At 42.3% G+C, this 72,089-nt stretch overlaps 2 protein-coding genes across 2 annotated transcripts; both read right to left on the bottom strand.

Moving 5' to 3' along the window:
* Positions 1–13,728: 13,728 nt before the first annotated feature.
* Positions 13,729–17,586, bottom strand: olig1 (oligodendrocyte transcription factor 1). The gene has a single exon (XM_062975057.1). The coding sequence runs from the start codon at positions 17,450–17,452 to the stop codon at positions 16,766–16,768; it is 687 nt and encodes a 228-aa protein (XP_062831127.1). The 5' UTR covers positions 17,453–17,586; the 3' UTR covers positions 13,729–16,765.
* Positions 17,587–48,045: 30,459 nt separating this feature from the next.
* On the bottom strand, positions 48,046–57,397 carry olig2 (oligodendrocyte transcription factor 2). Its single transcript, XM_008121990.2, has 2 exons — positions 57,282–57,397; positions 48,046–50,699 (listed from the first exon to the last, which is right to left on the bottom strand). Exon 2 carries the CDS (start codon positions 50,678–50,680, stop codon positions 49,781–49,783), a length of 900 nt encoding a protein of 299 aa, XP_008120197.2. The 5' UTR covers positions 50,681–50,699; positions 57,282–57,397; the 3' UTR covers positions 48,046–49,780.
* Between the last annotated feature and the right edge of the window lie 14,692 nt (positions 57,398–72,089).

Below are 72,089 nucleotides of genomic sequence, written 5' to 3'. Positions count from 1 at the left end.
GACCTTAGTGCCCAGCACAAGGCAAGGGGAGGGGTTGGATGGAGACGAGGATTGACACAGATGTCTGGGTAACTGTGGAAGGTGCAGATATCCAGAAGGAGAACAACCTGAATCGCTTCCATTGGAAGGGGCTGGTTAACAGAGGTCAGAGGGAGGCCTTCGCCTGCCTGTGAGCCGCAGTGTTTTGGTGCAGTTTGTTTTTTGATTAGCGCAGTTCATGACCGGGCCATCCCACCTGAATAACAATCAGTTTGATTCACAGCAGGCTTGGAGAGGGCACGGGATGCCTGCCGGGTGACGCATATGGAGCCAAGCCTGGGGAAGTTTAGGACCTTCCCAAACCCAGATGGTTCTGTTTGACACATTTGGCAACACACCAGAAGCAACCTATTGGGAGAAAGAAACCCTCAAGATGCTGTGTTGGATGTATTTACAGAAACAAAGCCAGATGGGAAAGGAAGTGTTGCTCTGTGTTAATGGCCATTCATGAAATGAGGATTCTGCTACTGCTGGTGCCATTGTACAAGGCAATTGTTAACAAGGGCCTTATATTCCTCGTCTCTAAAGCTATCTTACAGACATTGTGCTAGTGATATTTCCTTTATCACGAAAGAGGCACCTTGACAAGCCTGTGCAAACCTTCAGCCAATGCCACTGGTTTCGCCCTAGGAATACTGAGAAAGAGAAAGCTGGAAATATTGTTGTCTAATGTTATCCAGGGGTTGTAATGTAGCAGATGTTCCTTATGTTCTTTATGTTGTGTTGTTGAACGTTAGGAGAGAATGCTTCTAGAACATGACCATGCAGACCAGAAAACTCACAACGACCCAGTTCTTTATGTTTCCAGCTCTAAAGGTATGCCTAAAGCAGGTCATGGCTATTTGCCCCAAAGCTGAATGACAATTTCAGAAAAGCCAGGAGACAAATGCTTTCTGTTAGCTTCTGGATCACTGGGGAGATATTAGCAAAGTTAAAAAAAAAAAAACCCTGGCAACCATTCACCTACAGAGGCAAACAAAGAGACATGATCTTAAGAGAGCTCCTAATGCATTAAACATTTTTGAATTAACTTGACATGTTTGGGCCCAGTTTATATGTTGGAGGCTACAAAATAAAGCTTAATGGCCTCATCACAGTCACCTAAATCAGAATCCTAGGATGCTTCCACGCTGTCCTGGGGATGGAGCCCCACGCTAGCCATCACATGACGTTGTGTGACTTTTGGCAGAGGACCTGCCTCCAACCCAAGGTGGAAGCTTCACCACAACATGGGAGGTTTCACAATAACATCCTGTTAAGTACAATTTATGCGTATGGCTGAATGCTAACCCCAGCCTATGTCCCATACAGAATCCTCATCCCGAGGATCCAGTTGAGAGTTTAGGGGAACTTCAGAGCATAAGAGGAACCATGCTGGATTCAAACAGAGGCCCCTTCAGTCCATTGTTTCCACAGTGGTCAACTGGATGGAGTGGGTTATATTTGTGTGCTTTCAAGTTGACTCTGACTTCTGTTGTTCTTGTCATAAAATTATCTTAGCAAGAGTTATTCAGGGGGTGTTTGTCATTGCCATCCTTTAATGCTGAGAGATAATGATTTGCCCAGGGTCACCCAATGGGATCCACTATATTCTTGAAATTCAGCAAATAACCTGACTGGGCCTGATTAGCAAGAGTGGTTCTCAACCTGGGGTCCCCAGATGTTTTTGGCCTACAACACCCAGAAATCCCAGCCAGTTTACCAGCTATTAGGATTTCTGGGAGTTGAAGGCCAAAACATCTGGGGACCCACAGGTTGGGAACCACTGAGCTAGACCAAGGTGGGAATCATGCAGCTAATAGTTTCATGTGGCCTTTAAAAAAATTAGTTGAAAAATGCACTATAGGGCTGAAAAATGGTTCAAGGGGTACAGTTCATCTACATCATAAATCCTCGAGGATGTAACAAATTCCAAGAGGCCACACTTCTCTCTATATATGGAAGATCCTGCTTACCAATCTTCTGAGCATCTTCTAGTCTGGTCATTAAATTATGTGAAAAATAAGGTAAGGTTGTTTATAATAATGGCACCCTACTGTGATAAATTCGAACAGGCCTTTTTTCTTTAGCATCGTGTGTGTGTGTGTGTGTGTGTCTGTGCCTGTGTTCATTGACTGTGAAGCAGAAGCTGGCTGCACACAGAACTGATTGGACATATTCTCAGGATGCCATCAAAAGTCTTCTTCCTCATTTGGTAAAGCAAGTTTGTGCTTTAAAGTATATTTTTTTAAAAAAAGGAATTATGCAACATATAGTGCATTGCTAAATTACTGTTCATGAAAAATGTAAACATTGGTCAACTTACTTGAAATGAAAGGGTGGGGAGTGGCCAAAATTGGCCAGTGAACCATCTAGTCTGCTGGGGTGTCTGTATATTATTTCAGTGGGACAACCTGATTCCGTTTTTTCTTTCTTTCTGAAGGATATGTCATGGGCTCTTTTTAATGTTATATCTGTCTTTAACTTGATCCTGCCTGACTTTCTTCTGCTCTTTTTTGTCTACCACTTGCTGTGAATCATCTTTAGAAACACATCTTTCAGTACAAAGCTGTGTGTATACAATCAGACCAAATCTTAGATCAGTGTCCACATGATTTCAACATGACTGATTTTGGCAAGCGTGCAGACAACATAGTAAAAACTACTATTTTCTGAAGTGGAGTGTTGTGTGGTTCCCGGGCTAAATGTCCATTTTCTAGCAGCATTTTCTCCTGACATTTCACCTGCATCTGTGGATCCTCTGAAGATGCCAGCCACAAATGCTGGTGAAACGTCAGAAGAAAATGCTGCTAGAACACAGCCATACATCCCGGATGCCACACAACACTCCTGTGATTCTGGCAGTCAGAGCCTTTGACAATACATATTTTCTGAAGATTATTATCTTGGGATAGAAATTTCTTTTCTTTAGAAACACGTCTAATCCATCCTTGCACATCCTTGCACATCCATCTTTAAGATCTAGTCAGGGGGTGCTGTGGTTTTTAACTTTGAATATGTCTTGATGGATTTGAACTATGAGTTTTTTAGTGCTGTTTGTGTTTAATTCTGTATCAACAGTTGCATATTTGCTTATTTTAAATTGTATACTAATGCTTTTATGTCAAACCTCTTTGAGTCCTCTGGGGAGATAAAGCAAGGTATAAATAAATATAGTAATAATAATAATTTATGTGAGAATAAGTTTTACTGAAATCAGAAAGACTCTAAGAAAAACATTGTTGGGTCAAACCAAAGGCCAACTTAGTCCAGCATTGGGTTTACATAGTGACTAACCAAATGCCAATGGAAAGCCCAGAAGTGGAGAATGAGGAAAATACGCCCAGATTGTGAGGTAAGCCACCATTTATTCTGGAGATAATATTTTATCCATTAGGACAAGTATCCTTATCCTCCATAAGAGTCTTATGATTCCCTTTTAAAGTCACTGAAGGTGGTGATGCCTTTCACTGAATCTTGAGAAAGTAATTCCATGGTTTACTTTGCCATTTTTGAATGAAGAAGTACTTCTGGTTCGCTGTGAGTTTCCCGGGCTGTATAGCCATGTTCCAGAAGCATTCTCTCCTGACATTTCACCCACATCTATAGCAGACATCCTCATAGGTTGTGAGGTCTGACCATTCTTGTCAAAATGTCAGGAGAGAATGCGTCTGGGACATGGCCATACAGCCCAGGAAACTCACCACAACCCAGTGATTCTGGCCATGAAAGCCCTTGACAATACAAGCAGTACTTCCTCTTTTCAAGTGAGAGGATTTGGGCAATGCCATTATTTTGCCCTGGAACACAACATATTTCATGAATGGGACAAGTATTCGGCTTCTTCTCTGTGTACATCCACCATAAATTCTAAAACACATAGACATGACTGAGACAAATTTCCACCCAGCCTTTAATAATTTAAAATTAGACTCCAAGGCTTTAATAAGCATCCGTGCTTTGATTTGGCATTAGAATGATATCAGCATAAAGCCTCAGAAGGTAGGATATTTCAGACAGTAAGTGTAAAAACTGGAGTTCTGGTATAAAGAGCAAATTTCTCCCCAAGCAAAAGCAAAAGGTAGCATGATACCCATAGGCTGTTTCCTACTAAGGTTGACTCTCAGGGTTCAAATGCTGGTTTTCTGATTGATTGGCTTGAGCGCATGACCCAAGGTTGACACTTTAAAACGTAGGTATATTTGGATGTTGTTTTGCTTAACAACCACTCTCTTTCCATATATGTGTGTTCAGACTTGTGACCATCAACAGCAGCGAGCCCTTGGTGTCTACTGGGATTTGGTTCCAGGATATCCTGTGGATGCCAAAATCTGTGGATGCCCAAGCCCTACGATATAATAATAACATAATAAAATGTTGTCCCTTATACAAAATTGCTAAATCAAGGTTGGCTTTTTGGACTTTAAAAATATTATTTTAAAGTCATGGACGGTGGAATCTGTGGCTAAAGAGGGCCAACTGGAGCTGTTTACATCCAGCTAGTAATCTTATGGGGTGTCATTGTAATGAGGAAATTTCCATCTTTTTATTTGGGCTTCTCTTTTACTGGGATGAAAATGTTAAAAAATTTCATTTTTTAATCTTTTAGTTTTTTGTTCTAAGTACTATAGATCCACATACAAGACTGATACAAAAGAAACTGTCTGAACATTAAATAATGCAAGAATTCATGCTGGAGTCTAGATCTTTTCTCATTAAATATTTCACTTCTTCCATTAAATATTTCAACAACAACAGGTGAGGTGAGTGACTCTAAATGTTACTGGGGTAGGAAATCCATGCTAAGGTTTAGGGCCTGTCTACAAATGAAAAAAACAGCAACACCTTATTCACACTATATTTTCCTAAACCACCTAGATCTCTTGTTTACCTCATTAGCACCACAAAAGTGACCACATATATTCCCTAAGTGAACTCATTTTGATGTGAGCTTGCATGCAAAAATGCTTCTCATTTTTACTACTGACAGCCCCATGGCAGTGACCACTTGGGTTTTGTTTCTTCCTGCCGTGTGTGTGTGAATATACGTATTTCTTCTTAAGGTGTATTTGATCCTCTTATGTGGAGGTGCACTAATTTTGATATACTAGTATACTGATCTGCAAGTATCTGCATGTGCATTCTTTCTTTTTAAAACAAATTGTTGGCAAATTTAAAATTCAAAATGCAACTGTGCCTGAGCTCATGTCCTAGTGGGAAAAATCCCATGACCTGCTGGCCCTTGTGACCTCACCAATCAGTTTAGGCCACCCCTCACTCCTCCTCCATTGCCAATTAAAAGCCACTTATTGATGATGACCTAATTAAAAAAAAAACCTGGATTCCATACAGATCTTCAGCAGGAATGTGGGGTAAAAGCCAATTCTTTTTAAAGTTTAAGGATCAAAGAAGCAGTCGGGACGTAAATCATCATGAACACTGTGTGGTAGAATAGAGGCGATATTAGGTGAGCCCATTTTCTGTCCATTTAGAGAGGTCCTTAGCTGGAACCTTAAAGCAAGTCTCCAAGGTGCTGAATTGCATCCTTAGGATAGAGTCAACACTCCAAATACATTTTCTTTTTCAAATTCAGACTAAGAACAGGATTGGATATCTCACACTCTTGACATTAGAAGCACTCTGTTCCCCTGATTTGGAATCATAAATGTTAACTGTTTAACTTGTTGCAAGTTGCCTAGAAATCTGTGACTAAATTCAGATCCACTTTCTCTCCACCCCTAAGCTAGGACACATTAGAATAATCATAGAGTTGGAAAAGACCTCTTGGGCCACCCAGTCCAATCCACTGCCAAGAAGCAGGAAAGCAGAATTCAAAGCATCCCTGACAGTTGGCTATCCAGCCTCTGTTTAAAAGCCTCCAAAGATGAAGCCTCCACCACACTCCGGGGTAGAGAGTTCCCCTGCTGAACAGCTCTCACAGTGAGGAAGTTCTTCCTAATATTCAGGTAGAATCTCCTTCCCTGTAGTTTGAAGCCATTGTTCTATGTCCTAGTCTCCAGGGCAGCAGAAAACAAGCCTGCTCCCTCCTCCCTATGACTTCTCCTCACATATTTATACATGGCCCTCATCATGTCTCCTCTCAGCCTTCTCTTCTGCAGGCTAAACACGCCCGGTTCTTTAAGTTGCTCATCATAGGGCTTGTTCTCCAGACATTTGATCATTTGAGTCGCCCTCCTCTGGACACATTCCAACTTGTCAACATCTCCCTTCAATTGTGGTGCCCAGAATTGGACACAGTATTCCAGGTGTGGTCTGACCAAGGCAGAATAGAGGCGTAGCATGACTTTTCTGGATCTAGACACTAGACTCCTATTTATGCAGGCCAAAATCCCAGTGGCTTATTTAGCTGCCGCATGATAGTGTTGGCTCATGTTTAACTTGTCCATGAGGACTCCAAGATCTTTTTCACATGTTCTGCTATTGAGCCAAGCATCCCCCATACTGTATCTTTGTATTTCATTTTTTTCTGCCTAAGTGGAGTATCTTGCATTTGTCCCTGATGAACTTCATTTTGTTAGTTTTGGCCCATCTCTCTAATCTGTTAAGATCATTTTGAATTCTGCTTCTATCTTCTGGAGTATTGATTATCCCTCCCAGTTTGGTCTTGTCTGCAAACTTGATGATCATGCCTTCTAACTCTTCACCTTCCTGACACAGTACACAGATAAACTAAACTAATACTGCTTTCACAACTCGAGGCAAATGGTTTTGGGATTTTAACAACTTGCTTCTGTATTGCCAGATTGTTGGCCATTAACTGAAGGTGTTACAGATTTCTAGAGTCAATGGGCTAAATCACAATGCTTATCTTGGCTAGAGCAGAGCCACTCAACCAGCTGATAAATAGTAACTAAAAACTTCAGTATGTTTGTTTTGGTAGGCTAACTCTAGTTAGAAGTAACAATAGAATTCAGGGCTAAATCTGTAGCACAACAGTTGTTCCAGAACAATGTGGGACTATATGGTGGAAGGAGCACGTCCCTACAGTGAAGATCAGATGCTGTTGGATTTTTCAATTCCATCAGAGGAAGAGATGGAATATACACACCAAAGAAAGGAAAGATGGTCTCTCTCTAGCCATGCTCTGAACATGTAGGAGGACACCAGATTCTTCATAGTGAAGTTGACACAAGAGACTCAGCAACTCTGTTGATATCTTACAGCCCAATCCTGAGCATGCTTGCTTGGATGTTCTCTCCCTCTAGTTGTGCAGGATTTCAGCATTAATATTCTCATGTGAATTTGCAGACTTCATTAGCTAGCCACCCATTTTACCAATATGGTTTTGATCTTTTTCATTTCATAGTGCTTTTTACCATTGTGTGATAGAGCTGGAACATTTAAATCTTTAGCTAGCACTTCTTTTTCAGGATTCTCTTTCACTGCAAGTTACATTAGTTGCACTATGGTTTCTAAAAAGATATTTACTGTGCCTAAACATCTCTCAGTGAAACTCCAGATTTAGCATGTTTCTCACCCATTTTTTTCACCACCCTTTTCCATCAGCTTTCAAACTATGCGTGGCTGTGTGGCCTTCAGCATCGAGCAAGGCAGGGAGAGCATTTATTTCTTTTGAACAGACTTTACAAGACAACCCTTTGTCATTAATTTTGAAAGCATATGTGCCACACACACCCTTAATTTCTGGACTTTATTTTGTATTTAATGAGCTATTAACCCAACAACTCAACCAATTAACAACAAGGTTTACTAAGAAGTAGTGGAAATTACTTACAAGTAAATGAAATTTGAATCAACTAAATTTGTTCTTAAGCAACAGAAGTGAATATCCATAATATGAAGTTAAAAGTGGAGTCTTGTGAAATGTTTCAACTTTTGCAAACAGAATATCATAGGGAAAGACAAAGATAGTTGTTTAGACCATTGAAGATCAGTGCTATTAAAACATAGTGGCACTCATTAAAATGTGGGTGTTCTATAAATTAGATGAAAATAAGACACTTTTCAAGGATTTGAGTCAGATGGATAATTTGGCATATTGACTTTGGGATTGGCTTTTAGAAGTTACATGAAAAAAACAGAGCTTTTGGTTATGACAGCAGCATTTTGTAGTTACCTGATTATAGCTATTCTATTTTTGTTGAACCTTTTTTTTTAACTTGATGGAATTACAAATTTACTTGTAGGAATTATTCATGGACCTCCATGAATAAATATAACTCTTAGCACCATCTTATTAACCAAAAGCAATTTAGAGATAAATACAGTGCATGTTAATGAAAGGCAAAGAATGGAAAATTGTTTAAGTGGCCAAAGAAACTTTATCCTATTGTGATGCAAGCCAAGCTATGCCAGCTATATGTAAATGTATGCAGTAGCTTGTGTGCATGTGTCCACTTTGAAGTTGCCATCTGAATTTAATTCTGCCTTTGTGATTAAATCAGGCCATTACGTTTAATCTCACTTAATAGTAAGAAACGCTCTTTGTTGTTTTCTATAGGCAACATATTCTGCCCCTAACATATACGGCTTGGCATTCACACTTTACTATTAATCCCCGATGGCTGATAATTGCTTCATCTCCAAGTTCTCTGTCCAATTCACAAGAGAACTGATTGCAACTATTCTTCCCCTATACATTAATGCACTGTTTTGGTCTTACTTCTTTGGCTCAGTGAACCCTATCAAGCTGTCCACATTTTCTGGGCATGTGGATGTATTGTACGGTGTTAAATTAAATTCTGGGCTGATCCCCCCCACCGCCGCTGCTTCCTCGACCATCAGAATCTATTAGCACTGCAAGTTAGCTGGTTGACAACTAAGACTTCTTTCCTTCCTACTCAGGAACCTGAAATAAAAAGGCAGCAATGTGTGTGTCATGTGAAGTGACAAAATCTTCTGCCAGCTGTCTTTCCATTTATACTTCCATTATCACAGCTGGATCAATGGGGTGGCTGGGATCTTCCTTCATGGATCTTTCATGTTTCATGTTGTGAACTTTTTCTAATATGGAACAGTGACTAGGATATTAAATATGACTGGGCATATGCAAGTTCTCTGACACATATAGTCACCATAATCAATGGTGAAGAAAATTATAAACAGCAATTCAGTGATATTCAGAGAACAATATTTCTTCTTCCTTCACCTCCAATGCAATTTAATTTACCACATGGTGGCTTCCAAGACAGGTTTGGTGAATCTGCTCTGAAATTCATTCCAGATTTTAAAGCAGCTATCCAAGTGGCCCCAGTGATGGAGCAGGCTAAACAACTGAGCTGCTGAACTTGTTGATTGAAAGGTCAGTGGTTCGAATCCAGGGAGCTGAGTGAGCTCCCGCTGTTAGCCCCAGCTTCTGCCAACCTAGCAGTTTGAAAACATGCAAATGTGAGTAGATCAATAGTTACCACTCTGGCGGTAAGGTAATGGTGCTCCATGAAGTCATGCCAGCCACATGACCTCAGAGATGTCTATGGACAATGCCGGCTCTACAGTTTACAAATGGAGATGAGCACCAATCCCCAGAGTCAGACAGAATCAGGGGAAAACCTTTACCTGATCCAAGAACACTCTCTCATGGTAGAGATGCGTTTGGTGAATCCATTTTTATGCGTGAATATTTTCCACCTCACATAATAAACAGAAACCAATATAGAGTTAATCAAACCTGTGTTCATTGATATCTTTGGTATGGCATGTCCAAATTACTCAGGATCCTGGGAAAGGAATTAGAAAACTGAACTGCAAATTAAAACAAAACAGAAATTTTCTGGTCCTATTTCTGTCCCTTTTTTATTTTGCTTCTTCTCTATCCTTTAACCATTTGTATATAGTCTTTGCATTCTACAGGGATGTTCTTCGGGTTTCATTTTGCCATTGCAAAATGGCAAAATGAGTTCTTTTTAAATGGGTTCTTTTAAAATGTGATTAGCTTTATTCCAATTTTTGATATTAACACTTCATGGTCTGTGCCACAGTTTGCTACTAGTCTTGTTTTTGCAGAGAGAATGGAGCCTCTCCATCTTCTACTTGTCTACTTGTCATTATTGTAACACTGCATTTCATTAGCTGATTGGTTTAATTTAAGCACAATGTATGTATTCTGTAACAGGTCATACCTACCAGCTCACCACATACACATATATGTGATGCAAAAAAAAACCCCTCATAATATTTCACAGGAACCACCTTTCTGCACATCCAAACAAAATTTCCTGGAAAGTTGGAATTCAGAGCCACATTCTAGAATATCGATTTTGGTTCTGAGTCCTATTCATTTTTTGTCTTGTTGCGTCACTTCCATTTTTTCTTTAACAACTGGTGTATCAAGTAAACATGGCTATTTGTTGGGGCTATTTTCCAGAACACATATGTTTTGTTTGGAATGGGCAATAGACAGTTTCTGTGACTTCAAGCCCATCTAGTCTTGTGTATCTGCTGAATTTGGTGTCCTCAGCCTCCTGAAAAGTTGGCATCCATAGCCTTTTTTTGGATGTTTTGCTTGTAATCATTTCTAAATGGTAGCTTCTGTGGAATTTTTTGTGTCTTGTGGCATCTCTCCCAGCTAATTTTGTGTGGCTGGTGAAGTATGATACCTCTACTCTACATTCTGGAGCTAAAGATACAGGATTTGGGCAAAAAATGGGAAAACCATGAACAAAAGACTCCCTTTCCCTTACCTGAGAGGGCAGGCAAACACTTCTCGGGTGATCTCTAGGACGGTTCTCCAGCATGACTATATAAACAACTTCTGCCAACTGTTGGCCATACATAGAATTATACTGGGAGATTTCCCTCTAGAAATGTGTATGTCCTCCAGTGAAACTTTATGGTTGACTTCTAGCAGAATTTTACCATAGAGTTGTACCGGATGACCTATATATAATTAGAAATACTGTTTTATTAAATTCTACAAATAATCAAAATCCGCAAAAGTAAACTTCTACAAATGTGAAGGGCTTACTGTAATAGGACAGTCCTTAATGGAAGATAATGTAAAACTATACTATCTTCCATTAATTTTAAATATTAAGCAATACAAGATTATTTTGTCATTTTTCCTGCAAAAGGCTAAAACAATAAGTCCTTGAAAAGTCTGTTTTTATTTCTGTGAGGACAAACACACACACACACACATTCAAAACAAGTAATAATCCTGTGTGATAGGCCTGGCTCCCCCTTAACACCACCCTCCAATATTTTATTTCCACTTTTTCAAATAAATTATTCTAGTCCTACACTCCTATCCACTTCTGCTGTTTATTTTCCTGTTGTAGTAGGAGAGGGAACAGTACAATGCTAACTCAAAGTTATTCTGGCTACAGGATATGAACAGCTCAAAGTGTAGCTGAATTTGCTCTCTTTTTTGCCAGTTTAGTTGCCTTTATGCTGGCATAACCTCCTTCTCCGGAGTATCTTCCTGTCCCTTCACTGGCAGAGTTCACGAAAATACCATCTGTGTCTCAAAACCCTTCAATTTCCTTTCCAAAGTTTCATTACGGATCCCACATTCTTCCAACTGTTTGTTCGTGTAACTGAGTCAGGGGACTAAGAGCTCTTACTACTATTCTGAATTGAGCCTGAGAGTTCCAAGATGCATTGAAAGTCATACTTTACTTAGGCGATCCCTAAGTAATACGAGTCATACGAGTGTGAGAATAGCAATCCAATCCATACTAACCTGCAGTCCTGACATTACTGCTCTAACCTGGCAATAGGTCCCACTAAACAGAGGTGTATGATTCCAGCAGTGTGCCTCTAAAACCATTCCACTGAATCAATTTCAGCATAGATCTATCATTCAGCAGTTTTGATGCAAAGGCCTGCTCTGGCCTAATTTTGAAACTGGATTTAAGCTACTGTCTGCGTCTTGCTTCTGAGTTACATATAGCAGTGAGTCTTTAAAAAGTCTTGGGTTGCATCTAGACTGTAAAATTTATGTTGAGTTGCTGTGAGTTTTCTGGGCTGTATGGCCATGTTCCAAAAGCATTCTCACCTGATGTTTCACCCTCATATAGCATTGCATAGCCTTGCAGCTTCAAAGCCTGGCTGCTTCCTGCCTGGGGGAATCCTTTGTTGGGAGGTTTTAGCTGGCCCTGATTGTTTCCTGTCGGGAATTCCCATGTTTTCTGAGTGTTGTTCTTTATTTACTGTCCTAATTTTAGAGTTTTTTTTAAAAAATACTGGTAACCAGATTTTGTTCATGTTTGTGATTTCCTCCTTTCTGCTGAAATTGTCCACATGCTTGTGGATTTCAATGGCTTCTCTGCGTAGTCTGACATGGTGGTTGTTAGAGTGGTCCAGCATTTCTGTGTTCTCAGATAATATGCTGTGTCCAGGTTGGTTCATTAACATGAACCTTTGAAGCTGCAAGGCTATTCTGTGCTAATCAAGGTGGCCAATTGCAACATTCACACTTGCCTCAAACAGACAAGAGTTGTTTCTCCCACCCTAGACATTCCACTTGCCTCGTTTCCAACAGACATCACAACCTCTGAGGATGCCTGCCATAAATGTGGGTGAAATGTCAGGAGATAATGCTTCTGGAACATGGTCATACAGCCCGGAAAACTCACAGCAACCCAATGATGCCAGCCATGAAAGCCTTCAACAACACACAGAATTAATGTTGTCTGACATCACTTTAACTGCCATGTTTCAATGCTATGGAATGATGGATTAAATCCTATCACTAGATAATTTCTGCCATGTTTCAACCAACATGAATCCTTCCAAGACCCTTTCGAATCACCACGTGATTACAATGAATTGAGATCACAATGTGTTTCATGTCCTGTTGCTTATGTGACCCCCTTGTTTGTCAGAGGACCTACCCATGCCCCACTGTTATAGCACTACGATTCCACAGTAATGGCTATTTTTCAAATGGAATCATACTGCTATAATTATGGAGCATGAAGTGGCCCAGAGTCCTAAGTCATCTTATGTCATTTTTCTTGAGGATTGCAAATTCTCCCAGTATAACTACATGGCATAACTGGATGACAGATTCTGCCTCTAATAAGTAAGGATAGGTCTACTTCACCTATAGCAGTGGTTCTCAACCTACGACTCCCAGAAATCCCATCAAGTTTACCAGCTGTTAGGATTTCTGGGAGTTGAAGGCCAAAACATCTGGGGGCCCACAGTTGAGAACCACTGATCTATAATATAAAGTATTGGAGGAAGTGAAAGGGGGCTCCCATGTCAGCGAGGTGTTAAATTACTCCAGATTTAGTTTGAACTTCAAAAGACTGTGCAAGGTACAAATGCCACACTTTTAAATAGCTGAACACCTTTAAAGTTCAGACTAAAACTTGGAGTGGATTCACTCCCTTCTACATGGGAATTGCTAGCTGTCACTGGATGCATTCCATTAAATGAGAACCTTATGGCCCCAGTTCACAAAAAACTGCTTTCGAGCAAGCTGCATTGGAACAATAGGACCTGTGGTGCATTATGCAATATCCATCTAACTAAGTTGTCATTAAAATGCAGTCTGTATCAAAAAGAACCCCCTCCAATTAAACTTTGGCCAGAGCTGCCTTGAAAATCTAAGTATTGGCTTACTAAGTTGGATATCAGTTCTAATGCTTGGCTGTTATTTCCAGCCATCGCACAATGTAACAAATGAGCAGCTTGAATTAAAGACAATTGTCTCATCTCCAGAGATAAAGGCATTTTCCAGACTGACTTTATGGGAAGGGAGTAAGAATGAAATGAACAACATTATATCAAAAATTACTTTATTCCAGACGGTTAAGATGATAACATTGCACCAGAGTAAGCAGATTTGAAGGTGTATGGCTGTAATATCAGTAGGAAGCCAACTATCATTCCTCTTTAACAAGTTTTTGTGTGATGTTATTTCTAATAGCCTGATGTTGCCAATTTGTATGCATGTTCTACTTAGAAGTACATTTCTATTTAATTTAATGGAGCCGACTTCATCTTGAGTCTATATAGCATGTTACCTTAACATTTGAAACATGGCCATCTAGTTACACACTAATATTTCAGTCAATGGTATGACAGGAGAGGGCTGTCAATATTCTGCTATTTATTTGATCCAATTATAATAGTACAGTTGTATATTGCAGAGTCTAGAGGTTTTATTGGAAAACAAACAGGCAGATTCATTTAGAAAGTGAACAGAAACCATCAAAATGCTAACATTTGGGCATAAGTGCACTTAAAACACCAGAAACCTTACTTCTAGAATTATACAGCTTCATCTGTTTAAAGGACCAGAACAATTTGGGATGTAAAGATACCTTAAAATATTTCCTTTTCTCTATTATAACCCTCTTTCACTAGACTACAAGAATGTTTTTGTTTAAACATCACTCTCATGAGGAATCTGTAACACGTTATAACATCAGCATTTCAGAAGACTTTTTATAGTGTTCTGTATATTCCTAAAAATTCACAATACTTTAAAAATATTGATGCTCAGAATAGATATGAATAGTGCTAAAACCAGCAGTAGTGTAACAGAGGGAGCTGTAACATGAAGTCACACTCATGTGTTTAATTCCTTTCTGCATCTAAGACAATGCAATTTCTGTTTCGTCCATCACCACTTTTAGTAAAATCCTATGCAATCCTATGCACACTGAGCTGGGAGAAAATCCCGCTGAACCCAATGAAACTTGCTTTTGTATAAGATTGAGCTCTATGGACTCTTAAATACATTTACTAGGAAGGAAGCTCTATTCAGTCCAGTGGATGTTGATTCTGGAGGAGGAAATTTAGGATTGTGTTCAATGGCTTTACCATCCTTCTCAGATGGTGCCAGTCTCATTCAAATGAGTGGGACTTACTTTTGAGGGAACATGATGGATAGGATTGGACTCTATGTCTCTCCAACGCTATGGAGATACTGTGTTGTCGAAGGCTTTCATAGCCGGAATCACTGGGTTTCTGTGAGTTTTCTGGGCTATATGGCCATGTTTCAGAATTACAACACTTACACTTGCCTCTAACAGACTTCTTTCTCTCACCCTGGACCTTCTGCAGAGATATAAATCTCCCTTGTTTAGTTTCCAATATACTTCATAACCTCTGAGGATGCCTGCCATAGATGTGGGTGAAACGTCAGGAGAGAATGCTTCTGGAACAACCCGGAAAACTCACAGCAACCCATGGAGATACTGTCTTCAAATAATGCATCAGCAATGGAGATTAACTACTTTGCTACTTGCAGTTAAAATAATGATATAGAAGGTCAGAGAGACAGGGAGGGTCTCTCCAGCGTTATCAAATTGATTGGCATCGGCAATGGCAGAAAGAGATTTGCTGCTGGGTGAAATGAAAGTTACAGGGATGCCGTTCAGCCAAAGTGAAACAGTCCTAAAGATTATCATATACCTCACAATCTTTGAGGATGCTTGCCACAGACATGGGTGAAACGTCAGGAGAATAAGTCTGGAACATGGCCATACAGCCAGGAAAACACACAACAACCCTGTGATTCCGGCCATGAAAGCCTTCGACAACACAATCCTAAAGATTCCTTGGGAAACCTGAAATCAATGAGAAGTGGTCCAGTGCCTTTAATGAGAACCAAGCCCCTCTTTATCCTTGAGCTTCCTACCATCACAGTGTACCTAACCAGTTTGTGACCTGACCCAGGGGTGCCTCTACACCAGTGGTTCCCAACCTGTGGTTCGTGGACCACCAGTGGTCTGCAAGAACTAAAAAATGGTCCACAGTCTCACCATTACTACTACGGATAATAACACAACCCAAACAAAAAAAAATCTCTTAGTGTCTTCATTTTTAGGGCTGTCCCTGGGGCTATTTGGGTGCTGATTCAGAAAATTGCATTGGATAGACCACATCAGCTCTAGATTATTAAATATGATTTTCTGTGGGCGAGCAGATGGTGACTACTGGGTGGCATATGTTCTGTATCAGAAACTAGAGCTGATGTGGTCTATCCAATGCAATTTTCTGAATCAACACCCCAAATAACCATATTGAATCTAAAGTTGACCAAAAACTTTTGGTACTAAGGCTGGAAAGTGGTCCCTGGTCAAAAAAAGATTGGGAACCACCACTCTACACTGTAGTTTGAAAGAAAAGACCAAGCGAAGCCTTCCTTTCCAAAGCTTATCCATACTGCAGCATTGGAGCAGTTTGTCCCCCTTTAGCTGCCATAGGATCTTGGAGTTTGTCGTGGCCCAGAGCTGTCTTGACAGGGAGCTCCCAAAAATGACAGATCCCAAAATGGGCCATGGCAGTTAATGTGATGTCAAACTGCTATACTGTGGATACAAGGTGCACGTACACAGGGCACAGAACTCATGCAGTTTGACACAATGCTATGGAGTCCTAGGAGTTGTAGTTTCACAAGGTGTGTATCAAAGAGGGTGGGTGCTTCACCAAAATACATGCATACAACTCCCAGGGTCTCATAGCACTGAGCAATGGCAGTTGAAGTGGGTGTCACTGTAGAACAGTGTAGAATAGGAATGGGTAAACTTTGGACCTCCAGGTGTTTTGGACTCCAACTCTCGCATTCCTAACAGCCTCAGGTCCCTTCCTTTTCCCCCTCAGCTATTTAAAAGGAAAGGGCCTGAGACTGTTAGGAATGGTGGGAGTTGCAGTCCAAAACACCTGGAGGGAGGGCCCAAGTGTGCCCATGCCTCTTCTATGCACCCTGACTTTTTTCAGTCTCCAAACTTGCTTGTCCTCTTCTCCCTTCCTTCCGCTGCCTCCATCCAAGATCCGTCCTTGTTCAGAGAGTCCTTGATTATGATCATTATTTGGCGAACTGGGCCAAACTGAGTCCGGCAGGCACCAAGTGGGGGAACTTGCACCCGGCGCATGCGCAGAGCCCCGCCGCCGCCGCCGCTGCTGCTGCTGTTCCTCCGGCGGGAGGCTGCTGAGGGTCCTCCAGGGCTAAGGCGAGGTATTTGCCGCCTGCGCCGCCGCTGCTGTTTGAGCTTGGGTGGTGGTGGTGATGGTGGTGGTGGCTGATGTTCCCAGGAGAGGCGAGAAGCACGGGGCCCGGGGCGAAGAGCGGGAGCCCGGCGGCGAGCAGGAGGCGGGGGCTGCCCAGGTGGCCTCCTCCTCCTCCTCCTCCTCCTGCGGAGGCGCTCATCTCGGCGAGGATCCTCCGCAGCTCTTGCAAGGAGCTGCCCAGGAGCAGGATGTAGTTCCTGGCCAGGAGCAGCGTGGCGATCTTGGAGAGCTTCCTGCCGGGAGAGCTCTGGCAATGCGCCGCCGAGTAGGGCAGGATCACCTCCCGCAGGGCGTCCATGGCCAGGTTCAGGTCCTGCATCCGCTTCCGCTCGCGGCTGTTGATCTTGCGGCGGAGTTGCTGCTGCTCGCTCGCGGGGACCGGGTTCGAGTCTGGCAGGGGAGCCAGATGCTCCTGCTGCTGTTGTTGCTGCTGCTGCTGCTGCCTATAAGCCACCAGCTCGTACAAAGGCGGCTGCCTCAGCATGGTGCTGGCATTCAGAGCGGGCGAGGAAGGGCGGCCATCGCTCAAGGGGGGCAAACGGGGCCCCTGCGGGCGTTTCCCCCGAAGATGGGAAGCAGTGGGCTCCTTGGCAAGGGCGCGCTTTAAACCCCAAGCGAAGGAACGTCAGCCGGCAGCCAATGGGAAGGCGCACCGGGGACGAGCCGCGCGCCCATTGGCTGCCCTGAGAGGTGGGCGGGGAAAGCGCTGCCATAAACAGGCATGGTGTTGAGTTGAGTTGTCAACTCTAATAATACAGTAGACTCTCACTTATCCAACATAAACGGGCCGGCAGAATGTTGGATAAGCGAATATGTTGGATAATAAGGAGGCATTAAGGAAAAGCCTATTAAACATCAAATTAGGTTATGATTTTACAAATTAAGCACCAAAACATCATGTTATACAACAAATTTGACAGAAAAAGTAGTTCAATATGCAGTAATGCTAAGTAGGAATTACTGTATTTATGAATTTAGCACCAACATATTATGATGTATTGAAAACATTGACTACAAAAATGCATTGGATAATCCAGAATGTTGGATAAGCGAGTGTTGGATCAGTGAGACTCTACTGTAATACAGTAGAGCAGCGGTCCTCAAACTTTTTAAGTGGAGGGCCGGTTCATGCTCCTCAGACTGTTGAGGGGCCGAATTATCATTTGAAAAAACATACGAACAAATTCATATGCACACTGCACATATCTTATTTGTAGGGCAAAAACAACAACAACGAAAGAACAATACAATATATTTTTTTTAAAAATCACCAACATAAACCTATCCGGATTTCAATGGGAAGTGTGAGCCTGCTTCTGGCCAATGAGATAGTCAAGTTAAGTAGGATTGTTGTTGTTGTGTGCCTTCAAGTCATTTCAGACTTTGACCAAGCCTAAAACTGAGGGCAGGGGCCAGGTAAATGACCTTGGAGGGCCGCATCCGTCCCCGGGCCTTAGTTTGGGGACCCCTGCAGTAGAGTCTCACTTATCCAACATAAATGGGCCGGCAGAATGTCGGATAAGCGAAAATGTTGGATAATAATAAGGGATTAAGGAAAAGCCTATTAAACATCAAATTACCTTATGGTTTTACAAATGAAGCACCAAAACATCCTGTTTTACAACAAATCAACAGAAAAAGCAGTTCAATACACAGTAACGTTATGTAATAATTACTGTATTTACAAATTTAGCACCAAAACATCGCAATGTATTGAAAACATTGACTACAATAACATTGACTACTAAAAAAATTAACTACAAATAAAGATAGAATTGCATAAAACGAACTTAGACTAACAACATTGTAGGAAATTAAATCTGTAAAAAGTTCATTCCTTGCTGCTTAGAGAAAGAGCTGTGGATCTGGGCGGGAGGCAGACGGCATTGGATAATCCAGAACGTTGGATAAATGAAGGTTGGATAAGCGAGACTCTACTGTAATAGAGTAGAGTCTCACTTATCCAACCTTCGCTTATCCAATGTTCTGTAATACAGTAGAGTCTCACTTATCCAACATAAACAGGCCGGTAGAACGTTGGATAAGCGAATATGTTGGATAATAAGGAGAGATTAAAGGCACTATGTGGCCCAAATAATTCATTGGAATTTATGTCACAAGTACCACCTGCCAGTAGTAAAGAACTGGTGGGATCACAAACCTGCAAAGGTAGTGGAAAATGAACACACAAAAATACTGTGGGACTTTCGAATCCAGACTGGCAGAGTCTTGGAACACAACACACCAGACCTAATGGTTGTGGGGAAAAAAAGTTTGGATTATTGATGTCACCATACCAGGTGACAGTCGAAATTGACAAAAAACAACAAGAAAAATTCAACCATTATCAGGACCTCAAAATTGAACTTCAAAGGCTCTGGCATAAACCAGTACCAGTGGTAATTGGCGCACTGGGTGCCATGCCAAATGATCTCAGCCGGCATTTGAAAACAGTAAACATTGACAAAATTATGACCTGTCTACTGCAAAAGGCCACCTTACTGGGATCTGCTCGCATCATCCGAAAATACATCACCCAGTCCTAAACGCTTGGGAAGTGTTCGACTTGTGATTTTGTGATATGAAATCCAGCATATATATCTCGTTTGCTGTGGCATACTCTGCCTTTGTGTCAATAATAATAATAATAATAATAATAATAATAATAATAATAATAATAATAATAATAATGACTTTATTTTTATATCCTGCCACCATCTTCCCAAAGGAACTCGGTGCGTCTTACATGGGGACTAAGCCCAACATACAACAAAATTTAGCAGGACAAATTAAAAACATACTAACAAATAATATAAAGAATCTAATAAAAACAATTAATAACAGCGAAATATAAAAACATCGTAAATGTGTATTAAAACCAACCTCAACAACCAGTAAACCAGGAATATGATGGGCGTGATCAGATTAGAGAGGGAAGGGCAAGGACTTGTGCAAAATGCAAACTATAGGGCCGGGGCTGGGAGTAAAGTGCTGAACAAACCTTAGTAGTAAATTATAGCTGGACATTCGTGATTAGGGGCATATATACAAAAGAGCATATATACAATGCCTCCTCTTTCCCAAAGGAATTTCTTGCCTCTTTGCCAAGATATTGTACTAAGGGGTTGCTGGGGATGGAAAGTCAAATATTTCAAAACGCTACAACCCCCCCCCCCCCCCTTCATGTACCACTGAAACCTTTCAAAGCTGAGAAATAAAGTCTGCAAGATACTTACTACTATTCCCTCATAAAGATCTGAATACGCTTTTGAAGGCTTCAGCTTTGGTTTTTATTTCTGGGTTTTTTTTTAGTTTGATTTTGAAACAAGACTTGCAGGCATAGGCAAACTTGGGCCCTCCAGGTGTTTTGGACTTCAACTCCCACAATTACAGCCTCAGGTAGGGCCATAGCCAGAAAAAATTTCGGGTGGAGGGTGAAACTTTTTTTTTAGTGAATCATGAAGAGTAGTTCCATAATGCAAAATAATTTAGAAATCAGGCTTCATTGATAAACTTCAGTGGACACTCAAGACAGATAAACTTCAGTGGACACTCATGCGGATTTGGTTAACCAGTTAAAATTCATGAGTAAACCAGGTTTTTTTTTAATCTGAAAAATTTCAAGGGGGGGTGAACCCGTAACCACCCCTCCCTTGGCTACAGCCCTGGTCAGGCCCCTTCCTTAGGCGGCTGAGGTGGGAAAGGAAAGGTCTTGAGGCTGTTAGGAATTGTGGGAGTTGAAGTCCAAGACACCTGAAGGATCAAAGTTTGCCCATGTCCAAGCAAGAGTGATAACACTTAGAAATGGCCAGTGTTGGAAATAGCAACCTCCCAAACCTTTCACTATTTGGGTTGTTGCGAGTTTTCAGGGCTGTATGTTGAGGGGTCAACCTCTAAGGATGCCTGCCATAGATGTGGATGAAACATCAGGAGAGAATGCTTCTGGAACATAGCCATACCACCCAGAAAACTTACAACAACCCAGTGATTCCAACCATAAAAGCCTTTGACAACACACTTTCACTTTTTATTTGTTAATGTATATATTTGTTAACCTATATTCTATGTGTATGTTGATTTGCCAGTTTGACTGCACCTCTTTGGTGTGGGAGGGGTTACAGACGTATGATTATACTGAGCATGTTCAGACTCAGGACTCCATTTTTATTCAGTGTCTGCTTAGCACCTCAGTGGAGGTGGATGCATGTTGCTGTTTGGACTTCAGTAGAGAAGTATGACTTATGGACTTCAGTGAGTACAACTATACCTAAAGACTATGGACTATTGATTAAGGATGATACCTCAACACACACACAGAACTACATCCTATCTATAACTAAACTTTAATAAGAAATGTGCCTGTATGGTGAATTACTACAAGATGTTTGTGAGTAAACAAGATATGTTATTTTTTTAAAGAAGACTTTGTTTTTTTATCTCTGAGTGCATATTTTAAACTAAGAGGTTTCAAGGAAGTGTATATCTTTTGCGTAATTACAATTACAACTACAACTGCAGCTGCAATTCATCTTCAAAGAAACAATCATCCTCTGCTAACCAAATATATTTTGTAGTGGCATGTCTTTATCCTTGGCAGTTGAAAGACATGGTTCTTCAGTTTAACAGTGGAGGTACCTGTGTGCCATTACATGAATGCTTATGAATATCACTTGTTCAAAGGGTTGACCTCTAACTAGGTCATGCTTTTCTTGACTAGTGATTTTCAAAAGGTGGTCTCCACATGTTCATGGAGATTCACATTTGCCAAGCTGATATGACATCATTTTTCCTTTTCAATTAGGCTATGATTACCATTTATTTCCAAAGGGATATGTGCCCAGAGACTGGGTGCAGTTATTTCCAATACCAATATAGTTTCCTTTTATTAATTTTATAAATGACAGCAGGGAATGTCTTTCGTCCTTCACCATAATCACATTTAGATTTATGGAGAAATGCTTCAGTTGAATGGCAAATTCATTGTTACACTCTCATGCTGTGAACCTGTAAACCCAAGATTTCATGTAAACCCCAAAGAACCTTCTTTTGGAGGAAATAATATACAATGCGTCTTCTTTCTGAATGTTTTCCTCCCACTTCTTGTTAATAAAACAGAATACTAAGACCATGTGCAGAAATTAGTGGGAACACAAGCAAACCTATGGCCCAGACTTTCTAGCCTTTTGATCTCCAGGTGTTTGCAACTACACTTTCCAGCATCGCTGACAATTGGCTGCATCCTTAGTCCAAAATGCCTGGAGGACACTTGGCTAGAGAAGTCTTAACAAGACTATCCTGTTTCCAGCAGTGGCCAGTGGCCAGTGTTTACTTGTTGCATCTAAATATTCATTCCAAACATATATTCGAGTTTCTTCATTTATAACTACCTTACTTTTCAGATTTAGACCCCATTGGCCCACAGCTCATCATCAAGTATTTTGAACCTCGTGTGTATGTGTATGCATCTGCATATCTATATATATAAAAGAGTGATGGCATCAGGGCAGTGGACAAAACAACAAAACTACAGGCCCCCCAACCTCGAAATTTGACAACACAACCCATCATCCACGCCTCTAGGTTGATACAACAAAAAGAAAAGAAAACAAAGTCCTAATTAGAGGGAGAGCAATAATTGTTTTTATCCAATTGCTGCCAGTTTAGAGGGCTAATCTCTGCCCACTTCGTTGCCTAGTAACCAAGGGACAGCCAGGTTTCAGTTAGGGGACAGGCAAATTTAGGCCTCACTTAGGCTTCTTCCACAGATTATCTAATTTGCACTGGATTATATGGCAGTGTAGACTCAAGGCCCTTCCACACAGCTATATAACCAATTTATAATCTTATATTATCTGCTTTGCACTGGATTATCTTGACTCCACACTGCCATATAATCCACTTCAGTGTGCATTTTATACAACTGTGAAGAAGGGGCCTCATATAATCCAGTTCTGAGCAGATAATATAAGATGATCAATATACAGTAGACTCTCACTTATCCAACATAAACAGGCCGGCAGGATAAGTAAATATATTGGATAATAAGAAGGGATTCAGGAAAAGCTGATTAAACATCAAATTAGGTAATTGTTATACAAATTAAGCACCAAAACATCATATTATACAACAAATTTGACAGAAAAGGTAGTTCCATGCGCAGTAATGCTATGTAGTAATTGCAGTAGAGTCTCACTTATCCAGCACTCGCTTATCCAACGTTCTGGATTATCCAACGCATTTTTGTAGTCAATGTTTTCAATATATCGTGATATTTTGGTGCTAAATTCATAAATACAGTAATTACTACATAGCATTACTGCGTATTTAACTACTTTTTCTGCCAAATTTGTTGTCTAACATGATGTTTTGGTGTTTCATTTGTAAAATCATAACCTAATTTGATATTTAATAGGCTTTTCCTTAACGCCTCCTTATTATCCAACATATTCGGTTATCCAACATTTTGCCAGCCCACTTATGTTGGATAAGTGAGACTCTACTGTACTGTATTTACAAATTTACCAGTAAAATATCACAATGAATTTGAAACACTGACTACAAAAACATTGATTATGAAAAGGCAGACTGTGTTGGATAATCCAGAACATTGTATAAGCGAATGTTGGATAAGTGAGATTCTACTTTGATATGAAATAATTTCTAGGATAGAATAATGCAGAACAATATAATCTCTAAAACCAGGACAGTAATAAAGAAATAAAGAAATAAAGAAAGTAAATAAAGCAAGGAAATTGGAAATTCCACAAAGGAAACAATCAGGGCCAGCTAACACCTCCCAAGAAAGGATTCTTCCAGAAAGGAAGCTGAGAAGGCAGTGAAGCACTATGTATTACCAAAGTCATTATTATTACTATCATTACTATCCTTACTATTATTATTATTATTATTATTATTATTATTATTATTATTATTATTGTGTTGCGGTCAACCGTGAAAATGAATACAATCTGGCTCCAAGTATTCAAAAACACTAAAATCAGAATATATAAAAATTAATGTGGTATAATAAAACAGAACAATACAATCTCTAAAATCAGAACACTAAATAAAGAACAACACTGAAAATAGGGGAATTCCACACAGAAAACAATCAGGGCCAGCTAACACCTCCCAACAAAGGATTCCCATCATCAAAGTCTGGCCAATCCTCTGTTTTCTCAGGGCCACAGACAGTAGAAGCATATAAAATATCGCAAACAACACCACTCTGAAAACAAGGTAATTCCAGACAGGAAACAATCAGGGCCAGCTAACACCTCCCAACAAAAAAATCACTCAGGGAGGAAACAGCTAGGCTTTAAATCTGCAAGGCCATTACATCCTAATCATTTTTCCTAATTGCAGCATTCATACTTGCCTCCAACAGACAAAAAACAACAACAAAATAATCAGAAATATTGTATATTCACAACCTTTAGGAAATAATGTCCCCTGATGGCGCAGCATGTTAAAGCGCTGAGCTGCTGAACTTCTGGACCGAAAGGCCGCAGGTTTGAATTGGGGGAACTGACAGAGCCCCCACTGTTAGCCCCAGCTTCTGCCAACCCAGAAGTTCAAAAACATGTAAATGTGAGTGCATCAATAGATACTGCTCCGGTGGGAAGGTAACGCCGCTCCATGCAGTCATCCCACATGACCTTGGAGGAGTCTACAGACAACGACGGCTCTTCGGCTTAGAAATGGAGATGAGCACCAACCCCCAGAATCAGACATGACTGGACTTAACGTCAGGGGAAAACGTTTACCTTTTACCTTAACTACCACCAATTCCTCAATACTTTACTTCCCATACCACCATTCTTCGCCACAGCAACACGTGGCCGGGCACAGCTAGTCTGTTATAAGTTATGAACTATTTAATTTTTTTATTCCTATTGATATAAATCTCCTGAGGCAACTTGTAGACAGGAAAGGACACATATACATTTGTTTTAATGATTTTCAACTGGGAATTTTTAAATTCTGTTTATATTTAATCCTGTTTTAATGTTAATAATGATAAATAATAACTTTATTTTTATATCCTGCCTCTATCTCCTCGAAGGGACTTGGGGTGGCTTACATGGGGCCAAGCCCAGGTAATTACAACCACCAGAAGATGAAAACACATCAACATAAAATACAATTTTACACATTAAAAATAGTAAAAATTACAATGTGTATATATTTTAAATTTTAAATAGTTAAGCTGATGCTTTTATTTTAAGCTGCTTTGAGTCCCCTTCAAGGGTAATAAAGCAGGGTATAAATATAATAATAATAATAATAATAATAATAATAATAATAATAATAATAATAGGAACCAACAAACATTGGAGAAATAAACATGGAGGGTTAGTCAATGATCCAACATCTGTTCTGATGTTGGAATGATCTTTGACCAGGGCTGGATCTACACTGCAATATAAAATCCAGATTATCTTCTTTGAGCTGGATTGTGTGGCAATGTAGACTCATATAATCCAGTTCAAAGCAGATAATGTGGATTATCTGCTTTGATAATCTGGATTATATAGCAGTGTAGATCCAGTGTAGGTTCATCCCCATGTTTCTCCTTGCCAATGCTCAGAGCAGAGGTGGGCAATCCGTGGCCTTCTGGATGTTGCAGTGCTCTATTTCCTAATAGTGCCAGGATAAATGTTCCTACATATCTACTGGCAGAAGCCAGCATGATGCAGTTCTGGGGTGGGCAATGAAAGTGAGGGCCAATTTTCTGTCCTGCTGTTATGTGGCAGGTTGCAGTACTGAAAAGCAGCCCCAACCACTTCCAGAAGCCTACCTCCCATTTTTTCTTCTGTGGTTTTGAACAATTTTTGGTCAGTGGGATGGGAAGTAGGGTGGGAGAGAAGGTTGGGTTTGGAGGCATTATCAAGAGGACCAGTGGGCTTTCCATAGCATTTTTAAATGGAGGCTTCAAGGTCCAGGGTGCCTGTTCTTCAACCGAAAGGAATAGCCATGGGAATGGGCAATACAAAGGCAATGGGAGGTAGCACCCATATTAGTGGGATGTTGCATCCCACTCTGTGTTTTTATGTGAATTTCAGTGGCGATATCCCAAGTATTGTGCTTAGTTTGGGGAAAGGGTTGGGAATAGCCTTGAATATTGTCTTTAAGGTTCAAACTAAACATTGGAATGGATTCATCATCCCATTGACGTGGATGGTACCAGCTGGCAGTGCTATAGATAGTTGCCTGGAGCAGCCAAACCTGTTGCCTGGTATCTATTGCTTGAGGTGGTCACCTGTCACTATTAGCCCTGTCTGGGAGATCTGGAACCCATTAATGACACACTATTATAGCACAATGATTCCCTCTTAACTGCCATGGAAGCATCAATGAAATCCAGAGGTTTGTAGTTCCAGGAGGTCCAAGAGTTCTCTAAATATCCCTCCATAAATGGCAAACTCCAGGATTTCATAGAATGTTGCCATGGCAGTTAAATGAATGGTGAATCTTCTTTGGCGTATTTTCTAAATGCTTGTGTATCATTCAGTGTTCAAGGAATATTTGATATCTGGTGTGCTGATAACCAATGATGTTTGAATTCAAGGTTTGATATTTGATGGTATTGATAGCCAGTTTAGTAGTTGGCAGAATATAATGTCTGACTGTTTAGGAGATTCATAGATAAAATTATCACGGCCCTATTGGATTGGCCCAACCTGTTTGATATTCTGCTCCATTCAGTTGTGACTGGATTTTGACAGCTGCTAATAAATTTAGAATTCACAAAGAAATAATAATAAAGGCCACCCTGAGTTGCTTTCAAGGGTGAGAAGGTCGGGATACAAATATGTGGAATAAATAAATAAATAAATCATAGCACCATGACTTTGCAATGTGAAATGGCTTGTGGCATAGTTTCAGTAGTCATTGGGCACTTCCAGACAGACTCTACATCCCAGGTTTTCTGTTTATCCCAGATTATCTGTAAGTGCAGACTGATATAAACCAGTTTAAAGCAGAAAATCTGGGGAAAAATCCTGGGCTTGTCTGGAAGGGCTCATAGATTTCTCCTTGCAATGTCTTCTCCCAATAATCGTAATTAGAAATTATTGCATTATTAGTCAGCTTTTTAGTTTTGAAAAAAGAAAGCTCACCTTCTGCTTTAAACCAGTCTGTACTATTGAGCTTATAACATTATCTATACACCTGACATCGTAGTAATCAAGCTGTGAACTAACTAATGGGGAAAATGTTGATCCTACCATTTTAAATAGAAAGCATTGAAAGGCACTTATTAAAAACAATCTGTACACATAATAAAAGTGAAAAATGTGTATGTGTGTATGTGGAGGACGTGTCCACATACACAGACAGTCTCCTGCTGCTACAAACAGCTATAGTTCCCACTGTGCAGAAGACATCAATGGCCTTTCCTCCACTGACAAGCAGATTACAGTGAGCGCCATGAGCATGTAGCACAAACCCTGCCAGTGTCCTCCACAAACACCATTCTGCCGCCCACTCAAGTGAGGCTTTCAGGAGGGGACAATTTCATCCTAGATGTTCCATTTTTTCCAGAATGGACATCCCAGGGTTCCTTAATTTGCATGACCCCACCCACTGCCTCTACCTTTACCCTTTCCTACAGCACACAGTTAAAAGAGGAATTGATCAGCAACTGAACAAGAGTTTTGGGGAGAATTCATCATAATTTACAAGAGTTGTACTTGAGCACTGTTAGCCCAACCAACGATGGATCTGGACGAAACTTGCCACGGATAATGGGACTTGAAGTACCTTCACTGATACTGTGACCCCCATCAACAATGGACTGGGACCAAACTTGGCACAGAGAACCCCCATGACCAACTGAACATACTGCAGGGGTTAGTGGGAATGGACTTTGATTTTGGGAGTTATAGTTCACCTGCATCCAGAAAACACTGAACCCAGCCAACGCCAGATCTGGACCAAACTAGGCACATAGACCCAACTTGGCCAACTGTGCATACGGGCCTGGTTTGGGGGTGATTGACCTCGGATCTGGAATTTGTAGTTCACCCTTATCCAGACAACACTGAACCCAGCCAATGACGGATCTGGACCAAACTTCAGTGATATTACCTAACATCCCAAAACAAACAATACCATCTTCTAATAACCTGGGAACTTCCAGGTCCCCAAGCTAGTATTCAAATAATGATTATTGCTAATGTGCACTTTTAAACATCAAAAAACACAAAAATAGTGAGCCATAATACATTTTCTGGATTAAAAAAGTAAATGCTTGAACCTGTTAATACTCTGGAAGAATCTAATTGCTTTTTCAAATGAGAAGAAAATTATGTTATGCTCTTGTTGATACTGAAAGGGGAAAATGCTAGTGAAAAAGATGCCTGTTTCCTTTTTGTCCCTTGTATAAATGTGTTCCAAATGAACAAACACTTGCTTTAAACTCTGGACTAGGTTTAAAAGTGTACTTGTATATAAAACAGGCAAGCCCTCTGAAAATTGTATGATCCAGTGTGCTGTGAAAATTGCACGCACCACACTATAAAATCCATTTCCAAGAGCTGGCTTTCTTCACAAGGAAAAAAGAACAAGAAAATCTGTGAGCCATTTCTAAAGTTGGGAGCTTAAGCCAAGGACTATAGAAGCTTTCCCTGATCTCATAAAAGGAACCGTTTGCTTGGATGGCCGGGGCTGATTTATAGGACAGAGCCCACTGTCATAGTCAGGATTTGGGGAGGTGTTTGTGTTTCTGTCTGTATGTGTGTCCCTGCCTGCTTTTTTGCAACAAAACGCTGGCAGTTTAATTTGAAGTCTCAGTCAGCCCAGCTTCAAAAGATCCTGGCTGATGGGGGCTTTGCTTCTGGGGTGTTCCAAATGGTTAAAATGAACCCTTTCATAGTGACACATGGCCAAGTGTGTTCAAAGAAATGAAGGGAGAAAACAAAGGTAGCTCTGAAGTCATTTCCCTGCACTGAATCCCAGCCATCCGGTTCTCCTCTTCCCGCATTGAATGGACAGAATGCAACAGGAAGAGTGGGGCTGAAAGAGAACAAACAAGCCAAATGTACTGGCAGGGAGACCTGAGAAGAGAAGGCAGGGTGCTGAATTTCCATTCTTCGCCCTTGGAATGGAATGAATGATAAATTATAGCATCGGAAAGGTAATAAATGTGTCTGGTGGAAAGGCCGTGGCCAAGTTCCGAGGACACCTGCAAAGATGGGGGATGGAGGGGTAGTGGGGATGGAGGTCCAAGCGGCCCTCTCTTTGTATTGAAAGCAAACCGCCATGCAGTGGATACAGAGGGATACTGTTCCCCATTTGTCTCATCCCTTTGCTGCTGGCTCAAAGTTCTTATCAATTTATGCAACAGCCGTGCCTGCTGCCCCTCTGCATAAAACACCATTCAGTCAGATCATCAGAGGGGAGGACAAGGAGAGGAACAAGCAACTAAAGAGAAAGAGCACAGGACCTGAATTTATCCCAAGCTGTGCTGATACATCCATTTCCCAGCATCAGTCTATGGTAGTGACAAGGAACCTCAGGCCCTTGAGCTGGATCTGTTCCTTTTGGAATTGAAGTCAAAGATTCATGGTACTAGAAAGGATTACAAGGGCCATCTAGTCCAACCCCATGCCATGCAGTAATCCACAGCCGCAGTGGGTTAAACCCTTGTACCGGCTGAACTGCTGACCTGAAGGTTGGGTTTGTGACCTGAAGGTTGCAGTTTCGAATCCATGAGATGGGATGAGCTCCCGTCTGTCAGCTCTAGCTTGTGGGATATGAGAGAAGCCTCCCAGCTAACACATCTGGGCATCCCCTGGGCAATATCTCTCTAGACGGCAAATTCTCTTACATCAGAAGCAACTTGCAGTATGTTCTCTAGTTGCTTCTGACAGCTAAACACTCCCGACAGATGGCCATCCAACCTCTGCTTACAAAGCTCCAAAGTAGAAGAGCCCATCACCTTCCAGTGCAAAGTTGAGAAGCTCTTGCCATCAGGAACTCCTTCCTAAAGTTTAAGTGGAATCTCTTTCCTTGTAATTAAAATCCATACCTTACATCTGTGAGGATGCCTGCCACAGATGTGGGTGAAACATCAGAAGAGAAAACTTCTGGAACACGGCCATACAGCCCAAAAGACTCACAGCAGCCCAGTGATTCCAGCCATGAAAGTCTTTGACAATATATTAAAATCCATTGGTCTGGTCTCTGGAACAACAGAAAACAAACTCACTCATCTTCTACCTGGCTGGCATACCTTCTAATATTAAAAGATGGAAATCAAATCAATGAAAGATGGTGATCATATAGTGTCTGAATTTTTTCTTCTTCAAGCCAAACATACCCAATTATTTATGTCATTCCATATACAGATTGATCTCCAGACCCTTCTCTATACACCTTCTAGCTTGTTAATATCTTTCTTGAACACTGGTGCCCAGAACTGGAGACAGTATTCTGGGTGAGTATTCTAACCAAAGCAAAATGGAATGGAACTGTTAACTTCCCTCAGTCTGGATACTATGTTTTTGTTGATGAAACAAACCATTGCATTGGTTTTTATAGCTGCTACATCACACTATTCACTCATGTTCAAGCTGCGACCTAAAAATGCCCCTTCCAGAACTTGGATATTAGTAGAAAGAACTGGCTGAATTTCAAAACTCTTGATGGGACTGTCATAAAAAAACCCTGCTACACCACTATACCATTTATCCAGACCCATCACAATGCTACTTTACCAAGTGACACTGCTGCAAATAGAGAATCCATCTGGGTTGCTGTGAATCTTTTGGGCTGTATGGCCATACAGATCAAAAGACTCACAGCAACCCAGTGATTCTGGTCATGAAAGCCTTCAACAATACAGAGTATCCATCTGCAGGGCAAGCTAAGTAGAAAACACAAGATGATACCTCCACTTGCTCATTCATATTGTCACTCTCGGTGATGCAGCTTAGAGAGCTGGTTGTAGAATAAGTAACTATGGTCCCGTCTACATGACATCACCATGGGATGTCTCCAAAATCTTCACTGTCATATAATCCTATTCAAAGCAGATAATCTGAGTTTTATATGGCAGTGTAGAAAGGGTTGTATACTAAGCCTGCCATGCCAGAAGCATCAAAAGCCCTGAGATTTTGGAGACATCCCTTGGTGATGCCATTAAGTAAATCTTTCCCAGCCTCCACCTTGGACACACACAAAATGCCCCTCACTATATGTGAACAAGGAATGGGATGATGGGATCTCTTACAAAATAAACAATTTTTTGAGACATGGTGTAGTTAAATTACAATTGTGGTATAGTTGTAACTCTTTCACATCTGGTTCTAGAACCTTTTGTTTTGATTATACTTCAGCCAGAAGCATAGAATAGCGCTGGAGGACCTAGATTGGCCCACAAATACTTTCCAGGGGAATAACAGCAGTTGAAATGGTGAAACAATTCCCACCTTCTCCATCCACTGACATAAACACATACTATAGCACTATGAAATCTTGATTCACTGGATTTTGCCAGCAATTCTCAGGAGTGTCCTACTGCGCCAGTTTGTAACAGTAGGGAGAAAGCTTCTAAAGAATAAGCTTCCTTTCTGGCCTACTGTTTGGAAGCAAAGTGGCAGAACTGAAGCCTAAAACGTTCTTGAACTCCTCTTCCCTTCCCTTACAACCAAAGTGGCATATTTGATCTGTTGACTGGAAGAACACTGGGAGAAAAGACCTGGAAAGGTTTAAACAGTCTGAAAGAGAATGGATTAAACATTGAGGAGGAGGCGTAACTTTCTGCATGAACTGTGCTTTCCTTTGCTTGGCAGGCTGTCACAGTTCTTCCTGATTCTTAAAACCAGGGCAGCTGCAGCACAATGCCAAACAAACTGCCACCTTTAAAAGAGCGCATGCACCCTCCCTTCTCCAACTTGGCTTTTCATGCCGTGCACAAGCTTGCAAAGGCAGGGGCTCCTGCTGGTCTCTGCTGCTGGCTTCAGGTTGGGAAGCAAAGAGGAAGAACAAAGATCCACCCAGAGATAATCTCCAGCAGCCAACCAGCCAGGCTTTGCAATGGTCTGGTTTGCTGGCTACAGTATGCTCCAATTAGAAGAGATATCTGTCCGTCTGTCCATCAATGTATATATCAATCTATTTCCTATCCATCTCCTTGAGTCTGTCTATATCTGTCTCTTCTCCTTGAGTCTGTCTGTCTGTCTATAGATATACGTATATCCTCCTTGAGCATGTGTGAGATATATACATGCTCAAGAAAACACCGCGTGCCTGGCAGGAGTCTACTGGCTATGCCTGAGGTGTACGCGTGAGACCTAATTCCCAGAGACTTTGAGAAATGCTCAGAGATCTGACAACCTTAGACATTACTGCATCCATTCCCTGCCTCTGATTAGCAAAGTGGTGGTTATTTTGCTCAATTTTGCTCAGCCCAACCAGCAAAATGAGGAAGAGTGAACAGGCAGAAAGGTTGCTTACATGACCTTTAAGGACCAGTCAGCTTTGGTTAACTGGATTTCTCCCATCAGCAGGCTAAGACTGTTCCCATCACATTGCCCAAAGAGTTAGGTTGCACAAGGAGGCAGGAACTGATATATACTGTCTCTGATCCTCTGTGGTACAACACAGAATAAGAATTATTCATGCAGAACTATGCTCTAGCTGTCCAGCCATCTCCTATACTCATTGTTGGGCTGCTACAGTTCCCGCATGGCTATTTCACAGCTGCTGATGAATGGGAAAGAATCACAGAATCAAGTGGTATGTTTTCATAGTCAGATACAAACGAATGACATCATCCACAGAGTTTGATGACATAGTTATGAAACCATCTTCTCCAAATATAGAGAAAGCATATAGGTTGTAACACAGCTTTCTTAAATATAGGTCCCTCCAGTTGTTTTGTACTACAGCCTTCATCATTCCTGATCTCCGAGAGTTCCAGTCAGAGCTAGAACCAATAAACCTGGCATCCCTTTACAGCAGTGGTTCCCAACCTGTGGGTTTCCAGATGTTTTGGCCTTCAACTCCCAGAAATCCTAACAGCTGGTAAACTGGCTGGGATTGCTGGGAATTGTAGGCCAAAACACCTGGGGTTAAGAGCCACTGCTTTACAGGGTAAACTTTTCCAAAGCAAAATATGAACTAGGCTGTGTTGACAATTACCCAATCCAAAGCACATCACTGCCGGAAGTATTGAAGCAGGGACCAGTTCTGCTCATGTAACTATGCATAACTTCCTCAGCTCAGAGAGCTCCCTCCGATAGGAAAGCTAAATTCTGGTATGGTATCTCGTCCTAGTTTAAGATTTATGTGAGGTTTATCTCTATGATTTAGAAAAATACAGCGGCATGTTTAAAGAAATGAATGGAACAGAATCAACTATATTAACATAAGGTCAGTTAAAGGTATAGAAAATGATAGGCATTTTCACAATTAGGCATTATTCAAAGCAAGCAAACATTCTGGTTCTTGAAAATATGCAAAACCATACACAAAGCCTAAACTTAGGATCAATAAAAAGACACAAGTTTTATCTTGACAATGAGACTGTGAAACCTGTAGAGCAATCCTTACCTGAGACTCAGACCCCATCTACAGTGACTATATAATGCATTAAATGGTCAGTTATTCTGAACACTATAGTACAATTTTCATATCTGCAAGAGGTATGTTTTTGAACTTACGATGAAAGCAGGAAGCTGTGTATAATAGAGAAGCCTACTGCAAAGAACGTTTTCCACTAGAAGTTACCATAGAGCCATGCTGGAGGATCTAGAAAATTCCTAGAGATTATATATTTTGTCAGATGCAGGTAAGTGAAACAATGGGTGTCTGTCTCATGGGTACATGCGATGTGCCATATACTTAGCTGGTTATTTTGTATGAAACCTTATGCTGATTTATTTAATTTTAAACCCATTCCAGCCATATTCCTGAGCTGATGGCTGACATGTCTTTGCCACATTTGCACTTTAATGTCATCATTTATACATTGAATTTAATTCTATTCCAGTTGGTCCATGGAATTTATTCTTAAATGATGAGTCAACACCCAATGATTTTATAGGTTTGTTCTATTTGGGATCCGCTACCACAGTGGTTTTCAACCTGTGGGTCCCCAAATGTTTTGGCCCCCATAAATCCTAACAGCTGGTAAACTGGCTGGGATTTCTAGGAGTTGTAGGCCAAAACACCTGGGGACCCAGAGGTTGAGAACCACACTGCCATATATTCCAGTTCAAAGCAGAAAATGTCATTTTATTCAACTGTGTGTAAGGGGCCTACGATAACCCAGTTCAAAGCAGATATTGTGGGATTTTCTGCCTTGATATTCTGGGTTATATGGCTGTGTCAAAAGGTCAGAGACTGAGAAAGTGTTATTGCTTGAAGTAACACAGTGAGTTTCCATTTCTGAACAGAGATTCAAAACCTGATCTTCATAGTCATAGGCCCCTTCCACACAGCTGAATAAAATGCCACATTTTCTGCTTTGAACTGGAATATATGGTAATGTGGACTCAGATAACCCGGTTCAAAACAAGATATTGTGGGATTTTCTACCTTGATATTCTGGGTTATATGGCTGTGTGGAAGGTCCCATAGGCCAACACTCAAACTACTAGTCATGTTGCTTCTCTTGGAAGTCTTACGGTTCCAGATTTTCCCATAGTTGGCTTTGGTCTCATGTTCATTAAAGAAAAACATTACAATGAGAAATATTACTTTTTGCTTTTGTCTAATAAAAATAGCTCAGAGAATGGTTTGGTTCATCTTAAATACGTGAATATCACTAAGACTAACTCAAATGAAATCTATTGTTATGACAAAGAATGCCTTTTCTGAGATCAATGTGCTTTTCAAAATTACCTCTTGCAGTCGCAGGTGATGTGCCTAACAAGTCCGAGGAGCAGATGAGAAATGTATGGGCTGTTAATAAACTGTAACTAATCGGTGAATACTGCTGGATTGTGCTCAAGCTGCTTGGGGCCACAGGTCCTTGGGAGAGCGCACACTTGCTCTCCCTTTATGCCGGCCGTGCAGAAGCCTGGAGCAGCCTCCCAGCGTTTGTTATACTGAATAGACATATGTCCCTCACACTGTCATGCAGCATATTCAATTAAGTTACACAATGATAGCTTATACCCGGGGCATTTTCAAACAAGACATTGTCACACTCTTGCTGACAGGACAAAAATAAATTAAGGCTGGCTTCCCATAATCGGGAACAATAACGTCTCAACATTTAAATCCGCAAGCAAATGGTCCTTATTTAAAAAATGCTTATTACACTCAAGGCTAAATGGGAAGTGGTTAATTGTTTGCTTACATCTTTAGGGTCTTTTGTCTGAAAATAAGAAGAGGAACACATATGTGTGCGTTTGTGAGCGAGTGTGAATACGCATATGAAAGCTCTATGGGTTTTTAAAAATGTGTTTGATTGACTTGGTGCCTGATCTGCCCTTGTGATGAATGCGAGTTCAAAATAACTTTGAGTAAAATAAAACAATGAAATGAATGAGCACAAGCCTATAATTTTTAACCCTTTTTTAAAATGGTAAAGAAAAATACATCCCCCTAGCTTTCTAAATACCATGAAGAGATCAAATCCTGTTTGATTGAAGTAGCTAAGTAGGATCAGACCTGATTAGTACTTTGATGGGCGGCCACCAGGGAATACCAGGTGCTTTAGGCTATATCCAGAGGAAGGCAAAGACAAGTCACCTCTGAATGTCCCCTGCCTTTAAAAAAACCTGTGAAATTAATGGGTTCTCCATAAATTGAGAGATTATTTGAAGCCCTACATTAAAAGCCCCTTCTGCAACTTGCAAGGTCAATTGCTAAAGAATTGCCTGGAAAAAAAACCCCTACAATACATGGGAGTCTTTCCAGCTAATTACTTCCACTGGAAGAGCGGGGAGAAGGCACTCAGCATTGATTTCCCTCATCTTCTTGCACGCCTATGTTTTACTTTCCACAGAAAACTTGGGAGCAGACCCTCAGGAACAGTGTGAGAGAGGTATTAAAGGCCACAGTGCAAGCCCACAAACTGAACAAGTTGGATTTCAGTGACCACTGCCTACTTATGGGCAGAGCAGTCTGTTAATACATAGTGAGTGGAAGTTGGTCCCTCTACCTCTGTATGTCTACTAGCTAAACTATGAATGAAAAGGTACCAAGTACACGATCACCAAGAGTGTTCCATGGCCAATACTGGTGTGGACTCTGATTGAATCTACAGACTACAGAACTACTTTACTCCATCACCATGTCCATGGCTGAGGCTTGAAGCTATAACAGCCCTCAAGTTAATGTCCATGGGGCTTCTGGGATGATTGATGATGGCTGGGAAGCTGAGGTCTGTTTAGGAATATAGTCTCAGAGTCCGAGGTCTCCCCAGGGGCTCCCTGCTGGGGTCCGGACATGCATGGGAAGGGACAGAAGCTCTATCAGGGCTCTTCTCCTCCCATATTCCATGGATATACAAGTAGATCCCCAAGTTGAAAGCTACCAGGTTGATCTCGCTCCACTGCAGGAGTGGCTTGCTGGACTAATTGGCAAACTCTAATATCTCCTAGTGCGACCCACTAGTATGAAATTAAAGCCCGGGTGACTAGAAAAGAGAGAGAAGAAAGTGTAACACTGTGCAAAATATGTGTGGTGGAAATTGTGGATCTCAGGTTGCTGTTGGAGTACAATTCTTATCCTTTCTGGCTTTTGGCCTTGGTGCTGAGACTTGATTAAGATTAGAATCCAACAACATTTGGGAGACAATTTTGTTGCCACCCGTCTCCAAGGGTGTCCATGTCTTCTCTCCCTGCAGACTGCATTGGCCATATGAGCTGGTCATGGATCTGAGCAGGTATATGTTGCACTATACATGCCAAGTGGTTTTTGTGGGCAATGCATGACAGCTGGAGTATGCTGACAGCAATATGTGTCAACCTTGTGCATGCTGTAGCTCAGCACATTTCTCCTTTCCAATCTTATTCTAACATAATTTCGGAGAGACAGCAAATATTAAGTCTTACTATTAGAACAGTCATAATTTACCATGGTTCTTGCTTTCTTTCTTTGCTTATACATGACCACATGCTTCTCCACCAACATTAAACGGTTCAACCTGTATTTGAATGAATCCCTGAAACATCTGTAGTAAAAATAGTACCTATAAATAAAAAAAAACTCATTACGTTAATATACACACTCACAGCAGCTGAATCAACATAAGGAATCCTTGAAATTATGTATTAAAATGTAAACTGACAACTGTGCTTATCATTTTGGCAGAGACTTTGCAGGTACACTTTGATTCAGGTGTTGCATTCACCACAGAAGTCCTTTCCATCATTATTTTCAAATGTTTGACCCATCAATTCCATCAATGGCCAGTTAGATTGAAGGCAGGTAATGGATTAGACTAAAATTCCATGAAATGAACTGACAACCTCCTATTCTCCTGATTAGTGAGTAGAATGTGACCAAAGCTTTGTAATCCAATCAAAGGATGTGACTATCAATTCAAGATATACGTTTTACTCAGAATAAGAATGGAACCATTGCTTTTGCATCTGTAAAACTCTCATACAATTCCAACACTGTGATCAATCTGCTGTCTGGTAATGTCTTGTGACATTGATGGATTTCCTTCCGTTCTACTAGGATGAAGCCAGGGAATATATTAAACTCAAAGGCACACTTCTTACTTTCAAGGAGCACTCTTGTGCATTGGGCCTGATCCAATTGTATTGGTTTTGGCAGGGGAATACAATGATTGATGATGGCTGGGAAGCTGAGGTCTGTTTAGGAATATAGTCTGAGTGTCCGAGGTCTCCCCAGAGGCTCCCTGCTGAGGTCCGGACATGCATGGGAAGGGACAATGGGGCTGGGTGGCCCATCCGGATCGCCCCTTCAAATGCATATGGCAAGTTCTGACCTGACAGCTCAAAAAGGGAAGGCAAAAAGCTGATGGGAAATTAATTCTCAAGAGTTTGTCAAGACATCTCGAACAAGTGAAGATAAATGGCAGAACAAAACTTCCAAAGATAAATCCAAGAAAGGGAATGAGTGGGGAGAGAGGCATGGAATAGAAACTTTGACATTTATGTCTATCTGTCTGAAGAGCAAGGCATGGGGCGAGCAGAAACAAACACTTAGGGAAAAGCCTACTCTCAGATACCAATATTCACACATGATGTAAAAGGATCATAACTCAGGGGAACATGGGAGGAATTATAACTGTGGATTAATAAACATTCAACTATCTTTTTCATTAGCACTTTGAACATATCAAAGTATTGCTTTTGAAAAATTCAAATTAGACTGCTATCTATCTATCTATCTATCCATCCATCCATCTCATATTGTATCTACTACCTGTCTATCTGAGAAATCACCAAGGGACTGAAATACTCACCAAAGTTCATTAACAAAGCCTACAGTTGGCTGACTTTTTACATGGAAAGTCATTCTAGATTGGATGCCATTAAGATCTGCCTGTCAGGTCTCAGCATGGCCCAGATTAAGGATAAGTGACAATTATGTTAGACTTGAATTTTAAAAGAGAGAGACATTTGAGATTCTGTTTTATGTTAAAAATGTGAATGTGGGAGAAATCTAAAGTGAAAAATTTGCCATCCCAGACAGAGCACTTTGGGTGTTTAGCTCTATGACATCCAGCGTTGACTCCCTGTTTGAATTGAACCTTCCATCTCTTTTTTCTTGTAGGCTTCTAATCATTACCAATTATGTGGAAGGTAGGTATATAATTCATAATGGGACTAGCTCTACCCAGTGAATACTGTTCAACATTTTGTTTAGTTTTGATAATAACTTCCCAACATTAACAAATTGCCTTATAAATGTGACAGGAAGAACATGGAAAGAGTTCTGGGAATGCCAGCTAGTGAAGAAAGGATTTACAAATCCACACAGAGTTTGGAAACGGAACCTTTTTTGTTGACAACTCACAGAATCTCCCAAAGAGGAATTTTTCAGGTTCCTTTTTATTATCCAAGAACATGCAGATTATCTGGGGACACCTGTGAATAAATCTGGGAAAAACAGAGTTGTAAAATTGTACCTTTTCCATGCTAAAGAATGGTTTTGCTAATAGTTTAGACAAGAAGAAATCTTCAGCTCAGTTAATGTAATAACGATTCTAAGTTTGTGAAATATAAGGGTCCATTTAAGTGCCCTTTCTGTGCCATATAATGTTGCTAGAAGCAGGAATTAGCTAGTAAAAAGGGGAGGAGGATACATGGATGGATGGGGGAAAATACTTTGATTCATCCCTCTGCTTTGAACAGCAGTGTAATTTTGTAAAGATCAGCTGGTGAAACTTCCAGGGCTGAAGTCACGATCATCTCAAGTGCTGAGTGTGTAGCACCAAAACCTGAGATCTGAGGGTGACCCCTTGTTCTGTTTATTTATTTATTTATTTATTTACACCATTTCTACCCTGCCCTTCTCACCAGTAGGGACTTAGGGCAATCAACAACATTTGCACAAATTATGCCATTTAAATAAAAACAACAAATTTAAATGCACACACATAGTTTTCAAAGCAATGCTTTTGACCTGAGATTTCTCTTTCTGGAGACTGGATATGATGAACAGAAACTTGATGCTGGGCTTTCAGATCTGGAAATCCTAACTGCAGATATGTGCAAAGCTACCAAGTATTTTTAAAAAGAATAGCAAAGATGAGTTTTTAAACCCATACTATTAACTTTAGAGCAATCTTTCCCAACTGGATTCTTCTGCTACAAACCTGAACTCTGCATCTAACAGGTGTATTGGCAGAGGGTGTTAGGAATTATAGTCCAAATCACTTAGAGGTTTGGGAAGGCTGAGTCCAGAACTGAAGAGGCTGTGGATTCTGGAGATGGCATGGTATTTGTCAACTGGAGAGAAATTCTAGCCCTGGATGTAGGAGATGAAAGTGATCCTGTCAAGAGAAGGTGATTGATAGGCTTATAGACACAGGAGGGGGGCTGATAAGGGAAATTGTGACAGAATGAGTTAAAGACAATGTTTCCCTGTACTATCAGATAGGAAATACAAACACAAACCCCTTGGGAGGTTGGACATGACAAACACTTTCAATGAGAGTTCTGGCTAGGCAGCAGACAGTTGATATTTCACAGTTAAATTGTTATCATATCCAGATTTTCAGAAATCTCCCAATATTTTATTAAGTATCTAAAGAAACCCTCTACTGACTTTTCTAAGGATTATCAGTGGCTTTGAAACAGATTCCTGCACTTTGCCACCCCCATCCCCGTCTTGGTTTCCCCAAATTTTCTTTAGCTCAGGAGGAGCTAAACTGGGCACCACAGTTGAAGGGAGATGTTGACAAGCTGGAAAGCGTCCAGAGGAGGGCGACTAAAATGATTAAGGGTCTGGAGAACAAGCCCTATGAGGAGCGGCTTAAAGAGCTGGGCATGTTTAGCCTGCAGAAGAGAAGGCTGAGAGGAGACATGATAGCCATGTACAAATATGTGATGGGAAGTCATAGGGAAGAGGGAGCAAGCTTGTTTTCTGCTGCCCTGCAGACTAGGACACGGAACAATGGCTTCAAACTACAGGAAAGGAGATTCCACCTGAACATCAGGAAGAACTTCCTCACTGTGAGAGCTGTTCGACAGTGGAACTCTCTCCCCGGGGCCGTGGTGGAGGCTCCTTCCTTGGAGGCTTTTAAGCAGAGGCTGGATGGCCATCTGTCGGGGGTGCTTTGAATGCGATTTCCTGCTTCTTAGCAGGGGGTTGGACTAGATGGCCCATGTGGTCTCTTCCAACTCTACTATTCTATGATTCTATGATTCTAGGAGAAAAGCTTCAGCTTTCCAGATTTTGGGAATGATATCTTCCACAATTTCATAGTATTGGCTATGCAATACATATAAACAGAAAATGCAGTACAAGGTAGTGATCAGTTGGAAGATGACAAAGCCTTCCCAGCACACATAATTTTCGTACCCCAAAATTGGGAATTGGGCATGTTGTTGAATTTTAGATACCAGTATTCTTCACCACTGTCTCTTAAATTAGCACTACCTGAAGTTGTAGTCCAACATATCTGGAAAGTTGAGTAGTTTCCCATTCCTTCTCTTTTGAGAGGAAAAAGGAGAGAAAATATGATACATAAATTATATCCCTTTCTTTTTTGGTGGGTTATATTCAGAGCTAAGGAAATGTCAGGAGAGAATGCTTTTGGAACATGGCCATAGAGCCTGGAAAACTCACAGCAACCAAACTCCTGCAATATCTGATTCTTTTAATGAAATAAATATTGCAGTCCAATTCTATTAATCAAAATGAGGTCTTTGTAACAGGCTGCAGCCTTATCATTGACTTTAAGAGATTTTAAATTGATGGTACAGATTCCCAAATACCCATGTCAATAAATGTGAGCCAACAACCTCCTCAATGAGAAGAGAACTGGCCTTTGGTTGCCATCCCACCTTGCCAAACCTGTTCCCCTCCTATAATCATCCGGAAGTTATGCGGACACATGAATGCAATGACATGGCTAGGCTTCCCCCGGGGCAGCCAGAGTCCCCTTTGATAGAGGGAAAGTGCCAGCTTGATTGACTCATTTGAAACTGGAAACTCTGCTGCTTCCTTCCCCCTTCCTACCGCCTGCTGCCTATGTATTCTTGCAACCATCTGTTGTGGCCTGGGTTGCATTAGCACATTAACACCCTGCTTTACCTAAATATTAGACTATGTTGAATACATGCAGCAGAATTAACAATGAGACTAGCCCTTTCTTCTTTGATCCCCCATTCATTAATCATAAATAAAGATAAAGCCCAGAGTGAGCCACCTCCAACCCATTCCATCAGTAAGAATATTCACATGGAACAAACACTATAATTGATGTGATATCAGAAACACATTTACACCAAACTTGAAGAAGGTCTTGGTTTGGACAACAGTTCTCAGCTCTGTATTGATTTGTGTTTTAGCAGGCAGTTCCAGGTTAAATAAGTCATAGTCATAGAAAGGGAAACTCTGTAGACGCTGCAGGTCCCAGTAGTCCTCCACTATCCTACCTATTTCCCCTCAAAGAATCTTTCATCTTTGACAGGCTGGCAACTTCCAGAGCAATGGAGATATGCTTGTGTAAAAATAAATGTGCAACAGATTTTCTGTTTAGGAGCTTTGACCTAGCCAAGTTATGCCTGAGGCTATTTATTCTGTTTTCTCATGACAATCCTGTTTAAAAATGGGATCTGAAGACCAAAGATGAAGATTATTTTCTGTAGCTCACTGATAACAAGGTGGCTGTTCTAAATATCCTTAACTGGGAATAAGGTCCATGAAATTCAGTGAGGCCTACTTCTTAATAGACATGTTTTGGACTGTGATGCGGATTTTACCACCAGGGAAGTGAGCTAGATGCAGGATAGATGCTGATTTTGCTTACAGTTTGAGAAATTTAAGACTCATAAATGTAGTGTTCCTTATAAAGCATAACAATATAAAGCAGAACACTTTATGTGTTATGGAATGCATCTGAGCTATTGAGAGCATGGGCATTAACTAGTTCTGGGCATAACACAGCCTAACTATAAATAACTACGAGCTAGTCTCAACAGCAGATTGACCTATAAGGAAATAAAGGTGCCATGTTAAAGGATGCCAACCAATGCAATCAGATGTCTGCTCTAAACGGATGAAAAACAGTCAAAAGTCGAGAGATCCTGGTATGTAATGTCATTTCTAAGATTCTAATTGGATGACAATTGGGTTGCTGTGAGTTTTCTGGGCTGTATGGCCATGTTCCAGCAGCATTCTCTTCTGACATTTCACCCACATCTATGGCAGGCATCCTCAGAGGTTGTGAGGTCTGTTGGAAAACTAAGCAAGGAAGGTTTATATATCTGTGGAATGTCCAGAATGGGAAAAATAACTCTTGTCTGTTGGAGACCAGTGTGAATGTTGCAATTGGCCATCTTGATTAGCATTGAATGGCCTTTCAGCTTCAAAGCCTGGCTGCCTCCTGCTTGGGGGAATCCTTTGTTGGGAGGTGTTAGCTGACTCTGATTGTTTTATGCCTGGAGTTGCCCTGTTTCCTGAATGGAGGAGAATTGTTTCTATGAACCTTACAAAATAAATGCCTTTCTTCTGGTTGGACAACATCTGTGATCTGAGTGGAAACGGAAAAAGGATAAAATGGGCTGACAGGAGATATAAGGCAAGAAACCAAGCATCTCCTCCATAGTTATGGCTGTTACGTAGTTCATACCAATAGTGTAATAGCAGTGTTCCTGAATAAAAAAACACACCATGCTGGTATAACATTTCTGATCTAAAATAAGCTAGATAGGCATTCTGTCAGAATAGGATGCTTCTAAACCACTTTCTGTCATGTCTGTCTTTTCAGAGAGGAATGCATCCGTATTTCTGAATATCAGACCTTTAGTGAAGCTAAATCTTGCCTTGTTGTCTTGGGTAAGTAGATCAGCCCATCACTTTTTCTCCATCTCTTTATGCTGTCCTAAAGAGAGGAGTTCAAGAGCCTGTGGTGCACATCTTAGCTCAGGAAGCAAATATTTTATTGTTTCCTTATATCAGTGGTTTTTAACCTGTGGTCCCCAGATGTTTTGGCCTTCAGTTCCTAGAAATCCTAACAGCTGGCAAACTGGCTTGGAATTCTGGGAGTTGTAAGCCAAAACACCTGAGGACCCACAGCCTGAGAACCACTGCATTAGATCCATTTAAGAATTGATCTGTTATTCCCTTCCCGGCTATTTTTGCCTTTTGATAACCATCTTTTAGGTTCTATCCCACCCACATATGCTGTGCCTGGTTCACTTTGTGATGTCTCCTTACTACTCTTTAGAAAACCACAAGAAGATTTGGACTGATTAGAAGTAATTATGTTTTTTAAGCCATATCAGTTTAATCAATGCGTGAAATCCCAATACATTTCCATATGCATTAACAGCTTTCAACATTTTAAAAAATATAACTATACACACATATCTTGGGATAAGCACTTGACTCTAAAATGGTGGCGCTCATATTTATGTTGAAAGTCACATACTTGCTTTAATTTAGATGAGCATTTATATTTAAAGTAAAGTCGAGGGAAAATGAAATCGGGGTAGAATTCTGAATTTTCAGTTAATTAATGTATTGCCTGCTCCACAGCAGCTGAAGCAGGACTGGGAATCATGTAATTCTCTAGATCTCATTGGACAATAAGTCCCAGCATTCGTCCCCATGGGCTAAACCAGCTGGGGCTGCTAGGAGGTGTTACACAAGAACATTTGGAAGATTGCATAAATCCCAACCCTATGCACAAGAAAAATGTGCAAGGACATGGATCCTTTTGTAGCTGATATGCAGGAGAAGAGACAATTAAAGCTAGCCTGGTGCAAAGTGAAGCATATGGATGGCCTCATTACCTCTAATTCTGTAACATTAGACAATCCAATTTAAAGGCAGCATCTACAGCAAATATAATAAACTGGTCCCTCTGGGATGCTCATCGTGCTAAGCCATCAGGTTAACATATGGGAACAACATAGGGTTGATGATAGGGTGGAACTGCCCTGCATCGAGACATCTTTGTCCAAAGCCCAGTCTTTAGCCTAGCTTTTAAGAGAGTTTCAACTGCCCTCCCATCCCGGCCAGTACACCCTGGATTTCTCTGGAATTTGAAGTTTAAAGAGTGTTGTTTTATAATCCTCAACTAGAGAACTCTAGTGCATCACCAAACTGTTAATCCCAGGATTTCCTAGAATTATCTGTGGCATTTAAAATGAAACCATGAGCAGTGTGGAAGGGCTCAGGTTCTCAGTCCTCTCGTCTAATCAAAGAAGTTTCTATGTTGTTTTGATTGCTTTCAGAGATGTGTGGGACGTATCTCCCAGATGTTGTTGGACTCCAGTCCTAGGCAGCCTCAGCTAGTATGGCCAATAGGGAGGGATGCTGGGACATGCATTCAAACAACTTTCAGAGCTAAGGTAGAAACCACAGTGACTTTTGAAATGATTTGAGTAAATAGAGGGGACTCATGATGATAAAATGAACTGGGAGACAGGATTGCTGTGTTACAGGCAGAGGTTCAACAGGTAATGCTATCACTGCCATTGAATCTGTAGCTAGTACAACTGGATTATCTCCCAGTTGATATAGATGCCACTAGTTGTACCAGCTACAAATTGATCCATGGTCTTAGGCCCTTTCTACACTGCCATATAATCCAGATTATCAAAGCAGATGACCTACATTATCTCCTTTGAACTGGATTATATGACACTGCCATATAATCCAGTTCAAAGCAGATAATCTGAATTTTATATGGCAATGTAGAAGGGGCCTTAGTACAATTTGATTTAATTTAAAAGAATTGTCCAAGGTGCTGAATCTGTGAGTGACTACAGTTCAAAACAATCAATAATATCGGCCTCTTCTACACTGTCATATAAAACCCAGATTATCTGCTTTGATGTGTTGTAGAAGGCTTTCATGGCCAGAATCACTGGGTCGCCCTGAGTTTAAGTGGCTGAGAGGGAAAAGGAAGGGACCTGAGGCCAGGGATTGTGGGAGTTGAAGTCCAAAACACTTGGAGGGCTGAACTTTGCCCCTGCCTGGTCTACGCTGGCTATAAAAAGCAGTTCAAACTGCATTATTTGGTGGTGTGGATTCCGCAGAAGGCTTTTCCTAAGACACTGTTTAGCTGCTAGCAGACAGTTCCTGTGTGAATAGTTTATTTATCTCCTGTTTCAGGTGCAAAACATTTCGAAGGCTTTTCCTACTCGTCAAACCCGGGGATTTGAACTCGGAGCCCTTCCACGTGGAAACGTGACCTACAGGGTTCGGTTTCCAAAGTGCCAGGTGCTGAAGCTTACGTTTACCTGGAAACCGCGCCTTTTCTGGGATTTGGGAAACCTTGAGGGCGGCTATGGAAGGAAACCAGAATTTGCGCATGCTCAGAGGGTGGCAGATCAGTTCCTCTAACGACCATTAGACTTCAGAGGCCCCCAAGAAAGACTTCAATCAATCCTACTCGCAGATATCCTGCTAACCCAGGCATGGGCAAACCTGGGCCCTCCAGGTGTTTTGGACTTCAAATCCCACAATCCCTAACAGCCTGTGGGAGTTGAAGTCCAAAACACCTGGAGGGAAGGCCCAAGTTTGCCCATGCCTGTGCTAAACCCCTAACTGTAGAATTAATGCCGTTTGGCCCCACTTTGGCTCGTGCAATGGAGTCATGGGCGTTGTAGTTTTATGAGGCACCAGCCCTCTTTGGCAGACAAGGCTAAAGACCCAGTAAAACTACAACTCCCATTATTCCATAGCATTGTGCCATGACAGTTGATACACCGCCCTTTCGTTTTATTATTCCCACGCTGGAGCCCAAGAACTTTGAGTGTATCTACACTGCCATAGAATCCAGTTCAGAGGGCATTCTATGGTTCTACACCGCAGTTCGAACTGCATTCTATAGCAGTGCAGACCCCGCCTCATTCACATAGAGGTTTTGAAGCCATTCCGCCGCATTCAGGCCAGTTGGGACTTCATCTCCAGGTAATAAGGTGTGTTTGGGATGGCACTTTAGGATTATCTGCCTCAGAAGTAAGTGCCATTGAATTCAATCCTCGGGTAAACGGCTACAAGACTTTTATTATTTTGAAATCCTTCTTCAAATGGGCACCTCCTATGTATTTTACAACAGGAGAAGGTTTGCTTTTCCCATCCGTAGATGGCCATTTCGTCATGCTTTCAAACGGAAAATCGGGACCAGCTAACACCTCCCAACAAAGGATTCCCCCAGGCAGGAAACAGCCAGGTTTGAAGCTGAAAGACTATTCAATGCTAATCAAGCTGGCCAATTGCAACATTTACGCTTGCTTTAAAAAGACAAGAGTTCTTTCTCCCACCCTGGGCATTCCGCAGATATATAAACCTCACTTGCCTAGTTTCCAGCAGACCTCACAATCTCTGAGGATGCCTGCCATAGATGTGGGCGAAACGTCAGGAGATAATGCTTCTGGAACATGGTCATTTGTTGTTTATTCGTTCCGTCGCATCCGACTTTTCGTGACCTCATGGACCAGCCCACGCCAGAGCTCCTTCATAGACAAGCCAGTCATTTCAAGGATACCATCCATCCATCTTGCCCTTGGTCAGCCCTTTTTCCTTTTTCCTTCCATTTTTCCCAGCATCATTCTCTTCTCCAAGCTTGGCCATACAGCCCGGAAAGCTCACAGCAGCCCAGGGTTTAAATTGTTTATCACTTTTCCGGATTTTATTGGACCCTTGTACACTGCCATATAATCCAGATTATTAAAGCAGATCATCCACATTATCTGCTTTGAACTGGATTATATGAGTCTACACTGCCACAATCCAGTTCGAAACAGATAATCTGGATTTTACATGGTTTTAAGACTGCCGGGTTTAGGGTGATATTTGGAGTGAAGAAAGGTTTGGTTGAATCAAGCTCGGATCCTAAACCTGCGGAATGATCCAATTGAACTCAAGGAGGCGAAGCTCTCTATGGAAATCCTCATAGACTCAGGCTGCTGTGGAGTTCTGGGGCCCTACATTTGCCAGCTAAAGCCTCCCAACAAAGCATTCCCTCAGGCAGGAATCAGCCAGGCTTTGAAGCTTGCAAGGCTATTTAATGCTAATCAAGGCGATTAATTTCAACATTCATACTTGCCTCCAGCAGACAAGAGTTCTTTCTCCCACCTTGGACCTTCCACTGATATATAAACCTCCCTTGCCTAGTTTCCAACAGATCCCTCAACCTCTGAGGATGCCTGCCATAGAAGTGGGCGAAACGTGAGGAGAGAACATGGCCATACAGCCCGGAAAACTCACAGCAACCCAGTGATTCCGGCCATGAAAGCTTTCGGCAGCACAAAAACAAAATCTATTGGAGTGAAGGGGACTTTTCACTGTGTGTACCTCGATGGAAGCAGAGGGCGGATTGGGGACCTCAGTATCTCTCCCCAAGTATTTTCTTGCCTCCATTGAGTTTTTCTCTCTTCCCCCTTTCTTCTCTTTCTTTCTTTCCCGCTTTAGACCCGCGCCCTTCTACAAAAGGAACGAGCAGAAAACCACCGCAATACTTCAATTCCTTTTTAATTATTACTTTAAAACGTAAACAGTGACTCCATTTCCTTTCTTTTTTGCAACCAAACAATAAATATTATTTAGCAACTTTTTCCATTTCTTTATTTTTATATATATATTTATAAAAATAAACAAGTGATAAAAAATCTCTCGAAGGTGACAGCGCGAGGAGGAGTAGGAGGAGGAGGAGGAGGAGGAGGAGGAGGAGGAAGGGAAGGAAACAGAGGTTATTCGGAAAGGAAGGGAGAGAGGAAGACTGCAGCAGGAGCGGGCCATCAGGTAAGGGCAGAAAGGGAAAGGGAGGAAGGATTATGGATGGGGGAGGAAGGAAAAAAAGGGTCTGGAGTCCCAGGAAGGGGTTGACGGAGGAGCCAGGAAGCAGAGGGAAAGTCTGGGGCGCATTAGAAGAACACCTCCCAACAAAGGATTCCCCCAGGCAGGAAGCAGCCAGGCTTTGATGCTGCAAGGCTAGTCAATGCTAATCAAGCTGGCCAATTGCAACATTCACACCTGCCTTAAATAGACAAGAGTTCTTTCTCCCGCCCTGGACATATATAAATCCCGCCTTCCCAGTTTCCAACAAACAGACCTCACAACCTCCGAGGATGGCTGCCATAGATGTGGGCGAAACTTCAGGAGAGAATACTTCTGGAACATGGCCATACAGCCCGGAGAACTCACAGCACACCCAGTGCCCTATTTGTCATTGAGAACTAGAATTGGAAGGGCCATCCAGTCCAACCCCGTTCTGCCCAATTAAAGCACTCCCGAGGGATGGCCATTCAGCCTCCGCTTGAAAACCCCCAGAGAAAGTAACCAACTGCAGAATAGCTCTCTCTCTCAGGAGGTTCTTCCTAATGTTATGGTGCCTGGGTCAGGGCCCTTGCTTGGCTTCCACGGCCACCTCCTACACTGACCATTTAATGCAGTTTCAAACTTCCGTGGCCAAGCCACACACTGTGAGAAAGAAAGCCCTTAATACGCATCAGTGCTCTGTGGTTTGTGTCTTCATTGTCCGGGCCAGGATTTCCCATGTTGTCATCTATGTCCAACACAGAGAAACCACTTCGTTCAATACCGGTTTGAATCTGGCAAGGGGGTCGCTGTGGACGAGTCTCAAGACGATGCTGCTACTTGGGAGCCAGGTGGGGAGCGCCTGGAGTGGAGTCCCAAACCTCTGAAACCACTGGAGTTTCCTTTTAATACTTTCCGACTGAATCCTAACTCTAGGCCAAGCATAGGCAAACTTGGGCGCTCCAGGGGTTTTGGACTCCAACTCCCACCATTCCTCACAGCCTCAGGCCCTTTCCTTTTCCCCCTCAGCCGCTTAAGCGCTTAAGCGGCTGAGGGGGAAAAGGAAGGGGCCTGAGGCTGTGAGGAATGGTGGGAGTTGGAGTCCAAAACACCTGGAGCGCCCAAGTTTGCCCATGCCTGTGTTATAGGACCTGTGAAGGACTGGGCTCGGTATGTGTGTGTGTTGGGTCCCCATATCCGGCACCTAGAAGGATCAAAAGGGGGGAACGAAAGGCAAAAAGGTCCCCAAGGAGCCTGGATTTCCTTCTGACCAAATGGCACACAAGGCCCGCCAATAGGGGGGGGGGCAGCATTTACAAAGTCAAGACAGTCCGAAGGGAAGCGAGAGAAGCGCCGGGGGTTCTCTGGAGTGGATGGCTCCAAACTGGGAAGTCCTGGCGAGGATGGCGGCCCTTGTGCCTGCCCCCCTGGCTCATTTGGCGTCGCTGGTGAGTCTGGGCAGCCCGGCGGGGCCGTGGTGGTGGTGGGCGGGGGCGGGCACCTGGCACATGCTGCAGGGGCAAGGCATGCCGCCCCAGTGCTGGAACCCGCTGCCCAAGGGGGCCGAGGCGGCGGCGGCGGAGGGCGCCTTGAGGAGGCCGTGTCCCGGGCGAAGGGCGCCGACGGCGGGAAGGGAGGCGGCGGCGGGAGGCAGGAGCGGGTGGTGCGCGACCGGGTGTCCCGGCAAGGGCGCCGCGTGGCCCACCATGCCTCCCGGACACCCTGCGGCCGCGGAGGCCGGGTGGAAAGCGGCGGCGGCGGCTGCGGCGGCTGCTGCGGCGTGGTGGCCGCCTCCGTAGATCTCGCTGAGGAGGCGCTTCATCTCCTCGAGGGAGTTGGTGAGCATGAGGATGTAGTTCCTCGCCAGGAGCAGCGTGGCGATCTTGGAGAGCTTGCGCACCGAGGGCCCGTGGGCGTAAGGCATCACCTCCCGCAGGCCGTCCATGGCGATGTTGAGGTCGTGCATGCGCTTCCGCTCCCGGCTGTTGATCTTGAGGCGCAGCTGCTGCAGCTCCGGCTCCGTCATCTGCTTCTTGTCCTTCTTGGAGGAGGAAGAGGAGGAGGAGGAAGAGGAAGAGGAGGAAGAGGAGGAGGGCGACTTGAAGGCCAGCTTGTCCACCATCACCACTCCGGCGGCGCTTAGCTCCAAGGAGGACTCGCTGGGGGTCGAGCTGGACACCGCCGCCCCCGAGGAAGAGGAGGAGAAGCCCCCCAGGCCCACCCCGGCGCCCCCGACGCCGCCGCCGCCCTTGCTCCGCGCCGCCGAGAGGAAGAGCTCGTCCGGCTCCGCCGAGGAAGGGCGGCTCGAGACCAGGCTCGCGTCCGAGTCCATGCTGGCCCGCCGGGAAGGCCTGCGAGGGAGGAGGAGGAAAGAAATGGGAGGAAAAAGGAGAGGAGGAGAAATAGATGAAGGGAGAGGAGAAGGAGAAGAAAGAGGAAGAAGAAAGAGGAGGAGGAGGAGGAAGAGAAAGAAATGGGAAGGAGAGGAGAAATAGAAGGAAGAGGAGAAGTAGAAGAAGGAAAAGGAGAAGGAGAAGAAAGAGGAGGAGAAAAAGAAGAGAAAAAAAGGAGGAGGAGAAGGAAGAAAAGAAAGAGAAGAAGAAATAGAAGACGCGCGAAGGAGGAGAAATAGAAGAAGGAAGAGGAGAAGTAGAAGAAGAGGGGGAGAAGAAGAGGAAGAAATAGGAAGAAGAGGAAGAGAAGTAGAAGGATGAAGAGGAGGAGCAGGAGAAATGAAAAAAGAAAAAGGAGAAGAAATAGAAGAAAACGAAAAAATGGAAGAGAAGTAGTACAAGGAGGAGGAAGAGGGAGAAGAAATAGGAAGAGGAGAAGAAATAGGAAGAGGAGAAGAAATAGAAGAAGGAAGAGGAGGAGGAGGAGAAATAGAAGAAGAAAAAGAAGGAAAAGAAATAGAAAGAGGAGGAGGAAAAAAGACGGAGAAGGAGGAGGAGGAGGAGGAGAAATAGAAGAAGGAAGAGGAGGAAGAGAAGAAATAGGAGGAGAAATAGAAGGAAGAAGAAAAGAGGAGGAGGAGAGGAGGAAAAGAAGAGGAAAAAGAATGAGGAGGAGAATAAAAGAAGGAGAAGAAGTAGTAATGGAAGGAAGAAGAGGAGGAGAAAAAAAGAGGAGGAGAAAAGGCGAAATAGGAAGGGGGAGAAATAGGAGGAAAAATAGAAAAAAATAGAAGAAATAGAAATGTTACTTATTTATTTCCTTGCAATAGTGTATGTATGCCCCACCCTTCTCACCCCAAGGGGACTCAGCGGCTTACAGTGGGCAACGATTCCATGCCGTACAAAATACATACGAATGAAGTACTGTAAACATATACATTCAAACCAACCAGTTAAAAACATTCTAAACTCAACATGAAAACCAATGATTAAACCCACTTATGCCAATAGAAGTATTCGACAAAGGAAGGAGAAGAAACAACAGGCAAGGAGCGTCATTCGGGTGGGGAATATGAGCAGAAATAATGCGCCTATCAAAGGAACGAGGAGATGCCACACTTAAGGAGTAAACAAACAGTAGCTAAAGTTGCCAAAGTTTTGTTTAGGAGGTTGATAGAAGAAGAAAAAAAAAACTAGGCTCCTATGCACAGGGTAGGCTGAGCTCATTCAGAGCAGAACAAAGGAGTGGAAAACTCCAGGAAGGGGCCTGGAAACTTGGGAAGAAGTGGGACCCAGAAAGATATTAGTCTACTCTAAATGTGACAAATGGGAGCAGGACACATGGCTTGAGAGGGTAAGCCGGGGAGAGGTTTCTCCCTATCGGAACTTTCTAAACCCTGGCTATTGCTCTATCCATTTCCCCTCTTGAGAGGTGTTTCTTGTGTGGTTGAAGGCGCCCCAAGAGGAAGCCGGGCCTGGAAATGGAAACCCCGTTGGTCCCAATCAGGTGTGGCTCTGGATCATGGCCCACCGGATCCTGGCATCGATTTTTAGGGAAATCAAAACAACTCCGCCATGTATTCTAGAGCATGGGCTGCTCAATAACTCCCCGTCCTTATACTTTGCCCACACTCACGACACGCCAGAAGTTTCCTCCATAGACACACACTGAAGTCTGCTAGAGTATAACTACCAGTTTCTATACTTTGCTCACAATGAGAAGAGGTCATAGTGTTCATCTACAAACACGCTCCCAAGGGCATGGCCCCATCTACACTGACCACTGAATTCCGTTTCAAATTAGTATGGAAGAAAATAAATATCACTGCTTGTATGATTCAGAAGCTTAAAGCCACCTTTAAACTCATTTAAATGGTCAGAGTAGTGTTGAGATTCAACCCCACACTGCCCAAGTCTCAAGTCCTCAATGTGGAAAGGTTTACTTAGCTTAGCATAGGCTCAGGCAACTACCTCCTCTACTGCAATTCCCAGAAACCCCAGCTAGTTTACCAGCTGTTAGGATTTCTGGAAGTTGAAGGCCAAAACATCTGGGGACGCCAGGTTGAGAACCACTGGGCTAAAAGTTTCATTTTCCCTACGTGTCTTGGGTGGCAGTTGGGAAGGTACCTATTTCTCCTCTCTGTTTCTGCTCTCCTTCTGGTGTGTAGAACTGATACTTTTCTGCTACATGATTGACTTTGGCCTCTGTTTCTTACATCTTAGTATAGAGAGAATGTGCTATGTGTGTTGTCGAAGGCTTTCATGGCCCGGACTGTATGGTCATGTTCCAGAAGCATTCCCTCCTGACGTTTCGCCCACATTTATGGCAATCATCCTCAGAGGTTGTGTGGTCTGTTGGAAACTAGTCAAGTGGGGTTTATATATTTGTGGAAGGTCCAGGGTGGGAGAAAGAACTCTTGTCTGTTCTTTCTTAATCACTTTGATTAATCACTTTGATTAGCATTGAAAAGCCTTGCAGCTTCAACGCCTGGCTGATTCATTTGTTTGGAGGTTTTAGCTGGCTCTGATCGTTTCCTGTCTGGAATTCCCGTCTTCTGAGCGTTGTTCTTTATTTACTGTCCTGATTTCAGTTTTTTTTAAATACTGGTAGTCAGATTTTGTTCATTTTCATGGTTTCCTCCTTTCCGTTGAAATTGTCTGAAACAGGACCATACAGCCCAGAAAACTCACAGTAACCCAACATATTAATCAGACAACATCAACATCAGACAATAGTAAAACATTACAACAAATATACTGTGTGCTGTGAGAGATCTCTCTCTGCGTGTGTGCCAGAGAAACGTAGGGATGGATGATTTTCCCCTCTCTTGAAACCTTAGAGGAGAAGGGTGTTAAGAGTAGCTCAGACCAGTTCTTGATTATTAAGAAATGCAGTAATTCATTATTATTGTAAATAAACCGTATTGTGATGCTTTAAGATTGGACAGGGCACCTCACTGCCTAATGAGCTGAATGATCAACGTTTTGAATTTTGTTTGATTTTTGGATGCTCTGCTCAGGGCGGTAGCCAGAAAAAAAATTCCGGGGCGTTTTGAAACTTTTTTTGCGAATCATGAAGAGTAGTTTCGTAACGCAAAATAATTTAGAAATCAGGCTCCATCTATAAACTTCACTGGACATTCATGGGGATTTGGTTAACCATTCATAAGTAAACCAGGTTTTTTTAAAACCTAAAAAAAATCGGGGGGGGGGTTGAACCCCCACCCCCACCCCCTTGGCTACAGCCCTGTCTGCTATATTTCAGGGTAGCTTTCCCTAACACATCGATGGGGCCTTGGGATCTGAAACACAATCAGATGTGGTTTGGGATGAAGGCCGGTGTATTGATTTGTCACAGTATGGTGGCTCAGTTTCTTTAAAAATACATAAAAATCAACACCCTTAATTTATTCCAGAGGATCGAAAGTTTCTCCAATGCTTTTCTTAGGTCTTTTGGAGCTCTCTCAGGGAGAGTTTGAAGCCGTTTGGTTGAAAGACGTCAGGAAAGAAAAGGGATCAAGAGCGGGAAGGGCTGCGTCCTAAACAGGAGCCAAGCCAGAAGCAGTTAAGCCCAGTTCTTCCCAGAAACGGAGTTGGAAGAGTGGGCGCTGGGCAGGCCTTTCGGGAACTCCGGGCAGATCCTCGGCCGTTTGTTATCCCACACCTGTCAGGAAACTTGGACTAAAACTCAAAAGAAAACTGGGTCTGGATCTACATTGCCATACAATATAGTTGGAATTGCATTATACGGATCTGCCTTGACCATATAATGCAGTTCAAACTGAGTGATATGGCAAACACAGACACACTTTCTATTAAATTATGAATACCAGAAGCGTGTTGTGCAGGAAGAATCCAAGCGTGGACTTTCAGGAGGGTCTCCCTTGGGATTCGCTTTTCTCCTCTGCCTGTTTACATCTCAGAGAATGTTCCCCTCCTTCGGCCCCTTCCACACCGCTGAATAAAATCCCACATGATCTGCTTCGAACTGGGATATATGGCAGTGTGGACTCAGATAACCCAGTTCAAAGCAGATATTGTGGGATTTTTTTTTATTTTTTGGCCTTGATATTCTGAGTGATATGGCTGTGTGGAAGGGCTCTCAGTTGCCCCAAGTTTCATCATAAAAGACTCCACTTAAAAATAAATAAAGTCCCTAAGAAAGCATTGAGATCTGGGGCTCTTTGCTGGCTCTCAACCCAGAAAGAACATAGGCTGGCGGCACCTGCTGATGCTTTGTGGTTTCTCAAACTTCTCTTCTAAAGGGGGTTCTCCGCGGCTCCCTTTCGCTGAGCCCCATTGAGAAGCTGTGTCGAAAGTGGACCACCGAGGGGTCACACGAAGGCAGCCATGGCTCAGGGAGTTTGCCCAGAAATAATCAAAATCCGCCTGAAGTTTATTCCGTGCGAAATACTCCTCGGGAGGAAAAGAGTGCACACAACTCCCGGAGATCTCTTTCAAAGGCAAGCTTGAACCGTCTGGGAATCACACACTGGCCAACACACAGGTTGGTGCCTCAAAGGACAGCCCTGTTTCTGCGTCTATCTGACCCGCTCATTCTAAAAATGGCACCTGTTTCCCCCTCTCTGCTCTAGTTTTTGAGATACATCTACCAGTGGGTTGTTGTGAGTTTTCCGGGCTGTGTGGCCCTGTTCCAGAAGCATTCCCTCCTGACGTTTCACCCACATCTATGGCAGGCATCCTCAGAGGTTGTGAGGTCTGTTGGAAACTAGGCAAGTGGGGTTTATATATCTGTGGAATAATGTCCAGGGTGGGAGAAAGAACTCTTGTCTGTTTGAGGCAAGTGTGAATGCCTTGAGGAGCATTGAAAAGCATTGCAGCTTCAAGGCCTGGCTGTTTTCTGCCTGGGGGAATCCTTTGCAAGGTGTTAGCTGCCCTTGATTGTTTCATGTCTTGAATTCCAATGTCTTCAGAGTGTTGCTCTTTATTGACTGATAGCCACAGTATTCTTGAGAACACAGAAATGCTGGACCACTCTAACAACCACCATGTCAGACTACACAGAGAAGGAATTGAAATCCACAAGCATGTGGACAATTTCAACAGAAAGGAGGAAACCATGAAATCTGGCTACCAGTATTAAAAAAAAACTATAAAATCAGGGCAGTCAAGAAAGAACAACGCTCAGAAGACAGAGGAATTCCAGACATGAAGCAATCAGAGCCAGCTAAAACCTTCCAACAAAGGATCCCCCAGGCACGAAACAGCCAGGCCTGGAAGCTATAACGCTTTTCAATGCTAATCAAAGTGATTAATTGCAGCACTCACACAGACAAGAGTTCTATCCTGGACCTTCCACAGATATATAAACCCCACTTGTCTAGTTTCCAACAGACCTCACAACTTCTGAGGATGCCTGCCATAGATGCGGACGAAACGTCAGGAGAGAGTGCTTCTAGAACATAGCCATACAGCCTGGAAAACTCACAGCAACCCAGTGATTCTGGCTATGAAAGCCTTCGACAATACATCTACCAGTCTTACTGCCTCAACACACTAGAGCAGGCAGGGACAAACTTCAGCCCTACCGGCTGTTAGGAATAGTGGGAGTTGACGTCCAAAACACCCGAAGGGTCGAAGTTTGCCCCTGCCTGCACTAGAGCATGAATCCACTTTAAATCCGGTTTCTGCCTCCTGCAGAATTCTGGGGTTTGAAGTTTGGTGAGGCCCAAGGACCAGTCTGGATGAGCTGTTTAAAGCCCCCTCCCTAAAGTGGATTTAAAGCGGATCCAAGCTGAACTGTTCTGAGGTCCATCTGCACGCCCACAGAAAACCATCTCCAAGAAACTAGAGCTGATGCGGTCTTCCCAATGCAATTTTTGTTGTTGTTGGGCTGCGTAATTTAAATACAGTAGAGTCTCACTTATCCAACGTTCTGGATTATCCAACGCATTTTTGTAGTCAATGTTTTTAATACATCGTGATAATTTGGTGCTAAATTCGTAAATACAGTAATTACTAGATAGTATTACTGCCTATTGAACCACTTTTCCTGTCAAATTTGTTGTTAAACATGATGTTTTGGTGCTTAATTTGTAAAATTTTATGTGTAATAGGCTTTTCCTAAATCCCTCCTTATTGTCCAACATATTCGCTTATCCAACGTTCTGCCGGCCCGTTTATGTTGGATAAGTGCGACTCTACTGTAACGCACTCGTCCTTGACTTGTGCAAAGAAGCAAAGCCTGGATTTACACTGCCATGTGAAACGGCATTAAATGATCAGTTTAGAGACCTTTCGGCATAATGTGGCAGTGTAGATCCAGCTCATGTTTCATTCCTTCTTCCTGGGTCACAGCTTATTTGCAAATTCAAGGGAATCCCCTCCCTTTTAAGAAACCGAGGAGAAACTTTTCCGAAGAGTTTATTTCCTGGAGAAATGCTCCACTCCGAAGTCCAAAGGGCCCGTCTTCTCCGCTTCTCCTCTCACTGCCCCCCTTCCCCGCCCAAGAAAAGCCACCTACGGCTTCCAATCCCAGGGAGTTTACCAAAGGTGGAAGGACAGGGACGGCTCACTTACAGCTGCTGGCGAAGGGGGCCTCTCTGTGTCTCTCTCCGGTCCAGCCCCGTTGCCTTAACGCCGCTGATCCAACCGCTCAGCTTAATCAAGAAGCGCCTTTTCGAGCCTCGCGGGCGTTTTTATAGCAGAGCCGGGCGCCAAACGCGGTGCTCGTGCTGGACAGCGGGATGAGCCAATGAGCGAAGAGGGGGAGAATTTGCTCAATGAAGCTCGCCCCCGCCCGAGAGGGCTCCACTGCGCCCGCCGCCTCCTCGCGCTTCCAGCCAATGTTGGGACCTCGCTCTCTTCCGTGATTGGCTGGGAGCGCGAGGAGGAGGCGGGCGCAGTGGGACTCCCTTCTGTCCGGTCTCTCTGGCCGTAGGCACCTCGCGCTTCCCTTGCGCAATGTAAACACTCGGGGGCCACAAAAGCGCACCAGCCCGCCCTTGCCCAGGCACTTATCTCGAGCCCAGGCAGAGCTGCCTTCCCGCGCAGGTCCAAGCCCTGAGGTCAATGGGAGTCCCTTAATCTCACTCCCGCATGCTCTGAATTTGTGCCGGCTGAACTGCTGACCTGAAGGTTGCCTTGCTGACCTGAAGGGTGCAGGTTCGAATTCGCCAGACGGGGTGAGCTCCCCTCTGTCAGCTCTAGCTTGCGGGGACATGGGAGAAGCCTCACAGCAGGATGGTGACACATCCGGGCGTCCCCTGGGTAACGTCTCTGTAGACGGACAATTCACACCAGAAGCGACTTGCGGTATGAGTTGTTGTGCATTTTCCGGGCTGTATAGCCATGTTAGAGAAGCATTCTCTCCTGACGTTTCGCCCACATCTATGGCAGGCATCCTCATGGCCAGTGATTCCGGCCATGAAAGCCTTCAACAACGACTTGCAGTATGTTCTCAGGTCGCTTCTGACACGATGCTCCCAGAAGTTCACAGTATAAAATGGTCATAACGACTTTTAAATCCTCACCACAAACAATAGCCGGATGTTAGGTGTTGCCGTACCAAGAGATATTTTTCCAAGCTTTTTAAATATTAGAACAAATACCTGCTAACTTTTTAAAAATGCAGGTGTTTAAATGTTACATGTAACACTGCAATTTCAAAACTATCAGGGGAAAAATAGTTAACAACTTGATTTAGAAAAAGTATTCCCTCTTGAAAGGTCTTCGAGATAAAAAGCTTAACTGATCAGTTGCTGTGAATTTTCCGGGCTATACTGCCATGTTCCAGAAGCATTATCTCCTGATGTTTCTCCCACGTCTGCGGCAGGCATCCTCAGAGGTTGTGAAGTCTGTTGGAAACTAAGCAAGTGGGGTTTATATATCTGTGGAAGGTCCAGGGTGGGAGAAAGAACTCTTGTCTGTTGGAGACAACTGTGAATGCTTTGAGTAGCATCGAAAAACCTTGCAGCTCCAAGACCTGACTGATTGCTGCCTGGGGGAATCCTTTGTTGCGAGGTGTTAGCTGGACCTGACTGTTTCTTGTCTGGAATTCCCCTGTCCTCTGAGTGTTCTTTATTTACTTTCTTGATTTTAGAGGTTTTTTTGATACCGGTAGCCAGATTGTGTTCATTTTCATAGTTTCCTTTCTGTTGAAGTTGTCCACATGCTTGTAGATTTCAGTGGCTCCTCTGAGTGGTGACATGGTGGTTGTGAGAGGGGTCCAGCATTTCTGTGTTCTCAAATAATATGCTGTACCCAGATTGGTTCATCAAGTGCTCTGCTATGGCTGACTTCTCTAGTTGGATTAGTCTGCAGTAATTTTCATGTTCCTTGATTCCTGTCTGGGCAATGCTGCGTTTGGGGGTCCCTATGTAGACTTGTCCACAGCTGCGTGGTATAGGGTAGACTCCTGCAGAGGAGAGAGGATCCCTCCTGTCCTTTGCTGAACGTAGCATTTGTTGGATTTTCTTAGTGGGTCTGTAAATCAAGGAACATGAAAGGCACTGCAGACTAATTCAGCCAGAGAAGTCAGCTGTAGCAAAGCTCTTCATCAGTGGTTCTCAGCCTATGGGTCCCCAGTGTTTTGGCCTACAACTCCCAGCAATCCCAGCCAGTTTAACAGCTGTTAGGATTTCTGGGAGTTGGAGGCTAAAACATCTGGGGTCCTACAGGTTGAGAACCACTGCTCTTGATGAACCAAGGACATATTATTTGACAACACAGAAATGCTGGACCACAAGAGTTCTTTCTCCCACCCTGGACCTTCCATAGATAGATCAACCTCACCTGCCTAGTTTCCAGCACCTCACAATCTCCGAGGATGCCAGCCATAGATGTGGGAGAAATGTCAGAAGAGAATACTTCTAGAACATCGTCATACAGCCCGGAAAACACAGCACAAGTATGTGGAAAGAGAACACTGTAATGCAACTATTGATTGTTTATATATGTATGTGCGTGTTTTGCACAAATATACACACAAACACGCACGCACATACATATATAAACAAGCAATAGCTGAATTAAAGTTCTCTCTTTCCATACACACACATACATTCAAGCAATATTTGCATTAATTAAATCTCTCTCCTACACACACACATACATATATACACGCAGAGAGAGTATACACAAGGTAAAGGTAAAGGTTTTCCCCTGACATTAAGTCCAGTTGTGTCGGACTCTTGGAGTTGGTGCTCATCTCCATTTCTAAGCCAAAGAGTTAGTTATCCATAGACTCCTCCGAGGTCATGTGGCCAGCATGACTGCATGAAGCACCGTTACCTTCCCGCCAGAGGGGTAGCTAATGATCTACTCACATTCAGGGTTGTAGCGGGGGGGGGGGGGGGGGGGAGGTTGTTTTTTTTATAAATATATATAAAAAACTTGTTTACTCATGAATTTTAACTGGTTAACCAAATCCCCATGAGTGTTCACTGAAGTTTATCGATGGAGCCTGCTTTCTAAATTATTTCGCCTTATGGAACCCCGTTGTGCCACCAGGGGCCACACAAACTTTGAGTATACACAAACTTTGCTCCTTTTATGGCCATTTTATACTGAAGGCGAAAGACAACTCCTGTCCAAGTGCTTTGGTTTTTTCGATCTGATGAAAATGACATTTTCCTTAAATGAAAATCCTGGTGACAACAAATCTGGGCAGCTACTGGCTAATGGGGATGTAATATTTTTCTTGGAAGGTGGCGCCTAGGAGCAGTTCCGAACTGCGTTATGTGGCAGTGTAGCTCCAGCCAGCTCCAAAATACAGAGAAGATACGATGCGAGCTTTGGAAGCACCAGTGGCTTCTTCGTCGTTCAGTCGCTTCCGACTCTTCGTGACCTCATGGATCAGCCCACGCCAGAGCTCCCTGTCGGCCGTCGCCACCCCTATCCCCTTCAAAGTCAAGCCAGCTTCTTCATCAGGCAAAAATGGATCAAAAGAAGAAAAGTGGGCAGAGTTGCAAACACAGGCGACCTTTTGCCTTGGGCCGCATCTTCACTGTAGGATCACCAAACTAGTTACAGACACTGAGCCGCCACAGTTTATAGTGATGTCAAACTGCATTCGTTCTGCAGTGGAGATGCACCCCTTGTTTTTGTTTCCAGCACAGCTTAAAAAAAAACTCACACCGAAGGGCTTTGACGACTTAGTTTTGAAGCCTAGGCTTTGTTTACTTCAGTTATGTGTGTTTGTAGGAGCCCCCAGATGGCGTAGTGGACTAAGTGACTTGAAGGTTGGGTTGATGACCTGAAGGCTGCCAGGTTCGAATCCCACCCGGGGAGAGTGCGGATGAGCTCCCTCTATCAGCTCCAGCTCCATGTGGGGACATGAGAGAAGCCTCCCACAACGATGGTAAAAACATCAAAAACATCCGGGCGTCGGTCCTCGCAGCGACTCAAGTTGTTCCTGACACGGAAAAAAAAAGTGTGTTTGTGAAAGAATTGTATGCATTGGCATGTGTGTTTTTTCCAAAATAGTAAAAGCAGACAGTGAACAATAAACAACGCAGTGTAATACTACGAAGCGTGCAGGAAGAGAAGTACATCACCAGCTAAAGGGCTTAACCATTTGATTCCCAAGAAGCCAGTGATAAAATTACAGGAAATATTCTTACTATATTGTTTCAAGCAGAACGTTACTCGATCAAGGAAAGGGGGAAATATAGAAGGAATGTGGGGACGTCGTTGAACTGGGGCAGTTTCTGCTTGGCGTTGCCTCCTTGGGCTCAACTCCACAGAAGCCCGGTTGGTCCTGAGAGTTTGGGAGCATCTGCATTATATAATGCAGGCATGGGCACACTTCCTCCCTCCAAGTGTTTTGGACTCCAACTCCCATTATTCCTAACAGCCTCAGGGTCTGGGGCTGTTAAAAGCCGGAATCGTTTTCTTGATCCAGTGAGAGGAAACTCTCCTTTGCGATCCCAACGTCGGGAGCACCCGCACTGTCAGATTTAACGCACTTTTGATGCTACCTTATTTACCACGACTCCCTGCCACGGAATCCTGGGATTTGTCGTTTGGCGAGGCACCAACACTCTTTGCAGAGAAGCTTAAATACTTTGTAAAACTACCATTCCCAGGATTCCCAGGACTGAAGCAAACGCTTTCATGCTATAGTGTAGCTCCGCCCCCAGTCCTGCTTCCACTAGAAATCAATGGGGAGAGTCGGCCATGATTTATTCAAATCCCATCGATTCTCATGGATCCGTTCTAAGCAGCACGAAACTCGGAGTCTGGAAAAGGTGTGATATTCCAGGGGTGCATCTTTACTCCAGAATTAATGCACTTTGACGCCACTTGAAGCTTCATCACACTAGAGTTTGTTTTGTTATTTATTCGTTCAGTGGCTTCCAACTCTTTGTGACCTCATGGACCACTCCAGCCAGAGCTCCCTGTCGGCTGTGGTCACTCCTAGCTCCTTCAAGGTCAAGCCAGTCACTTCAAGGATACCATCCATCCATCTTGTCCTTGGTCAGCCCCTCTTCCTTTTTCCTTCCATTTCCCCAGCATCCTTAGCTTTCCTGTCTTCTAATGTGGCCAAAACACTAGAGTTTGGATCCACTTTAAATCCATTTTAGGCAGGGGCCTTTAAACAACTCAGCTAGACAGGTCCTGGGCCTCACCAAACTACAAATCCCAGAATTCTGCAGGAGGCAGAAACTGAATTTATCGTGGATAAATGCTCAAGTATGATGAAGCCCCTTGATCAGCCATGATTCAATGCTGTGGACTCGTGGGAGTCATAGCTTTACAAATTCTTTAGCCTTCTCTGCCAAAGAGTGCTAGTGCCTCACCAAACTACAAATCTTATTATTCTCTTGCATTGAGCTATGGCATTTAAAGTGGTGTCTTTAATGAGTCTATGGACACTTCTACACTGCCATGTAATCCAGATAATCATCACAGATAATCCACATTATCTGCTTTGAACTGGATTATATGAGTCTACACTGCCATAATAATCCAGTTCAAAGCAGACAATCTGGATTTTATATAGCAGTGTAGAAGGGCCCAAGATACAACATTCACAAAAGAGCATTGAGAGCTTTCCCTCCTCAAACTAAAGAACATTGCTGTGCTTTGAACAGCTGGCTTTAGTTGATGCCCCTTCTACACTGCCATATAACCCAGATTATCAAAGCAGATAATCCACAGTATCTGCTTTGAACTGGGTTATATGAGTAAACATTGCCATATAATCTAGTTTAAACCAGATAGTCTGAATTTTATATGCCATTATGGTAAGGACCTCAGGCAGGCAGAAATGGAGCTGCTGGTTTCCCCTCCTGAGGAATCCAGAGGGATTGGACCTTGTTAATTTCCTGGTGCAGGCCTTTCAGTGCACAGATTCCATGCAGATACTGTCATCGCCCATGAAGATCACCCATATTAAATTGTTCCTCAATGTCTAAAATTCTAACTTTCCAGTAGTTTAAGACATCCAAAGAAAAGGAACAGAGTTGGCTGAATAAAAATGTCTTTCCCAACCTAAAAGAACAAAGGAGGAAAGGAGACTCCTGGTCTCCATTGAAAGGGAATTTCACAACCTGAAGGCAGACACTGTGAAGGCCCTGTCCTTCTTTCCTGTTCTCATTGAAAGTGATAGACTCAAGGATCTTCTCTGAAAATTAAAAACCTCTGACAGGTTTATATGTGAAAAAACAACCCAAAAGGAATAAGGAAATGAACAAGACCAGAGTTTCTCAACCTGGGGGCCGGGACCCCTGCGGGGGGGGGGGGGGGTTGCGAGATGTCAGAGGGGTCACAAAAGACTATCAGAAAATATATATTTCTGATAGTCTTAGGAATCCCTTTGGCAGAGAAGGCTGAAGATCTCTCCTGCTGTCCTTCTCTTCCTTTGTGGAAACAGATGGTGAATCCTCCCAAATTTGTGCCAAATTTGTTGTTTGGGTTCACAGTGCTCTCCAGATGTAGGTGAACTACATCTTCCATAAATCACTGCCAATTCCTCCAAATCCTGGCAGTATTTCTTTTGGTCATAGGGGTTCTGTGTGGGAAGTTTGGCCCAATTCTATAGTTGGTGGGGTTCAAAGGGCTCTTTAATTGTATGTGAACTATAAATCCTAGCAACTACAACTCCCAAATATCAAGATCCCCAAACTCCACCAGCGTTCACATTTGGGCATATTGAGTATTCGTGTCAAGTTTGGTCCAGATCCATCATTGTTTTGAATCCACAGTGCTCTCTGGATGTAGGTGAACGTGAACTATAACTCCAAAACTCAAGGTCAATGTCCACCAAACCTTTCTAGTATTTTCTGTTGGTCATGGGAGTTCTGTGTGCCAAGAATCATTGGTGGAGTTATAAATTTATAAATTGGAGCTATAAATTCCAGCAACTACAACTCCTAAATGACAAAATCAATCCCCCCAATCTCACCAGTATTCAAGTTCTAGTGTATCGGGTATTTGTGTCAAATTTGTTCCAGCCTGCATATCAGATATTTACAATAAAATTCACAACAGTAGCAAAATTACAGATATGAAGTAACAACGAAAATAATTTTATGGCTGAAGGTCACCACAACATGAGGAACTGTATTAAGGGGCCACGGCATTAGGAAGGTTGAGAACCACTAGACTAGACTCTGTCAGCATTCTTCCATCCTTTTCATTAAAGTGGGTAGGATTTTTATAATGTGCAAAACATATTCATCCAGATTCAGTGATCAAGAATGGATACAAGAAGTCATGGACAAAAGAGGTGCCCTCTCCCATGGAAATGAGTCCCACTGAATTAAATGGGTTTTGCTGCTGTGCACAATTTGGGTTTTGTCTAAAAAGAAAAAGAAAGAACAGGATAAATGAAGCACTTTTTCCCCACCTTCTGCCACGTTCATACTTTTATAAAAATGATTACTTGTTTAAGAGAGAGGTGGTAATGGTTAGGATGCCACTGTGGAACTTAAAGAAGTTCAGGATGGCATTAAATGCATTCATGTGGTAACAGCTGAACTAAGCTTTGAGAAAGAGCATATCAAAGGCTATCGCCTGGATGACGCTCTTGCGTGTGCCCCATGATGTCAAAGGTTGCTGCAAATGTCTCCCTTCCTTTCTGGGTGGCATTGTTTGGGGTGCTGGCCCCAGCAGATGGCCCAAAACCGCACCTCGGCCTCGCAAAGGGGGACCACATGTGAGGAGGCATCATGTCTCATTAGCAAACAGGGGGGAAAGCAGGGATGAGGTGGGGAGGGAGATAAAAAAGACATTTACATATTTACATTGTTTCTTCCTCATTTCAAATTCTCCTTTAGCTGAAGTGTCAATGTGCTTGCTTTTCTCCTTCTGTTTGTATGTTTACTTGTGCTAAATAGATTATGATAATCAGGCAGATAAATGCATGCAACTGTTATTATGGCATTTAATCACAGAGTTTTTCCACTGGAAGCCTTCATTAGAATTCTCATAATCTCACTTGTTAGTGTAACAAACAGTAATAAATGCCAAGGAACTTGGATTAAGTCAGAGACATTCAGACATTAAAGGAGGAATATGGAAATGCTGTCAAATCTCTGCATTTATTTATTGAAATGTCACATAAATAGTTTAGGACTTTAAATATCTCACTCATTATAAGGGATATGGGAGCAGTGCAACCTGAAGACAGTAATTATAGTTTTGGTGGTGCATTGGAACCATATGCCTCTCTCACAGATTCATTGCAACTTCGTCGAACTGTGGGTTTCTTTCGTGTTCATCTATTTTTGTATGCAGACATCCAGGATGATTTTGTTCAGTTGCAACTTAGTGTAGAGCATCAGCCAAGCAGCAAAAAATGCAGAGTTATTCCTAGGAATGATGAGGTAGGAATGAAATATAAAGTAAGCACATCATGTTGTGTTCATACATTTATAGCACAGCCACTTTTTGGAAAACTAGGTCCAGTTATGGTCATTTTGCCTCTGGGGAAAAAGATTATAGATCATTCAATCTGTTACAAAAGGTGAGAGGATATGGACCAAGTGCTAGTGCCCTGTAACAAATATATTACTAATTCTTGGTGTATTGGTGAAAAATGTGAGTCCACCCTATTAGACACCTTGACAATATTGCTGTAATTCACTTTCCTGAACTACAGTCACATGAATACAAAGTGCCATTGTTGTTCTTGGCAAGATTTATTCAGAGGTGTTTTGCCATTGCCTCCTTACATATCACAATTAAACTGGTTTAATTCTCAGTTCTTCTCTTCTCAGGTTATCTCAGGGATTGTAAATTACATACCTCAGAATTTCTCAAATTACAGATCTCAATTTTTCCTAGGATGGAGCTGTGATAATTAAAGTGGTATGAAACTGATTTCAGCAGCTGAGCTTTTGGATTTGTTTACCGAAAGGTCGGCAATTCGAATCCAGGGAATATAGTGAGCTCCCGCTGTCAGCTCCAGCTTCTGCTAACCTAGCAGTTTGAAAACATGTAAATGTGAGTAGATCAATAGGTACTGTTCCAGGGGGAAGGTAACAGTGCTCCATGCAGTCATGCCGGCCACATGACCTTGGAGGTGTCTACAGACAACGCCGGCTCTTTGGCTTAGAAATGGAGATGAGCACCAACCCACAGAGTCGAACACAACTAGACTTCATGCCAGGGGAACAAGAGATATATGACTTCCCTTTTATCCCAGCTTCCATCCTTGCTGTATTGAGTCTATGATAGCCTCCTTGAGGGAAATATTTACCTCTTATTTAAAAACCATACACAATGCTGATTTGGCTGCCACTGTGGATAATGTTGCTGATGACTCTGATGTTAATAATAAACATTTTTTAAAAAATAAGGTGGATGTTCAAAAATGCTTTGGTTGTGTATTCTTGAATGGCAGGGGGCTGGACTGGATGGCCCTGTGATCCCTTCCAACTATATGATTCTATGAAAAATATGTTATATAAATAAGTTCCATAAATAACTTTCAACATGGTCAGAATGCTGTAAGTGGGTTTTCCAGGATATTTACTAAGAGTAAAACCAGACTTATTTGATTTCAGCAAGGTGACAGTCATTGAGATAAAGTTTCTCATCACCAGAAGGCACTTCTATACACAGTAAAGGAGCTGTTTCATCTGCTACCATCTATCACATCCACTAGCTTCTGTCTGGAAACACGTCCCCCAAGTTTCAATCCACCAAAATCCATTGACTTCCATCTATGAATGCTCATTGCTTCATCTCATTCACTCCACACTTGGAAGTTGATCTCTATCATCTTCAGAAAGCATAGTTCCAGCCACACAATGTCTTGACATCAACCTCTGGCTAGGCTAGGTGCACTCATACACATGCAATTGTCTCATTTCCATTCTCTGCCTCACTAGGCAAGCACGCACAAACATCTCAAGTAGCATCTATAAAGGGAACCATCCACTCTCCTTTGTTCTGAACAAACACCTTGGCTCCAATCCACAAATTTCCATCAAGTTTTAATCAGCTAGCTTCAGAAGGCAATCCTTCACTGGTTTGAATCCAGAAGTGTCACCCAGCTTGGGTCTCATGACATCCATTGGCTTCCAAATACAAACACTGCCAGTCTCTATCTACGAATATACAGTTGTTGGCAGACTTAAGTCTTCTTCTGGTTATGTAGTTACATCAGGTAGGCCAGGCCTTAAATTTGCCTCTTACTAAGCAAGTCTTATTGATTTTACTAGTGAGGTTGCCTTCTCATGCATTTCTTGTTTGACCTGCGTCACCCTGCTGGATTGCTTTCTTCCATCTATCCTGACTAGTGATATTCATGTGCCCTTCCACACAGCCATATAACCCAGAATGTCAAGGCAGAAAATCCCACAATATCTGCTTTGAACTGGGTTATCTGAGTCCACACTGCCATATAACCCAGTTCAAAGCAGATAATGTGGGATTTTATTCAGCTGTGTGGAAGGGGGCTCTGAAGATAAAGATTAGAGGGCACATCAGTACCCTCACAATGGGTTGATCAATTGCTCTGGAGGCAATTTTACTGTAGTGTATTGAATGAGGGAATGATACCCCAAGCTGGTTCCATGACAGAAATGTTCTCAGAAACCCAGCACTTGGAAGATGCAAGGAGCAATGTTGAACTATTCGCAACTATTCTAGGTTAAATTTTGCTCTATTGCGAAAGGATGAAAGGCAGCTCAGGAAGGAGTAAAGGGACTGTTCTGCCCTGCTATAGATTCTGTAGATATTTAGATCTCTTCCTCTTTAAGCTCCTTTACCAATAAACCATAGGGTTACACTACAATCTTGGATTGGTATCCCAAAACTTCCATTGATCCTATGTTGGTCAACATTATTGGAAAGAAATAGAACACTACCACACCCATATTTAAATGGCATGTTTTAAAAAAGCATTTCCTCTTTTTACTTTTACATTTAAGTTCTTCAGCTTCAGTTTTTCACCATGCCTGTTTTCTTAGTAAGTACAGTAGAGTCTCACTTATCCAACACTCACTTATCCAATGTTCTGGGTTATCCAACGCATTTTTGTAGTCCATGTTTTCAAAACATCATGATATTTTGGTGCTAAATTTGTAAATATAGCATTACTGTATATTGAACTACTTTTTCTGTCACATTTATTGTATAACATGATGTTTTGGTGCTTAATTTGTAAAATCATAACCTAATTTGATGTTTAATAGGCTTTTCCTTAATCTCTCCTTATTATCCAACATATTCACTTTTCCAATGTTCTGCTGGCCCGTTTATGTTGGATAAGTGAGACTCTACTGTACATGCATTCTCCAAGTTGAATTGCTTCCTTGTGTTGCTACAGACCTTTTTATGAAATCTACTGTTATCAAAATGCTGTAATTGTGTAGTATGAAAGAGACCAAAGTTATATATGGATTTTCTATATGATTTCTAGGTTATAGAAATATTTTAGAGGCTATGGGAAGCAAGGACCATTATTTTGTTTTATTTATTTATATTAATAGCCAATACTTGTTGTAAACTGTTGTGTGTCCCCTTGAAGAGATAGGGCAGAATATAAATTATTATTATTATTATTATTATTATTATTATTATTATTACTACTACTACTACTGTTATTATTATTATTAGGATGATATGCAACAAAAGCAGGTGTGGGAAAAGAGTTTAGAAAAGTTCCCTTTTGGACTACAACTGCTAACAAGGCCAGTATAACGTTGCCAGGCTTTATATAGAATGGTCTTACTTTGGAGCTCAAAATATAATTAAGTTAGCACCAGGCAGAACTTTGTGGAGAGAATATTCCATCTTGTGATGTGGTCTGAAAAAAAACCCCTTACAATCTGGTAGTGAGAATCAGATCATGGGACTCGAGAACATTATCAATTCCTCTCTATTTCTACTATAATTTAAACACTGACTTCCAATCATTACACAGAGTAATACATATTTTTGTCTCATCCTACCATAACAAACCTCATCCACTCAGTCAGGAGAAAATATGATCCATGGACTCTTGTTGATAAAATCTAATAGTTAATGGAATGCCAACCATATTTAGCCTTTGCTCTGAAGTTTCACATGTAAGGAAATTACATTGAGCTGTCTTTCAAATTTGTTATTATTGTTGATTGGATCTAGACCAGGCATGGGCAAACTCTGGCCCTCCAGCAGTTTTGAACTTCAACTCTGACAATTCCCAACAGCCTCAGGCCCTTTCCTTTTCCCACTCAGCCGCTGGCAGATATTGCATCTATCATGTAATAACTGAGAGACAAATAACTGTTGGCTCTGTTTACTTTTACTGCTCTAGGGAAGCTATCATTTGCAACAAACAACAGTATAGAGATAATATCAATTGACCTTTTTTTAAATAAACATGATTACAATTCTTTGAAACTTTTCTTTAAAATTGTCCAAAATATTCTACTGAGGGTCACCCTCAGCATTTTATGAGAACTGTATAGGCGGATGATAAGAGATTCGCTGCTTGTCTTGAAAAATCAAATACCTTAAGATTTGGGGGCCTGGTTTTGAATGCCAGAAAAGTTAAAATGAAATTAAAAGTTAAACAAAGGCAAATGAGCAAGAGAGATGTGTGTAATTTATTTGATCATGTAACAGAGTGTCATCATTGACAGAGTGGAGTGAATTGTTTATTGTACCAGCCATAGGCCTTGACACCGAATAATATACAACTTTTAAAGGACAGTATGCACTTTCTATTAAAATGCATTCTATAAACTGGCTCTTTAAAATTACAGTAGCACATTGACAGAGTGTTGTTTGTGATACAAAAAACAAGAATTAAAATGTCCAGAAAGCAGCTGCGATGATGCATATTCTCTTATGATATTATGCAGATATATGCACACACCTAACTTTCCCAATCTGTCACAAAACAAAAAACGATCAGGTGGCTACAAGATTGTAAACTAGTGGACTTTGATTTCTTTCTTTTCTTTTTCTCTCCCTCTCCCTCTCTTTCTTTCTTTCTTTCTTTTTCTCTTTCTTTCTTTTTTCCTTCGAAGCACTTTCTCCCCGCACTCATTTTTCTTCGGCTGCCTGGGTGGTGGTGCAGTTGTGATGTCTTGAATACCAATAGTGAAGTTGAACATATGTGAACCTTTCCTAATCCTGCTAATCTTCCTTCAAAAACCTTTCTGAAAGTCTAGGCAACAACCAGATTTGAAGGGGGGAGAAACTACTGAGCATTTTAATGACAAATAATCTTTGTAAAGGGGGAGCTGGGGTTGCTGCCTCAGCTGGAGATGGAGCTTATGAACTACAGCAGGTAGAAATAACTGCCGTATTACCTCATGTAATCTCCACCATTCAGGGTCAGATTACGCCTGAATGCAAGATGAAATAGACTTCTCTTTTAAACAGGGGACTTTCTCCCTTCAATGGCTATTAGGCAGTAATTAGTTGTGACACAGAATTACCAGCCACACAATGGTAACAGGAGAGTTACAAGTCCTTTGAAACTGATGAGAGAAATTGAATTGATGCTACTTGCCATTTTTTTAAAAAAAAGTTATACTCCATTGTTGCATTCATTCCAGTTCCACTCCTATCTCCGCTCTTGATTGCATTGCTGCAGCACGAGAGAGAGTAAAGTCCTCCCCAATCCAGATTTCTCAGGCTGCAGCTGTTTTGCTGAGCTGGTGAGATTTTTTGTAAACCCTTTCCTTTGATCACATTAGCCATGATATTGTTGTGATGACTTCAGGGTTGCATTGAGATGTTAGCCCCTTAATAGTGCATGAGAAGGAGAAAAGGTTGCTAACGGGATCATTCAACTCACTTTCCCCTTGTGACTGGGATTCTTTTCTCAAGTTGAAGATGTAAATAGAAAGACCCCTATAGTTAAGCTTCTGTGTAGTTTGGAAGCCCATGTTGGAAACATATCAGTGCTGATTTGCAAAATCTAGCAGCTCAGGATTATCATCACTTTCATGATGGAGGTGCAACTGCTGATGTACAACTACAGAGGCTGGACATGGCATATCTTTTGTGGACACAACCTCAGGAGGGATGTGTTGACAATGTACAGCAAAGAAGTAATTAATATGCTGCCTCAGAGCATAGCAGAGTCCTTCTTTGGGGGTTTTTAAAAGCAGAGGCTGGATGGCCATCCATGGGTGTGGTTTGATTGGGTATTCCTGCATGGCAGAATGGGGTTGGACTGGATGGACCTTGGGGTATCTTCCAACACCAGGATTTCATTATAAATAGGCCACTTATAGTCTTATATCTTAAATGTATTTTCTCCATATTTAAACTTTGCATAAAAATAACACAGTTCCTCTAATACTCCAAAACATATCAGGTTGGATTTAGCTTTCCTTAACTGTAGGCAACAGAACTACCATTTATCTGTGCAGACCCATTTAAGGGAGAAGGCAGAAGTTTGTTTGGTTTGCATTTTGATACAAACTTTGTAGATTATCACACTACACCAGTGGTAAACTGGCTGGGATTTCTGGGAGTTGTAGGCCAAAAACATCTGGGGACCCCAGGCTGAGAACCACTGCGCTACACTGTTAAACAGTTGGTATCTCACTTTAAATTATATATGATTGCCTCCTATTGAATCCTGGGTGTTGCAGTTTAGGGAAGGGCCTTTGAAATTCTCAGCCAGAGATATCCTGGGCCTCAGTAAACTACAAACCCCAGGATTCTGCAGAGGCACGCAGGATTTAAAGTGGGATGTCTACTCTAAATTGTAGTGTGACAATTTGCACTTCAGAAATCAGCATGAGGAGCAGAAGATGGTTGACACTTCATACTTCATGGAAACTTCACAATACAGTTGGACCTCAGTATCCATTGAAGTTTGGTTCCAGAACCCCGTGGATGTCAAAATCTGTGTGTGCAATGACCCTTACAAAAATGACAAAATCAAGATTTGCTTTTTTGGAATATTTTTTAGGAAAGGGGAGA

This window comes from Anolis carolinensis, chromosome 3 (assembly GCF_035594765.1).
Source record: "Anolis carolinensis isolate JA03-04 chromosome 3, rAnoCar3.1.pri, whole genome shotgun sequence".
In the NCBI taxonomy this organism is placed as follows: Eukaryota; Metazoa; Chordata; class Lepidosauria; order Squamata; family Dactyloidae; genus Anolis; species Anolis carolinensis.
The sequence above is the reverse complement of the archived record's forward strand: the minus strand, read 5'-3'. Positions and strand labels throughout refer to the sequence as shown.

Excerpts from the sequence above, each read along its gene's own strand:
- olig1 (XM_062975057.1), bottom strand. The coding sequence starts at position 17,452 with ATGCTGAGGCAGCCGCCTTTGTACGAGCTGGTGGCTTATAGGCAGCAG.
- olig2 (XM_008121990.2), bottom strand. The coding sequence starts at position 50,680 with ATGGACTCGGACGCGAGCCTGGTCTCGAGCCGCCCTTCCTCGGCGGAG.